At 42.9% G+C, this 71,661-nt stretch overlaps 4 protein-coding genes and 1 pseudogene across 6 annotated transcripts in view; 1 reads left to right on the plus strand and 4 right to left on the minus strand.

The window, feature by feature from the left end:
* Positions 1-755, minus strand: part of PDIA4 (protein disulfide isomerase family A member 4) — an 18,392-nt gene extending 17,637 nt beyond the window's left edge. Inside the window, exon 1 of the mRNA XM_029233594.1 lies at positions 278-755. Coding sequence (XP_029089427.1) covers positions 278-365 — 88 coding nt within the window. The 5' untranslated portion in view covers positions 366-755. The remainder of the gene's footprint in view (positions 1-277) is intronic.
* Positions 756-8,399: 7,644 nt separating this feature from the next.
* On the minus strand, positions 8,400-9,197 carry LOC114901398 (annotated as a pseudogene).
* Positions 9,198-20,494: 11,297 nt separating this feature from the next.
* ZNF786 (zinc finger protein 786) lies at positions 20,495-37,750 on the minus strand. Its single transcript, XM_029234420.1, has 4 exons — positions 37,603-37,750; positions 28,667-28,793; positions 24,365-24,517; positions 20,495-23,010 (listed from the first exon to the last, which is right to left on the minus strand). Exons 1-4 carry the CDS (start codon positions 37,618-37,620, stop codon positions 21,191-21,193), a joined length of 2,118 nt encoding a protein of 705 aa, XP_029090253.1. The 5' UTR covers positions 37,621-37,750; the 3' UTR covers positions 20,495-21,190.
* Positions 37,751-44,939: 7,189 nt separating this feature from the next.
* On the minus strand, positions 44,940-56,577 carry ZNF425 (zinc finger protein 425). 2 transcript variants are annotated; one of them, XM_029234418.1, is made up of 4 exons: positions 56,528-56,577; positions 52,600-52,726; positions 49,341-49,451; positions 44,940-47,096 (listed from the first exon to the last, which is right to left on the minus strand). In XM_029234418.1, exons 1-4 carry the CDS (start codon positions 56,543-56,545, stop codon positions 45,202-45,204), a joined length of 2,151 nt encoding a protein of 716 aa, XP_029090251.1. In that variant the 5' UTR covers positions 56,546-56,577; the 3' UTR covers positions 44,940-45,201. The 2 variants fall into 2 exon arrangements, with proteins under 2 accessions (XP_029090251.1, XP_029090252.1); XM_029234419.1 differs by lacking the exon at positions 49,341-49,451.
* A 14,966-nt stretch (positions 56,578-71,543) lies between these two features.
* Positions 71,544-71,661, plus strand: part of ZNF398 (zinc finger protein 398) — a 34,307-nt gene continuing 34,189 nt past the window's right edge. For both annotated transcript variants that reach the window (XR_003795359.1, XM_029234506.1), the window contains exon 1: positions 71,544-71,661. This exon is cut by the window's right edge and continues 167 nt beyond it. The gene's annotated coding sequence lies outside the window, so the exon portion shown is untranslated.

Raw genomic sequence — 71,661 nt, forward strand, 5'->3', positions numbered from 1 at the left:
AATGCTGAACCAGTTCCCAAGCTCCCGTTCCCAGGAGCGGGAAGTCAGCCTGGACTCGAGGAAAACCTGAGCAGAATCACGGCGAAGGAGCCAGCATGCAAAGAAGGCACTTTACATCCTCTCCGCGTTCAAGCCTCAGTGGCAGCCCCAGCCACTTCGCCGCCCTCCTCTCCCGGATCTCCCAAGCGATCCTGTCCCCCGCTACCGCCCTCAAACTGCAACACGTCGGCGGTCCGCGCGGCGACCCCGCCCACAGGCCCGGCCCGCCGCCGCTCACCTTCATCCGGGCCCTCTGCGCTCGCCGCTGCCAGCAGCTGCGCCAGGGCTAAGAGCAGAACGAGCAGCCAGGCTTCCCGGGGCCTCATCGCGGCGGTGCGGAGCTCGGCCTCCTCGCGCCGACGGCCACTGGGCGATCCCAAACCTCTGGCTCCGGTCTCGCGAAAGGAAACGAGAGGTAAGGAAAGAAACTCCCCCCTCCCGGAAGACCTAGCCGGCAATTGACTTGGGGCGGGGGAAGCCGCGGACCGGCCAATCCCAGCCCGACCTGGGGCGGGGGCCGCGTGCGTCGAAGTGCGCGTCCGAGCGCCAAAGTGCGCGTCCCAGCTGCGCAGCACAGTCCTCAGCGCAGATCCTCCTCCCTGGCCTCCTCCGCAGGCCCCGCGGCTCCGGCGTTTAAAGATCAGAGCGCTACCGTGAGGTGCCCCCTTCTGATTGGCTGCGCCGCGGCCTCCAATCAGCAGCTGCCACTCGGTTTGCCTGGAGCGCACAGGCTGAGAGAAGGAGCTGCGGAGAACAAAAGCGGCGGGCAGGAGCCGGAGGGGCGGGGTCGGGCTACGCCTCGGGAGCAATTGGCCGGTGGAGCGGTAGGCGGGGCCTTGGAAATGCGAGGCGGGCGGGGCTCCAGGCTGCTGATCTGGGCAGGAAGAACACGTGTCCTTAGCGGAACGTTGGTGAGAGGGTACGTGTGCGCAACTCTGGGGGACGCCGGGGGGAGCTCAAGAGCGAAGCGGCGGAGAGGCCCGAACTAGTCTGTTGGTGGGAACGAGAGAGAACGGGACTCCGGAGTCGGCTTCATGTTCGTGGTCTTTTTGGTTTATGCCTGCGCGAATGAAAGTTGGCATTTCTTTCCTGGATTAAAACACAAATTGGCCTAGGGACGGGGGTCGCATGCAGTAAAAGTGAATCTAGAACTAGGATTTGGGGAAGCTTCTCTCTAGGGTTTCATCTATGAGCAGGCCATCAGGTGCGTGTCTAAACTTTGCTTCATGTTATCAATTTCTCCTGATTTTACGCAAAATCTATAGGTTTACACAAGTCTAAATATAGGCTTGAGGTTTTCCCTCTTGACAATTTAGGAGGAAAAAAACTAGATTAAGATAGATAATGATTTTTGTACGTCAAGCCGTGATGTGTTTTAGGGTTTGAGATTTCTTTAACACCTGGGGATTCATATGCCTGAAGAGTTACGGAAGACAAATAGGTCAAATTAACAAAACTCGAGGGTCCAGAAGTAGTTTTCTGTGTATACAGATTGTCAGGAAGAAAGAAAGCTAACTACTCACAGGCTTTAGTAATTAGAAGGTTTTTTATTTGATTTATTAAATTTAATAAATTTCTATTGAACTACTGAATCTGATGGTACTCCCCTCAGTTTTGTAGGGCAGGAAGACATTATTCAATTAACTGTAACGACAGGATGAGTATGCACTAAGTGATTTATCAGAATGCTCTGAATGTAGAATATCAAACAGTTGAATATCATTTTAAGAAACTCTTTAGGAGGCTTCCCTGGTGGCGCAGTGGTTGAGAGTCCGCCTGCCGATGTAGGGGACACGGGTTCGTGCCCCGGTCCGGGAAAATCCCACATGCCGCGGAGCGGCTGCGCCCGTGAGCCATGGCCGCTGAGCCTGCGCGTCCGCAGCCTGTGCTCCACAACGGGAGAGGTCACAACAGTGAGAGGCCCGAGTACCACAGAAAAAAAAAAGAAACTCTTCAAAAAGATAGTGTGCCCAGCCAAAATTTTTATCTTTCTTGGTAGTTTCCTCTGAATCCTTATTAAACTGAGGATTGAGAATACCATTTGCCCAGAAGTGGGACAAATACAACCAATTTCACTAAGACCCTTTGTTGATCCAAGGTATGAGAGGAAACCTCTCAAAATGCAGTATATATGTATGTATACAAACACATATATATGAAATCAGTATCATATTACTTGTGAAATTAAAGTAATATTTTCTTTTTAAAAAACATTTAGAGCAATGAACAATGAATGAACAGTTCATTCAACAGCAAAACATTAGTTTATCAAGTTGAAAAGCTCCTCACTTTTTCTTTATCCCCAAATATCACCAGGTTTGGTTATATGGGTACAAGTAGGCTGGAGACCACTGTGTTCAGGGTCAGAATGGAGAGAGAGATTTTTGTGATTATCTGCAAGATCTTTATAACTAGTTGTGAACATAGGAGGCTGCCTTTAAGACACAGAACTGGCCCCTGGCTTGTCCTCAGGGCTGCCATTTAACACTGTTAGGTTATGTTTATAGATCAATTTGAGCATGTGCTTCCCTCTTCTCCCAAATAGCACTCTCTAGAGAAGCGGCCTACGGGGAAATAATCTTCCCCATTATATAGTCTCCAGGTGGATCTGTGACAATATCATTACCAATCTTGGCACTTATGTCAGTTTTCACAAGCCAACAATATATGGTCAGAAAACTGTAAACTGAAACCAGGCAGCTGCACATCTGCATGCCCTGAATGCATGAGGCTTATGATCAATCTTTTGGGGGAATTAAACCCTGTGGGATGAAACCATTTCTTTTATGTGCTGGAGAACTCAGGAATGGTCCTATCCTTCCCATGGTTCTGATATAGTCCCCTTTCAGTAGAAAGGGGAAAGAAAAGCTGAAGTTTTTGGAAATAAAGGGATTTGTTTTCAGAAATCTCTGCCTCTTCAGGCAAACACTACTGTAGCCAGAGATACAATCTGCATGTACTTTTCTAGCTTACATTTTTAACTTAAAATCACATCATACTCATTTTCTCACGCTCTTACATTGTCTTCTGAAGGAATTGAGCTCTCCCTTGAAGGGTCCACCTTGACTCATGAAGATGAGAGACTGAAATGAGGTCCCATGCACACACTCAGACCTCCTTTAGCTGCTCAGGCAGCTGCCTGAGAATGCCTACCATATTTGTTAACTCCATCCTGTTCATAGCTGAGACATGGTACTCAGACTCTATCCTTACCTTTTAGGATGTAATGATATTCAGCTACTGCAACTTTTATTGAATCTTCCAATAGCTTGGAGTATTTACTGCCTTTGATGTGATTCAAAACAGCAAAATGTTCACACTGCAAGTGTGGCCAAACATTGAGAGTAAGACTAAGCCAGCATTTTTGCAGGAGATTGTCTGTGATAAGACATTCTTTCCAAGTTTGCAAATATAGGTAACTTGCACAGCCATTTTGTTTGTTTGTTAAGCCAGTGGTCTTGGCCACCATTTCTCATTGTTCTATGGTGAACGAATTCTTAAGAAGATGTTTTAAGACTCAAACTGAGGTTATTTTAGTATTATTGTCACCAAATGCTAGGTTCCAGACATTTGGTAGCTGTTACTAAAGAGACCAATGCCCTTGTGGAAATTAAATAGTAAAACTTAAAGACAGAATACCTTTATATTAGAAACAAAAAAATATTTACTGTGTTTGCTGTGAAAGGTTAAGAGTAGAGGCTCTGGAGTCAGACCTCACAGCCTTGAGTTTAGACCCTACCAACTTTTTACTCATTCAGTATTTATTGTGTACCTACTATGTGACTAGTGATTTTCAGTGTGCAATCTTGCATATATTTTTGCTATTTTTTTAAAAGATTTATTTATTATATATTTATTTAATTTATTTTTGGCTGCGTTGGGTCTTAGTTGTGGCACACAGGATCTTCACTGAGGCACACGGGATTTTTCATTGTGGTGCGTGGGCTCTTCATTGTAGTGGGCGGGCTTCTCTCCAGTTGGGGTTTGCAGGTTTTCTCTTCTCTTGTTGAGGCACACGAGCTCAGTAGTTGTGGCTTGTGCGGCTTAGTTGCCCCGTGGCATGTGGGATCTTAGTTCCCCCAACCAGGGGTCAAACGTGTGTCCCCTGCATTGTAAGGTGGATTCTTTACCACTGGACCACCAAGGAAGTCCCTATTTTATGCTATTTTAAGTGAATCTTTAAATTTCACTTGAAATTAGAAATTTCAAATTCCTATTGTTCATTGAAAGTATGTAGAATACAATTGATTTTTGTATATTGACCTTGTCTCCTGCAACCTTACTAAACTCACAGCAGTTTTCGTAGCTTTGTTTAGATTCCATTGGATCTTCTACATAAATCATGTCACATAAAACTGCAAATAAAGACAGTTTACTTCCTTTTTGTTACGGATGCCTTTCATTTCTTTTACTTTCCTTATTTCACTGGCCAGAATCTCCAGTACAATGCTGAAGAGAAGTAGTGAGAGAAGATATCCTTGCTTTGTTCTAGATATCAGGGGAAGAATTCAGTCTTTCCCATTATTTGATGTTAGCTATAGGTTTGTAGCAGATGCACTTTTGAGGTTGAGGAGGTTCCCTTCTAATTCATAGTTTTCTGAGAGATTTTTTTTTTTAAATCATGAATACATCATATTGTTTTTCTTTTTTAGTTTGTTCATATAGATTAATATATTGATTGGTTTTCAAAAGTTAAACCAACCTTGCATTCCTGAGACAACCTGCACTTGGTCATGATGTATTATCATTTTTATATATTGTTGGATTTGATTTACCAAAATTTTATTAAGAGTTTATATATCTATGTATAAAAATATTGGTCTTTAATTTTCTTGTTATATTTTTATCTGGCTTTGATAAATCAGTAATGCTGGGCTCACAGAATGAGTTGGGAAGTATTCTCTCTTTCTCAGTTTTCTGGAATAGTTTACCAATTCACTAGAGAATTGGTAACGTTCTCTAGTGAAATTTTCTTTGTGGGAAAGATCTTAACTATAAATTCAATTTCTTTAATAAATATTAAGGCTATTCAGTTTATCTATTTCTTCTCAAGGGAGCTTTGGTAATTAGTGGGAATTTGTCCATTTCACGTAAGTTGTCAAATTTATTGTCATAAAGTTGTTAATAATATTCTTTTTTATGTTTTAAATAACTGTAGAATCTGTAGTGAGGTCACTTCTCTTACTGCTGATATTGATAAATTTTTTTTAATAAAATTTATTTATTTATTTATTTAGGCTGTATTGGGTCTTCGTTGCTGCATGCAGGCTTTCTCTAGTTGCTGCGAGCGGGGGCTACTCTTTTTTTTTTTTTTTCTTTTGGTACGCGGGTCTCTCACTGTTGTGGCCCCTCCCGTTGCGGAGCACAGGCTCCGGACGCACAGGTCCAGTGGCCATGGCTCACGGGCCCAGTCGCTCCACGGCATGTGGGATCCTCCCGGACCGGGCACGAACCCGCATCCCCTGCATCGGCAGGCAGACCCTCAACCATTGCGCCACCAGGGAAGCCCCAGGGGCTACTCTTCCTTGCGGTGCATGGGCTTCTCATTGCGGTGGCTTCTCCTGTTGCAGAGCACAGGCTCTAGGCACGCAGGCTTCAGTAGTTGCAGCACGCAGGCTCAGTAGATGTGGCTCGCAGGCTCTAGAGCACAGGCTCAGTGGTTGTGGCGCACGGGCTCAGTTGCTCTGCGGCATCTGGGATCTTCCTGGATCAGGTCTCGAACACGTGTCCCCTGCATTGGCAAGTGGATTCTTAACCACTGTGCCACCAGGGATGTCCCTTCTGATTACTTTAGGTTTCACTTACTCTTTTTTCCCCTAGTTTCTTAAAATGGAAGCTGAGGTAATTGATTTGTGACCTTTCTTATCTTCTAATGTAGGTATAAACTTCCCCCTAAGTGTGGCTTTATACCTTGAATTAGACAGGTGGAGATGGTGGATATAGGGGAGTCCATGCAAAGAATTGGAACATGAAGGATGGAAAACATAATATAGCTTGAATCTATAGTGAGAGATATTCTATGTAAGCGAGGCCCATGCAAATAACCGAAACATGGAGAATTTGGAGAAAGGCAGGTTATTTAGTAAACCTGAGATATAGTGGGAGGAGGTGCAACAGGGATGAAGCTGGAGGCAGGGGTCCAGAAAATAAAAGCCTTTAGCCTGAGGGCAATAAGAAGTCAGTGAAAAATCTTAAGTGGGGGAGTGGCATGGAATTATTTGCATTTTATAAAGATCACTCTGGTGGGCATGTGGCAGTGGAAGTTGACTGGAGTCAGGAACACTGGATAGGAGATGGTCTATCCATGAGGAGATGGTCTCGTGCTAATCCAGGTGAGAGGTGGTGGTGGTAGCGGGGATGAAGCAACGTAGGAATATTAAAGTAATAATAAGGAACTGGAATCAGTGTAAAAATCGGTGATTGACCAAGACATATGGGGAAGAGGAATGAAGGGTCAGCAGGGCAGCTAGTAGTGCCTTCCAATGAGATGGGGAACAGATAAGGAGGAACTTGTTACTGTCAGGCAGGGACAAGAGGAGGAGTGAAGCCGGGAATGATTCCAGTTTGGGGTGTGTTGAGTTTATGATGCCTGTGAAGCATCCAAGAAGAGAGCTACAGTAGGCAGGTGTAAACGTGGGTTTTGAGCTTAGGAGAAATGCCAGTATGTGATGGGTAAGTGAGGTGTGAGTGGATGAAATCACCCATGGAGAGGGTGTTGAGTGAGAAGAAAGTAGAGGATGAAAGTTTGGAAAGCAACATTTTAGGGATTGTCAGAGGATACAAGAGAAGTAAGAGTGATCACTTTGCTGCAATGAGAAGAATTTCATGGAAGAGAGAACAAGAAGACAAGGAACAACAACAATATATATTAGATTTATCAACAGAGAATAATATGCACTTTCCATGAGGTACTTAAAAAGTTTTTTTTTATTGTTAAAAAGAGTTTAGGGCTTCCCTGGTGGCGCAGTGGTTGAGAGTCCACCTGCCGATGCAGGGGACACGGGTTCGTGCCCCGGTCTGGGAAGATCCCACATGCCGCGGAGCGGCTGGGCCCGTGAGCCATGGCCGCTGAGCCTGCGCATACAGAGCCTGTGCTCTGCAACGGGAGAGGCCACAACAGTGAGAGGCCCGCGTACCACAAAAACAAAACAAAACCAAAAAAAGAAGGGCCTCATCTTACAGGCTGGAATCACAGAATTCTACATGCTGCCACTATGACAAGAAGACTTAAGAAAAGCAATTCATGTAATCTCAATGCACAGACTCAAATGTCAGTGCTCCAACTCTTTCTTACCCTAAAACAGCCACACTTTGATGCTCTTCAAATCCAAGCCTCCCAGCACGGGGGTAACTGCCCTTTCTGTCTTCTCCCTTTCCCCTCTGTCCTGGAAGAGTGAGCAGCTCTTGTCCCATTTCAATCTGGGATATTGAGCCTGGTTTGGGAATAGTGTGTTTTCTCACCTCGAAAGGTCACAATGAGGTGGATTCGCTGCCTTGAGTTTTATGTCTGAAAGCATGTCCAGGGGTGCCAAAGTTCCCATATTTTACTAAAGGCACAAGACACTGGGAGAGAGAAAATCAAAACAAAACCCAAAAACCTGAGGACCCTTCAATGCCAGGAAGGGGAAATAAAACCATCCACACTCCAGCACTGTAAGCTTTATTTGGAACTGGGGTACCCATCTTACCACACTTCTCACGTGACTAAAAAGCCCAGTGAGGTGTCTGTTTTCTGACAATAGTAGAAACCGTACTCCAGGAGAAACGACGTCAGGAATATTGCAGGGAAGAGGTCTCATCGGCATCTAACCCAAACGATAGGGCTGGGCTGCTCAGAACCAAAAGGCTGTTCCAACTGTTCTCTAAGGGCCTGGACAACATGGTCCAAGAAAACAGCGGAGCAGGTGACTGGTTGTAGTTTAGGAAGCAGATGCCCGAAGACAGTGGGGAACCTGGCATATGGTCCGGGAGGGGGGCGGCTGGAGGGCTAGAGCTGTCCCACGTGTTAGTGTTCTTTTTTCTATTCTGTTATAAATTCATGGATTTAATCCAGTATAAATTAAGAGTATTTGTTTTCTTTTTTTAAAGGAATGATAGAGGGAAGTGGTAAATGTTACACTTTTTCTGCTTACAAAAAGTAATGCCCTTATAAAATCTTCTCAGCTGCAGTAAACCTTTTATTTCTTCAAGATGCTGCTTCTGCCAACAGAATTTGAGTTTCTCTTCTTCACAGACAGGAGCTCCTTCACGGTCCAATTGTAGTTCCATCTGCCCTAGAGTAGGCACAAAAGTCAGTGCAACTAGTGCCTAGTGTCCTGGCCAGTTCCTGCATCTCCATTTCAGGATGACCTTTTTATTTGTTAACAATTCTATATATTTACCGGTGATGTTCCCATCAAACATTTGGAGTTTCCCTCCCTTTTCAGCTTCTAATACAGCAGGAGATTTAGAAAATTTTTGTACCAAATCTTTCACAGTAAAAATTCTGTACAACTGCTCGATAGCTGTGTCAAACAGTTCCGTCATGTGCAGTGCCACAGTGGGAATCCTTACACCCAGTGCCACTGGAGAGGAGGCCTGAATCTGCAAGGTATTCTCACTCAGTTTCCTTTTAACAGTCAATTCCTGGGTTGCCATAGCTTTGGTTTGTAAAATTATTCCCATTGTAAATTCCGACTTAAGTGCCTTCGGGTAATCTCCAAGGGCTTCCCTGACCTTGGCGGTGTCTGCAGTTTTCATAAGATCTTTCAAGTATATCCCCATCTCCTTTCTTTTTACTCACGTTCACTTCAGTGTCATCTACTTCATTTTCTTAAGACAGGTTGGGTATTTCAATCAACCCCTTGGGCTTCGCACCAGATTCTTTAATTATACCTTTCCAGACCAATGTGATGTTGCACTCAGAAGAAAATCAGCTTTCCTTTGCGGCGGCTGCAGGAAGCCTCACCTTCCACCTGCCTCAGCTCACTGATCTCGCAACCGGCAGCCTCATTCTCCACAGCGGTGCCCGCCAGGAGCTCACAGAGCTTCCCCTTGGACCAGCTGGTGGCATCCCGCTGTGTCAAGCCCTGGCTCACTGCCACATCCCTGAACCTGCTTCTCCTCTTGTTCCCCTCCTGGCTTACCTCTGTAGGACTGTGGGCAACATCTCCTATCATCCAAGGGCTGGATGTTCTCAACACGTGTTAGTCTTAATTGCCTCCTTCCAATGACTGGAATCTGCCTTCTATCATAAACCACACATGAAGCCCTTTCATCGAAAACATGCATTGCTTTCCTCCTTGGTTCTCATTAGACTGTCTAACCTGCAGTTTAATCAACTTCAAGTTTACCTCTTGGGCAGGTGCAACCTGCTTCTCATTGGTCAAGACTGAGTTGAGGTGTCGTTTCTCTGGGACAACTTCCCTGACCCCTTGAATGTGGGTTAAGTGCCCTTCCTGGGTGCTGTCCTCACGCGTCTGCTTTCCCTCTCGCCTGGCGCTTATTCCACTTTCCTATATCTGCCCATTATTCATCTTTCTCTCCATTTGACTGTGAGCTTCTCGAGGGCAGGGACAATACCCGGCCACATCGACGTTTGCTGAATGACTGGGACTGCCCTTCCTCCTGGTGCTGCCCTTGGGTTGGGTGTGCTTTCCAAACCCCAGCCCATGGCCATCTGCAATTGGCTGTTGATGTTTATGATCTTAGTAAATTACTCCTAATTTTATAGCATTAGAATCACTTTTATTTAAATGACTTTCAGAGCTGTACTAGATTCAGTTTGGGGGTTGATTTCAGTCCTATATCCGCTCACATATTAAATTTATCATCTCTGTTGATCTTTTTCACTTCTTCACTGATTCATTTTGTCAACTAAACCATTTCCATTAATAGTATCGCCATCTTTTCCTTCCCTTCTCCTCTTTCTTTTCCTTCCTCTTTCTCCTCCCTTCCTTTCCTGAACAATTCAGTTCCAAAATCATTAAGTAGAGCTGAGTAAGGTAAGCATCTACAGCAGGTGGGGATGGGAGGGGGTGGGGTGGCCCAGAGCAGGATGCCAGAGCCCCAGTGGGGCTCTGCTCGGGGGAAGGGGTGACAGTGGCCCCATGAGGTGGCTTACTCACAGGAGGACTGATCAGATAAATAAATATATTACAGATAATGGGAGCAAAGCTCACTCTTGGAGATGACAATTACCGATACGGGAAGGGACAAAACTAGAACGGACACTGGTGTGGTAATGGTATTGGTGTGGAATCATTCATAAAAATAGATGTGGAAATAAGTGTAAATGTAAACATGTGTACGTGTTATATGTATGTATGTCCTAGCTCTGTCCACTGAGAGGGTCTGGGAGTAGCAACCCTCAAATAGCAATGGGCACAACTAGTGCCAGATCTTGGCTTCTAACCCACTCTCCGTTACAAGGAACCAGGGGTCCTGGGAGAAATGATCAACTGCAGCGCTGGAACAGGGTAAATAGAAGACACCTGGAACAACTTGTGACAGAGATAGCAAGGAAGTTGCTCAAGAATGATGAGAACAAGTTAAAAGGACACAGAAGCCTGTGTCAGGGGGCTTCCACTGGCCAAATTTAGGACAATGAGAGCGTCAAAATAAATACTGATAGAATTATAACCCACTGGACAAAATAGGAATAAAAATAGGAAACTATTATGAGTCCATACAGATATAAAATATGTGGCTAAACGAATGGAAAATTTGATGCGGAATGGGATATTTACATGACTTCAAAGTACCTTCCCACAAAATCATGAACTACTTGTTAATTACAAAGAGGGGGGAAAGCAACTTCATAGTGAAGTCTGGCAGACACTACCTTAAGTGATCACCACCAACATCCTCAGTAACAGAACGAATTGAAATCATGCGCCACCCGATAAGATGCAGTGAGATAAACACAGCATCACATCTTGGCTAACCCTCTGAAGGCAAATAAACTGAGCCTACTCATGAAGACACATCAGGTACAGCCGGATTGAGGGACATTCTACAAAAACTGCCCTGTAACCTTGAAAAGTATCAAGGTCTTGACAGCCTAAGACTGTCTCTTTTTTTTTAGAAACTTATTGAGGGCTGAAAACAAGCAAGCTGCAACATTTGAATTTTTTTCTCCCTACCAAGTCCCTAATGCTTCATATTAGTATGTACACGCTCTGAGTCCCAAGACAGAAGAGGTGACAGTTACTACCTAACAAAGACTGTCACCTGCTCAGACCAGGACAGTCATCACTCCTCCCATTCTTTTTCTGTGCAGCCAATTTCATGCCTTAGGATCTGTTACTCACAAACCCTCATTCTGTTAACAATTTCTATGTCTTTTAGGACTCCGTTTTGTAAGAGGAAATGCAATTCCAAAACATTTTAAACAGTAAGAAAATGTTACCGGTTCACATACGTGAAGAGTCAGGTAGGATAAGTTCAGGGACCGCTTAATGCGGGGTTCAAACAATGTTACCAGGACAAGGTTTCGCTTCCATGTGCTGGTTCAGCATTTCTTAGGGCTGCATCCTTTCTCATTCATATCCATCAGGAAGGAGGGTGTTTTTTTCCCCTGTGTAAGTCATTCTCATAGAATAAGGAAGTTATGACATAATTTTCAAATGGCAAAAGTACAGGTAGTTTTCTTCTCATAGGTGGCATTTTCTACTACCTTTCGACATCAGCACTGTCAGCATGAAGACTAAGGGCATGATTTTCTATCCAGTTACGCTTTCACCACTATGTGGACGACTCACTGAATCACTGCTGAATCTCCAACTGCAAAAGTGACTTAAATATAAGTATCTGTGACTTTAAAAGACGCTGGATGGGTACGTCAAGTTTGCTGTCTCGTTAAAGGCTGACCAAGTAGCAAACAGAAAGTATGGATGACCTGCTGAGACTTGCTTAGCCTTTGATTTCATGAATTACTCTCAAATTTTCAACAAAAACATGTCATGCCTAGAGAGAGCAGTCTCATCCATACCCCTCATCACATGCATGTAAAGCATGCACCACGAGCATTCGTTCTGATGCTTATCCGGATTCTCCTACTCCTGGGCTCAGAAACAGATGACCACGTCATCAAAGGGCACTGCCATCTGGACCCCCAAACGCATTTCCTTCTGTCTCAGGATGGCTTCACACTTCTCATCAGTAATGTTTAAAAGCCTTCTACCTTTGTTCGTATCAGGCGAGAAGTTACGACACGGATCTTGAAAAGCCAGACTTTTCAATATGTAAAATGGGCAAGGTTTGGATGATACAATTCCAAGAAGAGCTTGTGATGGTTTTGCTGGTCCTCTTTCCAAAACAACAGTTGCTGCAAACAAAGCGAATTTATACCCTGACAAAGGTGGAATACTGAATGTACAGGCCCTTGTTTTACAGGAACAGTGGGGGGATGGGGGAACTCATAAAGAAGTCAGTCATTGGAACTGCCACAGACACTCATTTCTAACTGGAGAAACTTGACCTGAAACAAAGAGTTTGATTCAATTAAAAGGACATTTGAGGGAATTCCCTGGCAGTCCGGTGGTTAGGACTCAGCTCTCTCACTGCCAGGGGCCCAGGTTCGATCCATGGGTGGGAAACTAAGATCCTACAAGCCGCGTGACGCAGTCAAAAATAAAAATAAAATAAAAAGCCATTTGAGCACATAGCATAAGACACAGTCATGTAACTACCTACCATAGGACACAGTCGTTTAAATGTGTTAAAATACTGTGTGATAAAGTATGCATAGAACTGTCTTCAGCATTTCCTGTGAGATATCTTTAAACCCATTCATGTGTTTTTAAGAAATACAGAAAGTTGCATTTACAGAGACTTCTACAATTGGTAGTTTGACTCCACTGAAATGAAATTTAAACTGAAAACTATTTGCCCCAAGATCATGTTACAAATGTCAGAAAGAAATGATAAATCATCAGTGATCTTTTTCAAGACCATTTGCACCAGAAAAACAAACCACTTTCTGTAGATGACAAAGGGGAATGAGGAAAATGCCCTATAGCTTCCTGATAACTTGGAAAATGTAAAACAGAAGCTTGATTAAGCAGCCACAACCCAAGAGAAACAATACTGTATTAATATTTTTTGAAGAAGTTCCAATAAATATGTTGAAAGAAAGGAGGGAGAGCATAGAACTGGAACTCAAGAAACCTAGGCTGTATTCTCAGTCACTAGCTATATGACCTGGAGCAAGTCACTTCAACCTCTCTGTAACTCACTTTACTCATCTATAAAGTGAGGGAGTTGGATTATGATCCCTCAAGATTTTATTCTGAATACCATTTTGTGTGTGTGTGTTAGGGAAAAGGCAGTAAGAAATTAATTGTCATATTTCTTGGGAAACATTGTTTCAATTTAAGCTAAGTATCAGGAAACTGAGTTACTGTCACCCCTGAGAATCTCTGAAAGACTTGAAACTAAAATAAGAGTTGCAACCGTCGTCATCATTTTCTAAAGAACTACATGTTGAAGTGACAGTCCCTATCATTGCAATTTAGTATTATACTCTATGTTCCCCTATGGGACTCCTTTCCTTTTCTCAGCCGTAATTCCCTGTTCTTTCTTCCACTCTGTACCTTACTAACAGTACTCCCAGCACACAAGCTAAGCTTCAGAGAAACAGGAACACTCAGAAAGCCCTGGGCTGACTGTAAAATCAGTGGCTACGTGTACATCTCTTTCATTCGTTAATTCATTGATTCAACGAGTGTTTGTAGAGCGCCCACTGTGGAAACACACTGCATGGGTAACAAAGATTAAAAAAAAAAAATCAGTCCCTGCTTCGAGGAACTTAGTAACCACGGCTGAAAGCACGGATTTCCCTGCACGGCCCCCTCTGGACTCCAACGCGCGAGCTCGGGTTAGACTGCTGGGCTAGGGCTGCAGATTTCACAGTCAGTCCGAGGATCCCGGACCGCGCCTCCTCCAGGCCCGGTTCCCGCCCGAGCAGGCTTTTCTTCCTGCCACCGCGGACCGCCCCTTCTGTCGGGCCGAGAGGTCACCGCTGACACTTGCAGAGTCTGCGTAGCCCGAGACCCGGGGCGCGGCCGCTGAGCCCGCCCCCGGGATGGCCCCCGGCCGGATTCCAGGCCTCGGTTGGGCGCGGGGTACCCTTTTCAAATGCCGCGCTGGACGACCAAACTATCTTACCGGCCGCTCGGGGGTGGGGCCTGCGCCGGTCAGCCCCGCTCCGCGGGGGCCGTTGCCATGGGGACACGCAAGGCATCCTGGGAACGTTGCCTTTCTGGCGCGGGGACTGGGGTCCTACCGCGCCGCCTGCAGGCAGGAGGAGCCAAGAGTCTCCAGAGGCCGATCATAGCGCTGCGCGGCCGGTCCATATCTCCCAGGCTCTGGGAGGACTGCAATTTAAACTCTGCTCCCCCCAACCCCTTGGTTTTTTTTAATGGCTACGTCACATCTTAGGTGGGGCACACGGGATCTTTGTTGGGGCATGTGGCCTCTCATTGAGGCATGTGCGCTCTTCGTTATGGTGCGCAGTCTCCTCTCTAGTTGTGGCCTGTGGGTTTTCTCTTCTCTAGTTGTGGCACGCTGGCTCCAGGGCGTGTGGGCTCTGTAGTTGTGGCACGCGCGCTCTCTAGTTGAGGCACGCGAGCTCAGTAGTTATGGTGCGGATGATTAGTTGCCCCGTGGCATGTGGGATCCCAGTTCCCCGACCAGGGACCGAACCCGAGTCCACTGCATTGGAAGGCGGATTCCTTACCACTGGACCACTAGGGAAGTCCCGCCCCTTCCTCTTTTGGGGGTTACACAAGGTTGGACCTAAAATTGATGGGCATATAAATCAGGGAATTGGATCATGTGTAAGGTTGCCTTTTTCTGCCTGAATTTTTGGTACACCAAACTTCTCGACAGTGAAAAAACTTAATAGTCAATCTCATAAAGATATGGAAATTGTTATTTGAGCCAAACTGAGGATTATTACAGGGGAGACAGTCTTGCAGAAAGCTCTGAAGGCTGTTCCACCTATCAGAAGGCGAAGCACAGTTATATAGATTTTTGAGACAAAGGGTTATACATCAAAGTACCGTATTGACAGTTTACATAGTCCAACGAGGCAAGTAGTGGGTTATTGTGACCTCTTACAGGATTGAGAAAGGAACATTAACTCCTAAGGAGTTACCTTGCTGGTGCCAGGAGGAAATTGGGTGAGGTTTTTTTGGCGAGTAGGCATTCCTGTGTCTTCTAAGGGGATATAGTTAATGTCTACGTAATGCAGATGCACAGTGCACACTAAAAGGGAGACGGTAGTGGTTCAAAGGGACAGAGTCCCTCTCCTCCTCTTTTCCTATCCTCCAGTTACTGTGGGGAAAATGTCCCTCCCTCATCAAAAGGCAATTCCTCCACTTCCTCTATTATCTTTCCTCTCGACATCAATTTCCTCCTCTTTCAGAATCCTCCTCCATTAGCATGCAAACATGCTCCATTATCAATAACTTTTCCCGCTACTGCCAAATTCTCTTTTCCCCTTCATGACCAAACTTCTTTCAAACTTGAGTTTTCCGTGTAGCCTGTCTCCAATTCCTTATTCACACTCCTGCACCAATCAACGAAGTTTTGCCTTTCTGCCCCAACGGCTCCCAGTGAAACTGTTCTTGATTAGGTTAACATTTATCTCAATGTTGCCAATTCTACTGGCCACTTCCCTGTTCTCATTGTACTCCTTAGCAGCAGACCTGCTTCTTGGAATACTCTCCTTGCTTGGCTAGTGAGACACCATGTTCTCATGGGATCCCTCTCACCTCACTGTTCTCTCCTTTTTGGTCTCTTTTGCTTCTTCAAATCTGTTGACCCTCAAATTATTGGGGGTTTTGACCAGGAAAATGACATGACCTGACTTTTATTTTTAAAGGCTCACTCTGGCTGCTCTCTGGAGAACAGACTGTGGGCAATGGTGGAAACGGGAAGATCAGTGAGGAGGCTATTGAAATAATCAGGCACCAGGTGATGGCAGCTTGAGCCAGGTTGTCTTAGGGGAGGTGGGAAGACGACTTCAGAGTCTAGATTTATTTTGAAGATGGAACTCTCAGGACATGTTGATGGATTAGGTGAGATTTTTGAGAGAGAGAGAAGTCAAAGGAAGTATCAAGATTTTTTACCTAAGAAACTAGAAGGTGGAGTTTCCATTTGCTGAGATGGAAAGGACTACAGAAGGAACAGGATAAGGGAGGAAAATTATAAGTTTGGTTTTGGAAATGTTGAATTTGAGAAGTCTATTAGACATCCAAGTGGATGTGGTGAGAAGCTATCCTTTTATTCCCTGGATACACCACACAGGCATAATAGAAACTGTTGCCTCTCCCTCAACAACTTATTTTAAGTGTTTGGTGAGCACATCCTTTTCTGTACTTTTTACCAGGTGACTCTCATCAGGATATAATCGCACTGGTTTCCGGGGGGGGGATGTTATTCTTATAGAGTGGGGTCACAGATAAAAAGCCCTCTAGTTTCCATGAGAGTGATTGGTTTGTTCCTAACTTATTTTAAAACTTCTGGTGACAAACTCCCCTTTGTCAATTATAACTAAAAGTTTCTGGATTTTTAGTTAAAACTCCAAGCTTCACATTTTAGGGTGATGGAAACCTCCCCCCAGAAGCTATCTTGGTCAAGAGTGAAGTAGTGAATTACGTTCAGTCAGAAAGATGATTCTATTTTATTCCTAAATAATCTCTTTGTCCCTAAAATCATAAAGGGTTTCCATTCATTCCGATGGCTTTTCTTCCCTATTTTAAAAAAGAATCCTTTCATTAATCTTTTGGTCTTTTCCAAGATGCTGCTAATAATCTCCCTTTGCCTATGTGATTTTTTACACTGAATACTTGTGGTTTTCTGTTCTCTTTCTCTGTAATCTTCCTTCCCTGGTTAGGTAACTGTGCTGGTTTTGTTTGTTTAAGCAGTTAGTATTTCTTATCCACAGAACATGCATTTCCTGGATTTCTAATTAAGTGTGGTGGAAGGATCCCTGCCCTGGACTCAGAAGACCCGCACGGTCTCAGCCCTGCCACTAACTAGGTATGAGATTGTGGATGAGACACTTACTGTGGCTTTGGTTTCCTTCTCTGTAATATTAGAGATTGGAATTTTAAGACTCTAAAATTCTAAAAAGAATTAAAAGGAGTGTCCAGCCCTCCTTTAGGACTGAGTTTTATATTTTATTTTTATATTACTACTTTTTAAAATTTCAAAGTTTCCTTGTAATCACATACATTTTTATATAGATGCATAATCACACGTGAGGGGCTTTTTGGTGTACTTTCCCCGCTTTGTTTGCTTCTTTCTCCCACTCCCTTCCCCTCCTACCTTTATGTCATATATGTATACATGATTAACATAATATGTACAGATATGCATTTTTTTCCTATAGAAAAATGGGCAGAGGCTAGTATTTGCACAATTCATTTTCTCCCATTTACTCTTATTTTCTATCTGTTGAAACTTGGTTCTGTTTTCTCTGAGATTTCTTTAATACTACGATGAGATTTTGTTTTGTTTTATTTTGGGGTTTTTTTTGGCTGTGCTGCACAGCTTGCAGGATCTTAATTCCCCGACCAGGGATTGAACCCCAGGGCCCTGGCAGTGAAAGTGCCGAGTCCTAACCACAGGACTGCCAGAGAATTCCTGAGATGTTTTTATTTTAGCACTTTTTTTTAAACTTCCTAGAATTTGTTTTTCAGATGCTTCCTTTTTCATAACATTATGTTCTTGTTTTATAAGTGTTCTCCAATTTTTCTGATTATTTTTATTAGAGATTTTAAAATATAGCTTTTATTTCCTGAATTAGCTATGGTTTGTCTGACGTACTTTTCTTCTTGCTTGTCTTGGTCTTTCTCTTTCATGTAAAAGTTTTTTCCAAATGTTTGATAATCTTGCCTGTCCATATTTGAGAATGCAACAGTAGACAAGTCAGTTAGGATCTTTGTGTCCATGGGTGGGTCTTGTATAACAGTTTACTCCAAGGTGACTGATTGCTTAGGAGTCATGCTAGAATGAGGAGGGCTTTTATCTCAGACAACATCCATATTGTTCTAGTTATCCCCAGATGCTTTGTTCCTTTTTTCCCTTACAAGGTAAATACCTAGCTGCCAGACATACTTCCTGCTTCTGGTGTTGGTAGTGGTAGGGATGGAGTGGGGCTGGACTATTCACTGTAATAGACTTTCAGTTAATGCCCTGGTTTCCAGACTCCATCCTGCCTGGCTCCCCAGGTTGAGCTTCTTCTGAGCAAATCAATAGTCCCCTCAGCTCAGTCCTGTGATCCTCTTCATTAGATACCATTCTTTAATAACCTTCTGAAATCTATTGAAATTTCTCATCTGGTGATGGTCTCCTCGGAATTTTGTTCTTTGTTGTGGATTTACAGCCTTTGAAGAAAAATCCCTTTACTATAATTTCAATGGGATACTGAGAGGCAGAAGACACAAACATAAGTGTGTGCTAAATTCCTATCTTGAATCAATACAGTAACTGGACTTTTGTGAAGAGGGTCATTTTTCTTACTTGTAGTAGTTACCTAGCTGATTCTCTTGGATGTTCCAGGTACACAGTAATATGATGTATTCTATAATGTTAAATAATGGCTCAGCAGAGACCTTGTCTTCTTGACTTAAATGGATTTTTTTTTAACCATTCTGTCCCTTTAATATGATCTTCACTGTTGCGCCCATCAGAGTTCTTATTCCTTTGTAGGTGACAGGATACTTTTTTTTTTCCCTTCTTCTTATTTTTGGAAGTTCAGGGATTTCACCAGGATATCTCAGCAGTGATATTTTTTTTTTAGGAATTTTGGGCGGGAAAGGAAGAGAAGTTTTAGGAACCTGTGCTTATAATACCTTCCTTCCCAGAAATCCCTCTACTTGTTAAACACCACTCTGGTATCTTTTTCATTTGTAGCGTGGGCAGCCTAGGGTACTGGGGTTTAGTTGGGTCGTGCCCTTTTTCTCAACTTCCTCCAAAACCCTTCCAGTTTCTAACAAAATTCAAACACTCTGGATCTTTTACTATCTCTGAGATCCTCCAATTATAACAGGAAATATGTGAGAACACCGAACTAGAGGCCCGAGCCTTCAGTCTCCCTCAAAGCCTCTACATGATTCATTGCCACATCCTCCTCCTCCCCTCCCCCAGCACAGGCCCCCTTCTCCTCCCCCTCCCCCACTACGGACCCTGCTCCTCCTCGCCCTCCTGCTCCCTCACCACAGGCCCTCGTCTGCAGCAGGGGCCACGGCCTTCTTTCCTCACGCACTGTGAGGTCAACTGCCTCATGAACACAGCAGACATAGCCATGTGTGTCTAGTGATTACAAACCTGCCTAAATCGTATCACCTCTTAATAGCATCAGTCACCTCTGTTAGTGTCCTATCACGTGAGAGAAAAGGGTGCTCTAAAACCAATTAAAGATTTATTCTGACTTAAAGTTCTGTTTTGTCACCTGAAACTGAGGGCGTTCACCCCTGATATTCTGTCTTAGACTAAGGGCTACTTGGCTGGAGCCAGGACTGTTCTTCAGTAATATTTTCCAGAATGAGTCCTGTAGAACTCTACTGATGTCCACAAGATCATAGTGGGGTTTTTTTGGGGGAAAAAAAAGACAGAAAGGAATCCCAAGGTCAAATATATTCAGAATATACTACACATTATGTCTTCCTCTTGAGAGTCATAGACTCTGTGTGTGTGTAGTGGGGAACTGTTTAACTTATTTACTTGGAGCTAGTGTTGCAGAGAAAATCATCTTGAACTATTGCTTTATAGTAATGTCTATTACAGTTTACTGACATCTCATTTTCTATCATCCCTAGAATTTCAGCTCAGTCATTCTTTTAAATGAAACATAAACCCTCTGAAAGTCAGGAATTCTCTGGATGGAATACAACTCTGTCCCTGAGGTATAAACATTCTGTGCTCACACAGCCTTCACCTAGTGTAACAAATGGGGTATTTTCCTCGACTTCTATTTGTATTATGTTTACTTTGAACGTTTCCTTGAAAACTCTCTACATGAAACTGTTGTTGCCTGTCAGGCTCCCTAATAAAGCTGTTTAGCTTTGGTATTTTGTCTTAACTCAGACTTTAGTCATCTGCCTAGAAAGTCACTCTTGGGAATCTCAGTCACTCTCTCAGTTACAAACAGCACCTGTGTTCTGGAACTCCCAAATCTACCTCCTGTCCCAATCTCTTATCTAAACTCTAGCTAACCCCCCTCCGTGGGGTGGGATAAATCAGGAGTTTGGGATACTATGTATAAAATAGATAATCAACAAGCACCTACTGTATAGCACAAGGAACTATACTCAGTATTTTATAATAACCTGTATGGGAAAAGAATCTGAAAATAAAATAGGTATATACGTATGTATAACTGAATCACTTTGCTGTACACCTGAAACTAACACATTGTAAAGCAACTACACTTCAATTTAAAAAAACAAAACTCTAGTCCCATACAACTTAGCACCTTTGGTTTTATTTTCTTCAACCCAGATTAATCAAATTTTGCTTGAATTATCAGCTTTTCCTTAAGGGTAACCATGCATAATCACTATGAAACCTGCTGTGAAACTTCAGCATTCACACAGACAAACCATGAGTCGGAGAACTCATTTTGTTGCTATTAGCTTCAAATAAGTCAAAACCAAATCCTATCATATCAGGCCTGCAACAGAAGTCGCTGGGTTAAACTCCCTGCTTATCATCATACTATGAAAAAAAGAAGAGTTGACATTTAACAGTCACCCCATCCTTTCAGCTTTGAGAACAGTACTGGAGGGATTTCCTGCTGTCTAAATTCAAGCTGGGATTTCAGAGTTAGCTTATTAGCACATTGGGGAAAATGACCGGTTAAGATGGTGGGAAGAACAAACCTATCTACTGTTTCTATCCACTGTTTTCTATCAATGGATAGAAAACACAGCTGGTGATGTTTTAAATGAGAATCTTTGTGGTTTCTCACATGCCTAACCTGTATTACATTCTTGCTCAAAAAAGGGCCCCTGTTCCTTCCATCTGTCTTACCAGATTTTGGGTTTGGCTGTGCTGGCTGTGGACTCCCTGGCAATACCAACTCTGCTGACCGCTTTGGGTGCCCTACTCGGCCTCAAATCCAGTCGGCCTCGATCACCGCAGGGCGCCCTACTCGGCCTCAACTCCAGTCGGCCTCAATCATCGCAAACAGTTGGCTGAGCCTTTGCTTAACGTCAGGCTCACTGGGGGCACGACAGGACTTCGTGTGCACTCTGATGTGTTCGGTGAGTTTCGACTTATAAATGAAGCCCTTGCCGCAGTCTGCACAGGCGAACGGCCTGTCGGGCCTGTGGATGCGCTGGTGCCGAAGCATGTGGCCCCTTTCCCGGAAGTTTTTATCGCACTCGGGGCAGCGGAAAGGCCTCTCACCGGTGTGCAGGCCCTGGTGGCTGAGCAGCTGCGCCTTCAAGCGGAAGCTCTTGTCGCACTGGGGACACTGAAAGGGCTTCTCGCCTGTGTGTGTCCTGATGTGCTCCACGAGCTTGGACTGCTTGGCAAAGCCTTTGCCACACTCGCAGGAGAAGGGCATCCGGCCGCCGTGCAGCAGCCGGTGCGCCTTCATGTCGGCCTTCACGCGGTAGCTCTTGCCGCAGTCGGGGCACGGGAAGGGCCTCTCGCCCGTGTGCAGGCGCTGGTGGCTCCGCAGCTGCCCCTTGAGACGGAAGCGGCGGCTGCAGTCGGGGCAGCCGAAGGGCCGCTCGCCGCTGTGCACGCGGAAGTGCTCGGCCAGCTTGGACGGCCGCGTGAAACCCTTGCCGCACTCCGCGCACTGGAAGGGCCGCTCGCGGCTGTGCGTGCGCTCGTGCGCCTTCAGGATGCCCTTCAGGCGGAAGCTCTTGCCGCACTCAGGGCAGCCGAAGGGCCGCTCTCCGCTGTGAACCCGCAGGTGCTCGCGCAGCTTGCACGGGTGGGCGAAGTCGCGGCCGCACTCGCCGCAGGAGAGCGGCCTCTCGCCGCCGTGCCTCCTCAGCCGGAAGCCCAGGCCGCACTCCGGGCACGCAAAAGGCTGCTCGTCTGACTGCAGCCGCCGGTGGAGCCTCAGCCGCCCGTGCTGGCGGGAGGCCCGGCCGCACTCGGCGCACCGGAAGGGCCGCTCTGCGCTGTGCACGTGGGTGTGGTCTGGAAGCCCGCACTGCGGGGAGGAGCGCCGGCCGCACGGGCCGCAGGAGGCCAACCTCTCCGCGCCGGGGCCGGGCTCGAGAGCCTCCGGGCGCTCCTCGCCAGCCGGGCTCAGGCCCGGCTTCTCTCCCGAGTGCGGGAGCTCAGCCTGCTCGGAGGCGGCCCTGGCACCCTCTCTCCGGGAGCCTGACCTCTCCGCGCCGGGAGGGCCCCGGGGGCCTCGCTCGCCGCAGCCGGGACACTGGGAAGGCCTCGGCCCCGCGCGCAGGTGGTGGGCGTACACTTCACATTCGCTGCCCAGCAGCTGGCTCTCCTCAGGGTGGATTGACAGGGGTCTAAGCAAACACTTCCGGTGGAAGCCCCGCCCACATTCTGGACAGCGGAAGTGCCTCTGTCCCCGAGGGATGCTCACTGGCTGTTGTGCCTCGGTTTGTTTGCGCAATTGATTCCAGGCCCTGTGTGGCAGGTCCTTCGAGTGGCTCCCCTGGTGCTGCTCTGAGAGGTTTTTCCAAAAGCCTTCCCCACAGACAGGGCAAGGGTGCTGGAGGCCCTCCCCAGAGGTTTCCTGGAAGCCTGGGGGACCGAGGGTCCTGGGACTTAGGATTGTGCCTCTTTGGGTGGGTTCCCTGGAGCTGTGGACTACTGGAACTAGAGCCCGAGTATCATGTCTTTGTGGATTCAGGAGGGCGACGACTTGGTCAGGCCTGAAGGAAACATCTTCACTTTTTCCTAATAAGGGTTCAGAGGAACGCTGGCTCTGAAGAGGATCTACTTGGAAATGGCAGTGGGCTTCTCCTGGTTTCACAGCTTGCTGGCTTCCTGAAATTGAAAAGAAAACTTCAGTCAGTATCCCAGCCTGTGACATGACCAAGGCTTATGAACCGGCAGCTCCTTTCAGTGGGGTCAGTTTCATGACCAGGAGTTTGGTGAGAGTCTGCTGAAATTAAACTGAACAGACCTATCTTAGAATAATATTGAAAAGAGAACATGTAAGTCACAAATGCAGGGCCTAAGCTTTGGAATCAGACTGGGTTCGAATCCCATTTGTCCACTGTGCAAGCTTTGTCAAACTCATCTCTGGCTTCAGTTCCTTCTCCTGTAGAAATGGAAACAATACATAAGATTGTTGTGAGAACTGTATGAGTTAACGTGGGTAAAGGGCTTAGCGTGGGCCTGGCACACTGCATGTTCCCTGTAAATGTTCACCATTATTATGACCTCAGGGCCACCAGACTTGTCCCATTTGGATGTGCAGACATTCCTGGAGTCAAAAAATAATGACAGGGACTTCCCTGGCAGTCCAGTGGTTAAGACTTCACCTTCCAGTGCAGGGGGTGCAGGTTCAATCCCTGGTCAGGGAGCTAAGATCTCACATGCCTCCTCGCCAAAAAACCAAAACATAAAACAGAAGCAGTATTGTAACAAATTCAATAAAGACTTAAAAAAAGATAAAATAATGACGGCAGTGTTACTGACAGGCCCTGGCTAACACTATGATTCCGTATACTCCAGGAGCTGTCCTAAGACCAGATGTTCCTCCCTCCTCGTCTCTATTCCTACCAACCTTGTAAAAAGGTTTCTTGGAAGAATTGCTAACAGACAGTAAAAAGTGAAATAATTTGTGAAGAAAAACTCTTTTACTCTCCTGAAAGAAGCAGCTAAAAATTAAACTACTGACAACATTTCTTGGAATGATGCTCCCATTTGACTTTCTCTTTCCATACTTTAATACTGACCCTTAAGAATCCAAAAATCTCAGACTCTCCCATCATGACAAGAAACAAAAGAGGAGTCTCTATTCCTCCCCCCACTACTAAGAATGCCTCATATTTGCTGAACTCTTACTGTGCTGCCAGGTATCATTGTGACAGTTTACATACATTAACCCATTTAATCCTATAATGTAGGTACTTTAATTATCTTCACTTTATAGGTCAGGAAACTGAAATACTATGAGGTTGAATAACTTGCCCAAGGTCACCTGGAAAAGGCAAGATTCAGACTCAGGATCCAGAACCCACAATCCTAACAACTATGCTTTACTGCCTTTCTCTAGAATATACCAGGTGTTAAGCCTCAGTCCAGTCAAACAGGAAGTCAGGGTCAGAGAACTGGAACTAAGAAACCTGAATGGGATGTCTTAAGGACAGGGCCCTGATTTCTTAATACTCACCCACAAACAGTTGTCCCTCAATAACTGGATCCAAATGCAAATCAGCAGAGGTGCAAATTATGTTTCCTGATTTCTGTGATTCTCCCCAGATCCTGAAGAGTTCTCTCCCCTGTTCAAGCCAGGATATTAGTTCTGGTTTGGGAAGTCCATCACCTGTACAGAAAAGTCAAACAGGGTAGTTCGGTTTCCTTGAGCACTAAATTTAAAACACAATGAGCTGTTTTTAAATTCTCAAATTTACTCCTGGGAAAATGTATGAGAAGAGATTTTTAAAAATAGATTATAGGTTTACACAAAGAAAAGCAGAACTGCCCACACATTATAACAGTGGGTTCCTAATCTACCTGGACCTGTTAGATGACTCTGTGTTTGATTTTGTCTTGGTCCCAATATATCTAGCAATGCTGCATTTTGTCACAGGTTTCTTAAAACTCACCAGTATTGTGCTTTGAGAACTGTGGGACAACCCCTGAGACAACCGGAGATATCTTGGGAATAGGGGGTATATGAAAATAAGAACTGGAGCTTCAGCTAAAATATTCTGAGAAGTACTTCCAGTGACAGTGCTAATCACAACCTAAAATACAGTTGAGTTCTGCTAGAATAGAAGGGGGTTGCAATGAATGAAATGAACGAATTAAAATATTACAAGATACCCATTTCCCTGTAAAAACTGTTTACGCTGTGTATTTTCAAGTAAAACTTTCTTTCAGTAATATATATATTTAAAAGAACCAAAAGTATGCTTCATGGATTGCTAAAGGGAGATTAGTAGATGGTCCAAATCAGAGAAAGAGGATAAGCTGGGCAATGCTGAGGGATTTTAGGGATAAAATGTCAGAGTGACATATACATTAGCCCTCTGAAATCTGACTTCAACCCCAAAAGAATTCCAAGGCTGCTCTCATGAAAAAAGGAATCACTGTCTTTTATTTAAATCCATACACCTAAAACAAATATCATATAATATCGCTTATATGTGGAATCTAGAAAAAAGGTACAGATGAACTTACTTGCAAAGCAGAAATAGAGACACAGATGTAGAGAACAAACATGTGGATACCAAGGGGGGAAGGGGAGGTGAGATGAACTGGGAGATTGGGATTGACATATATACACTACTATATATAAAATAGATAACTAATGAGAACCTACTGTATAACACAGGGAACTCTACTCAGTGCTCTGTGGTGACCTAAATGGGAAGGAAATCTAAAAAAGAGGGGATATATGTATATGTATAACTGATTCACTTTGCTGTACAGCAGAAACTAACACAACATTGCAAAGCAACTATACTCCAATAAAAATTAATTAAAAAAATAAATCCATACACCTATTCTCAGTCTTCATCTGGGTTGAACTCTCAGCATCTTTTAAAATAAAACAATTTTTCAAAAAAAAATTAAGAAAGCAAGTCCATTTACAAGAACATCAAAAAGAGTAAAATACTTAGGAAAAAATTTAATAAAAGAAACATAAGACTTACACAATACAAATCATAAAATGTTGTTCAAAGTAATTTTAAAAGTCCTAAAAAAAAAAGTACTAAATAAATGAAATGATATCCCATGTTCATGAATTGGAAGACTTAGTACTGTTAAGATGACCATATTCCCCAAACCCCATCTGCCTTTTTTTTTTTTTTGGCAGAAATTGACAAACTGATCCTAAAGCAATGGTAATTAAAACAGTGTGGTACTGGCATAAGACTAGACATATATAGATCCATGAAACGGACTTGAGAATCCAGAAATAAACTCTGACATTTACTGTTAATTGGTTTTCCAAAAGGGTGCCAAGATAATTCAATGGGGGAAAGAATAGTCTTTTCAACAAATGGTGTAGGGACAACTGGATATCCATATGCAAGAGGCTGGATCCCTATATCACACAGTGTGAAAAAATTAACTCACAATGGATCAAAGAAGGATAAAAAAGGATCAAAGACCTAAATATAAGCACTAAAACTATAAAACTCTTAGAAGAAAACATAGGAGTGGATCTTTGTGACACTGAATTAGGCAATGGCTTCTTAGATATGACACCAAAAGCTCAAGCAACAAAAGAAAAAATAAACGGGAATTCATCAAAACTTAAAACTTTTGTGCTTCAAAGGACTCCATCAAAAAGGGAACAGGGGGCTTCGCTGGTGGCGCAGTGGTTGAGAGTCCGCCTGCAGATGCAGGGGACATGGGTTCGTGCCCTGGTCCAGGAGGATCCCACATGCCGCGGAGTGGCTGGGCCCGTGAGCCATGGCCACTGAGCCTCCGCGTTCGGAGCCTGTGCTCCGCAACGGGAGAGGCCACAGCAGTGAGAGGCCCGTGTACCACAAAAAAAAAAAAAAGGGAACAGGTAACCCAAGAAACGGAGAAAATATCTGCAAATCATATATCTGATAAGGGTTCAGTATTCAGAACAAATAGAGAACACTTATAACCCAACAATAAAAAGACAAATAGCCCACTATAAAAATGGGCAAAGTATTTGAATAGACATTTCTTCAAAGAAGATACACAAATGAAAAGATGCTCAACATGATTAACCATTAAGGAAATGCAAAACAAACCCACATTGATACACCACTTCACATCCATTTGATCTTTTGTTGTTTCTTCATTGCTGCGCGTGGGCTTTCTCTAGTTGTGTTGAGCAGGGGCTACTCTTCACTGTGGTGTGTGGGCTTCTCATTGCAGTGGCTTCTCTTGTTGTGGAGCACAGGCTCTAGGAGCATGGGCTTCAGTAGTCATGGCTCGTGGGCTCTAGAGCGCAGGCTCAGTAGTTGTGAAGCACGGGCTTAGTTGCTCCACGACATATGGGATCTTCCCAGACCAGGGATCAAACCCATGGCCCCTGCACTGGCAGGCGGAATCTTAACCACTGCACCACCATAGAAGTCCACATCCATTTGATCTTGATGCTTGGAACATTCTTTTTGGGTGACACAGGGTTCATGTCACAAGATTATTTTTCTTTTCTCTATTGATTCAATTACTTTAATTGGTTCTTCACTAACAATGAAAATAATGTAATATCTTGTATTAATGTTTCAGAAACACTGTATAGAAACTGGAAATCTTAATTATGTCAGACGCTGTCAAGAGAAGTGGAGGGAATATAGGAGAACTAATTACCTTCGTAGACTGAAAGATAAAGAGATATAATGTAAAGTTCATGAAACATGATCTAGAAGTTTATTATTTAAATTATAAAGGTGGCCAACAGAGGCATTAAAAAACTATCAGGGGCTTCCCTGGCAGTCCAGTGGTTAAGACTCCACACTGCCAATGCAGGGGGCATGGGTTTGATCCCTGGTTGGGGAACTGGGATCTCACAAGTCACGCAGTGGCCAAAAGATAAAACAACAACAAATATGTGTGTGTGTGTGTGTGTGTGTGTGTGTGTGTGTGTGTGTGTGTGTATGGAACAAATTGGAAAGAAATATTTGTAACATAGATAATAAAATTTTTTTTTAAAGTTAAAAAAATTTAAAAAAACTATCAAAATTTCAGAAGAAGGGGGAAAAAGGAGATAGAAGAGGGATAGTATAAGTAAGTGAAACCCTCATTTTTCACAGTAAGGAGTTAAACTCAATAACCAAGAAATACAGGTGTAAGCACAATAGACTGTAGTAAACTGCAGTAAAAACTAAAACAGAAATGATTAACATGGTTGCCTTTGGGGAATTAACTGAGTGAGGGGTGAGGCAAGAGACTTATCATTCATTTTGATGCTTCTCCAAACAGACTGATTTTTTAAAAACCATATTTAATAGTAAAATACAAAGACTAAGTAAGCAAAAAGACTAAAAAGAACACCATTACCGTAACCATGCAGAAACAACTGCGGGTAAACACCTATGTATAGCCTTCCAAAATCTCATTGCAGGGGAAAATAACATTAGCTTTTCTGAGGTATATGGACACCACTGTAAAAGTTGACAGGTAGGAACATCCTAGGTTAAAGATATACAGGGTACTTTATGGATATAGGCAAGGTATGTATCCAGGTTGAAAAATCATGGCAACCTGTAAGTATATAGTGATTAAAAGCCCTGACATATATTTAGTCATCTCTGACCACCTTACATTACATGCTGTCACAAATATTCTCATGTAGCAACATCTACCCTTGAGTAAGGATTAGCAATGCTTACAGATATTAACAAAAGACTCTGCATAAAAATGCCTTTCTGAGTTAATTTCTGAGAAATCTGGCTACCTGACAAACAGGAGTATGGAGTGACTGAAATCCCTAACAGGACCCAGTTCCATGCCTCAGCCACAGTTAAACACTTCTTACCTAGAGAAACAAGAATCTCATAATTGGTTCTCATTACTTGCTTGTAAAGCTCCTTCTGCCATGGCTCTAGATCCCGCCATTCTTGCTCGGAGAAATAAACGGCCACATCCTCAAAAGTCAGAGGTAACTGAAATTATAGGCATAATACACATGCAGTCATAATGGCTTCAAAACTCCAGTTCCTTTTCATCAATTTAAGAGTTTCGCAGTGGACAGTGTTTTTGTCCATTAGGCAGCGTCTTCCTTGGGAACTGCTCCTTCCCTGACTCCCATCATGTGGTTCTGTTGGTGACCATGACCACCCCCTTCCACTTGTTTCTCTATGCCTGTTCCAACTACATATGCATATGTATAGCATGGAACTCTTTCATTTTTCTTCTTCTTTTTTTGAACAAAAATGGGAACAAATCACTGTGTAACTTCTTTCACTTAACATGTCATCTTTCCAGGTCAATTTACATAGGCAAAATCGGTTTTTTGTTACTTGCATTATATTCCATGGGTACACATACTCCACTGATGACACATATATTGTTTCCATTTCCTTTATAAATTACCAACAATGCTCTGATATGCTTCCTTATATATTAGTGGTTTTACTTCTGGAGGAAAAGGCTAAATAAAAAGGAGAACTACTAAATCAAAGGATAGAAACATCTTCAGTTTACGAGATACCACTAGATTGCCTTCCAAAAAGAATCCAGCACTTTTACCCTTGCTAATAAGAGACATTTCTTTACACCTTTGCCAGCACAGGATGTTCTGAAACCTTATTTGTTTGTTTATTGGCCAACATGATAGGTAAAATATTCTATTTCATTGTTTTATTTATTTATTTATTTTTAGGCTTCTCTGTGAGCCATGCAGGATCTTAGTTCCCCCACCAGGGATTGAACCTGTGCCCCCTGCATAGGGAACGCGGAGTCTTAATCACTGGACCACCAGGGAAGTCCCCTGTACTTCATTATTTTAATTTGCATTCATTTGTGAGGCTCAGCAACATTTTCATATTTGGCGGGGAGGGGGGGTTCCACTTATCTTTGTGCATGCCTGTTCACATCCTTTGCTCAACGTTTTAGTGGGCTCCTATAATTTGAATTAACTTTCTTACATTAGGGTTAATAATCCTTTGACTAGTTAACAAACATTTTCTTCTAGTTTATCATTTGTATTTTGACTTTCTCTTCTGCCAAAGAGAACATTTTGACCTTTTTATTTAGTTAAAACCTGAGTATTTTCCATATTGTTTCCAGCTTTTACTTTCATTTTTTGTATTTGTCACAATCAAAAAATTATACAAATATTCCACTGAATTTTTTTCACAATTAGATTTGCAGCTTAATTCTACAGATGATATTGGTATCTTTACTTATGTACATATGGAATCTTTACTTATGTACATATGGACAGCCAATCACAGAACACTAATAAATGCACCACTCTTTCTCCTTAGATTGAAATCCTGACCTTCACCTTTGCATATATTAGATTTTCACATGTATGTGAATCTATATATTGTTATACTATCTATACATATCTGATTACAGTACCTATGCAATGTTATAAGTGCCCCCCACGCCCATTCTTTGTCAAGCTACTGCTGTTAATTTCTGGAACATTCATTCTTCCTTACAAATTCTAAAATAATTTTGTCCAGTTTAAAAAAAAGGTACATTGGGATTCAATTTTAATTAAATTTATATGTGTATTTAGGAAAGATTGAGCTCATCTAGGAACATGTTCTACCACTCATTTGATCTTGCTTCCTATCCTTTAATAAACTTAATGATTTTCTTCATAAATGTTCTGAATCTTTTTTATGAACTTTATTTCTGGTATTGTGTAGTTTTCCCAACAATTATAAATGGGACCACCTCTGCCACTTCAAATCATTACTACTAGTATTTTTAAAAAATTGATTTTTGTAAACTTATTTTATATCCAATTAATGTACCATATTTGTTTATCAATTCTAATAGTATTAAGTTTTTGGTGGAAACAATCATAGTTCTCAGATAATTTCCCCATCTCTTTTCAAAGTACGTGCACTGCTTTTACCTCATAGTGTTGTACTTACTAGAACCTCTTTTGTGGCTTCAGGGTTTAGTACCTTGATTTGGAAGACTTTCCCTATTCTAAAATTATAAAAGATATTCTGGTATATTATAACAGTAAGGCACATAATTCTTTTTCCAAAGAGATATTAAATTGTCACAAAACTTATTGACGATTCTTTTACCATTGTGTTGGGATCGCTTTTTCATAAACTAGTTTTCCATTTATACTTGGTTATATTTTTGTTCCACTGCTGGTTTTGTCTATTCTTGCTCCAATACTGGACTGTTTAATTCTTATAGTTTTATCAAATGATTTGCTATTTAAGAGGATATGGCCATCTACCACCACCTTGATCATTTTTTTAAAGGAAACTGTCTTGACCTTCCTTGTCTATTTTCTCTTCTAAATAAACAGGAGAAATATTTTCTCAAATTTATATAAATTCTATTGGGATTCTGATAGGAATATACTAAGTATATGAATTAATTTTGAGAGAAGTGGGTCTCTAAATTATGGGATCTTCCCATCCAGAAACATATATTTATCTAGATTTTAAAATTTTCTTTAGTAAAATTTATTGTTTTCTTCATATAGATCTTATATAATTCTTGACAGATTCATTCCTAGGGATTTTAGAGTTCTGGTTGCTACTATGAGAACTGAACTGAATAGGAATATACAAAGCACACACATGCATACCCTTCAAGCACCAGCTGCCTCAGATTACCCTGTCGTGAGCCCTACCTATTCACACCTGGTGTTACAACTTTCCATCTAATTTCAGATAATGTCCCTTCCACTACTTCACAATAACTCAAAAGCTCCATCCCTTCTTACATCCACTTCCACAGGCAAATTTCAGATTGTTTTTAAGGTAATTATTTCTTAATCATTTAACATGCATAAAACTGAGCTGTTTTTATTGTTTCTATCTTTTCTTTTTAACTTGTCACTGACAAACTTTTTGAGTGTTGTGTACCTAACCCCATTTCTCCCATAAGCTCTGTGGTTTTTACTGCATGATTTTGCATTGCACTGTGATTTTTAGAAATGCATATGATGTATGATGGCAGAATTCATTATTTTTAAAATGTTTTCCAAAAATGCTCAAAAAGCCTTCACTGTTTATTTCTTTAATCTTCAGAAGTGTGAAAGATCCAAAAAATTACAGAGTACATTATAACAAGCATCTGAGTATTTACCACTGATTTAACAAATTTAACATTTTTTCTTCAGATTTCCTTCTCAAGAAATTGAATTTGACAGATAAAACTCAAAGCCCCCTCGGTCCCCACTTCAATCTTATTCTTACACTCGGTCCTATTCACCTCCCTTCTGAGACACAACCATGTTGATGCATGTGGTAAGTTTTCAGCTCATGTTCTTAATTTTTTTAATATACATATGTATCTATAAATAATATATAGTATTGCTTTGTCTTTTATACACAAATACTTTATTATACTGCAACTTGCATTTTTCATGCAACATTTTGAGATCTGTCCATCTTGATATACATAGAACTGATTTATTTTAATTTTGTATAGTGTTCCATTGTCTGAATGTCACAATTTTTAATTCATTCTTTTATCCATTGACCATTTGCTTTTAGTTCTATGAACTGCCTGTTCATATCCTTTGCCTGTATTTTTATTGGGTTATTTGTCCTTTCATTTCTAAGATTTCTTTATATAATTTGTGTATTAACTGTTGACTACATTAGTTTACAAATACTTTCTCCTAGTGTATCTCTCAGCTTTTACTTTTACTTAAGCTGTCTTATATTTATATTGTATATAAATTTTCAATTGTAATACAATATATCAATCTTTTCTTAGTTCATTTTGCCCTTTGTGGTTTAAGAAATTTTCTTCTACACTAAGATTATGAAGATATCCTACATTTCCTTCCAAAAGACTGAAGTTTTACTTTTCATGTTTAGATTTTTAATTTATCTGGAACGTAATTTTTTTTTGGTATACAGCAATGATCTACCTTAGTGTTTTTTTCCAAATGGAGAAGTCAGTTGTCCCAACACCACTTCTGAAGTTCTCCGAATTAGATTCCTAGGGCTGCTGTCACAAAGTACCACAAACTTGGCGGCTTAAAACAATAAATATTTATTCTCTCATAGTTCTGGTAGTTAGAAATCTGAAATCAAAGTGTCAGCAGAGCTATGCTCTCTCTGACGCCTTTAGGGGAGAATCTGTTCCATGCCTTTCCCTTTGCTTCTGGTGGTGGTTGTTGATACTTGGCATTTCTCAGCTTGCAGCTGCATAGTTCCATCTCTGCCTCCACTGTCACAGGGCCTTCTCCCTTTGTGTGTCTGGGTCTCTGTGACTCTGCTCCTCTTCTTATAAAGACACCACTCATGATGGATTAAGAACCTGTCCTACTCCAGTATGATCTCATCTTAACGAATTTCATCTGCAGCAACCCTACTCCTATTTAGGTCACAATCTGAGGTCCGGGGAAGTACATGTATTGGGGGAGACACTATTCAACTCAGTAGTCTGCTCTGGGGTCCTCTTTGGGTTTCTTCTGCTCCATGTGTCTACCCCTGCACAAAACAGTACTAATTCTATGGATTTACTGTAAATTTTATTATCTGCTAGGGCAAGTCCCCCTGTTATTCTTCTTTTCGGCATCATATTTTGACCTTTATTTTTCCAAACGAAATTTAGAATCCGCTTATATAATTTACAAAAATCTTATTGCCATTTTGATGAAGTTGCAGTAAATTTATATATTAACTTGGAAGGAAAGTATCATCTTTATTATATTTACTCTTCCCATTTACTGGCATGATTTACCTCCTGTTTACAGGCATATCTCATCTTATGTGCTTTGTGCTTTGTAAAAAATGCAGGTACTGCATTTTTTACAAACTGAAGGTCTGTGGCAACCCTGTGTCGAACAAGCCTATTGGTGCCATTTTTCCAACAGCATTTGCTCACTTCATGTCTGTGTGTCACTTTTTGGTAATTCTCACAATATTTCAAACTTTTTCATTATTATTGTATTTGTTATGGTGATTTGTGATCAGTGATCTTTGATGTCACCTTTTTTTTTTTTTGACTGTGTTGGGTCTTCATTGCTGTGCGCGGGCTTTCTCTAGTTGTGGCGAGCGGGGGCTACTCTTCGTTGCGGTGCACAGGCTTCTCATTGCCGTGGCTTCTCTTGTTGCGGAGCATGGGCTCTAAGTGTGCGGGCTTCAGTAGCTGCGGCACGTGGGCTCAGTGGTTGTGGCTCGCGGGCTCTAGAGCGCAGGATCAGTAGTTGTGGCGCACGGGCTTAGCTGCTCCACGGCATGTGGTATCTTCCCAGACCAGGGCTCAAACCCATGTCCCCTGCATTGGCATGCGGATTCTTAACCACTGCGCTACCAGGGAAGCCCTGATGTTACCATTTTAATTGTGTTTGGGTGCCATGAGCCGTGCCCATATAAGATGGCAAACTTAATCAATCCATGTATGTGTTCTGGGACTTCCCTGGTGGCGCAGTGGTTAAGAGTCCACCTGCCAATGCAGGGGACATGGGTTCAAGCCCTGGTCCGGGAAGATCCCACATGCTGTGGAGCAACTAAGCCCGTGTGCCACAACTACTGAGCCTGTGCTCTAGAGCCCGTGAGCCACAACTACTGAGCCCGCGTGCTGCAACTACTGAAGTCCACGCACCTAGAGCCCGTGCTCCGCAACAAGAGAAGCCACCTTAATGAGAAGCCCGCACACTGCAACCAAGAGTAGCCCCTGTTCGCTGCAACTAGAGAAAGCCCGCTCGCTGCAACTAGAGAAAGCCCGCGCGCAGCAACAAAGACCCAACACAGCCAAAAATAAATACATTTATCCAAAAAAAAGTTATTAAAAAAAATGTGTGTGTTCTGACTGCCCCACGGACTGGCCCATCTCTCTCCCTCTCCTCGGGCCTCTTTATTCCCTGAGATAGAACAATACTGAAATTAGGCCGCTTAATAACCCTACATTATTAAGTGTTCAAGTGAAAGGAAGAGTCACACATCTCTCACTTTAAATCAAAAGCTAGAAATGATTAAGCTTAGTGAGGAAGGCACATGGAAAGCTGAGACAGGCTGAAAAGCGAGGCCTCTTGTGTCAGTTAGCCAAGTTGTGAATGCAAAGGAAAAGTTCTTGAAGGAAATTAAAGTGCTACTCGGTGAACACACAAATGATAAGAAAGCAAAACAGCCTTACTGCTGATACAAAGCAAGTTTTAGTGGTCTAGAGAGAAGATTAAACCAGCCACAACATCGCCTTAAGCCAAAGCCTAATGCAGAGCAAGGTCCTAACTCTTTTCAATGCTATGAAGGCTGAGACGTGTGAGGAAGCTGCAGAAGAAAAGCGTGAAGCCAGCAGAGCACAGTTTATGAGGTCGAAGGAAAGAAGCCGTCTCCAAAACATAAATGTGCAAGGTGCATCAGCAAGTGATGGTGTAGAAGCTGCAGCAAGTTCTCCAGACCTAGCTAAGATAATTAATGAAGGTGGCTATACTAAACAACAGATTTTCAATATAGACAAAACAGCCTAATATTGGAGAAAGATATCTTCTAGGACTTTCATAGCTAGAGAGGAAAATCAATGCCTGGCTTCAAAGTTTCAAAGGACAAGCTGAGTCTCTGTTGGGAGCTAAATGCAGCTGGTGACTATAAGTTGAAACCCCTGTTCATTTACCATTCCAAAAATCCTAGGGCCCTTAACAATTATGCTAAATCAACTCTGCCTGTGCTCTAGAAATGGAACATCAAAGCCTGGGTGACAGCACAGCTGTTTACAACATGATTTACCAAATATTTTAAGCCCACTATTGAGACCTACTGCTCAGGAAAAAAGATTCCTTTCAAAATATTACTGCTCATTGACAATGCACTTGGTCACCCAAGAGTTCTGAAGGAGATATATAAGATTATGTTGTTTTCATGCCTGCTAACACAATATCCATTTTGCAGCCTATGGATCAAGGAGTAATTTCGACTTTTAAGTCTTATTATTTAAGAAATACCTTTCATAAGACTATAGTTGCTATACATAGTGATTCCTCTGATGGATCTGGGCAAAGTAAATTGCAAATCTTTTGGAAAGGATTTATCCTTCTAGATGCCACGAAGAACATTCATGATTCATGGGAAGAAGCTGAAATATCAACGTTAACAGGAGTTTGGAAGTTGACTCCAACCTTCATGGATGACTTTGAGGGGTTCAAGACTTCAGTGGAGGAAGTAACTGCAGATGTGGTGGAAACAGCAAGAGAACTAGAATTCGAAGTGGAGCCTGAGGGTGTGACTGAATTGCTGTAACCCCATGATAAAACTTTAACAGGTGAGGAGTCGCTTCTTATGGATGAGCAAAGACAGTGGTTTATCCAGATGGAATCTATTCCTGCTGATGCCATTTAGATTGTTGAAATGACAACAAAGGATTTAGAATATTACATAAACTTGGTTGATAAAGCAGTGGCAGGGCTCAAGAGGACTGACTCCAAATTTGAAAGAAGTGCTACTGTGGGTAAAATGCTATTAAACAGCATTGCATGCTACAGAAAAATGACTCCTGATGCAGCAAACTGCACTGTTGTCTTATTTTAAGAAATTGCCACATGCCAACCTTCAGTAACCACCACGCTGATCAGTCAGCAACCATCAACAAGGAGCCAAGACCCTCCACCAAGCAAAAAGATTACAACTTGCTCCAGGCTCAGACAATGATTAGCATTTTTAGCCAGCGTATTTTTAATTAAGGTTTGTACATTGTTTTTTAAGACTTAATGCTACTGCACACTTAACACACTACAGTACAGTATAAACATAACTTTTATATGCACTGAGAAACCAAAAATATCGTGACTTCCTTTACTGTGATACTTGCTTTATTGCAGCAGTCTGAAACCAAACCCAAAATATCCCCAAGGTATGCCTGTTATTAATAATTTTTGCTATAAAGGTGTTACAGGGGCTTCCCTGGTGGCGCAGTGGTTGAGAGTCCGCCTGCCGATGCAGGGGACACGGGTTCGTGCCTCGGTCCGGGAAGATCCCACATGCCGCGGAGCGGCTGGGCCCGTGAGCTATGGCCGCTGAGCCTGCGCGTCCAGAGCCTGTGCTCCGCAACGGGAGAGGCCACAACAGTGAGAGGCCCGCGTACCAAAAAAAAAAAAAAAAAGGTGTTACATATCTTTTATATATTTAGTCCTAGGAATTATGGTTTTTGTTGAGATTGTTAACGGTATCTTAAAAGTAATGATCTCATGAATTCATTTAGTAATCTGAAAAAATGCTCAATATGTAAGCTTATAGAGAAAAACATAAAACCTCAATTTCAACAAAACACTAAATAATCAAATAATGTGTACCTACTTAGGTTTTTATTATCTTCTTCCTTCCAACGTGTCCTCCTTCCTTCTTACACTCAACACAAACTTCAACACGTTAGCGTTAAATTCTGCCATTTAAGTCCCTGCCAACCATCATTTCAACCATTCAGAATATTAAATCTTTTCAAACACTTGTTCTAAATTCAGTAACTATAATGTAAAACTGGCTGAACTAGTTAACACGCATTGCCGGCCCCAGACCAACTTCGATCCTTTCTCTCATCCGCCCGTCTCACGCACAGGCGCCCCCGGCCCAGACTCCGCCAGTTCCACGATCGGCTTTGTTTAGGGCTTTAGACACGGACGAGCCCAGGAGGCGGCGGTCACCGGCTCAGTGCAGGGTCCAGACCCCACAGCAGGCGCTAAGCGCGACCCTCAGACCCCGCCCCACCCGTCCGCCTCCGCCCCGGGAGGACCCCAGGATGCCGGCCCGCCGAGCCGGAACCCGAGGACCCGCCCAGATCCCCGAGCCAGGCGTCCGCGCGGGGAGCCCCTCTTACCGGAGCTGGCTCGGCCATGGGCCCTCGCGGTCCCACCTGGCCCCGGACCGGGTTACAACCAAGCCAGAAGTCCCGGCTGCCCGCGGCACCTTCCCTGCGGCAGCGGCGGCTGCGGCCTCCCACCCCGCCGCTCCTCGCCGACCTGCAGGCCCAGCCCAGGCGCGGTGCACGCTGGGACTCGCGGCCGCTCTGCCCCACAGCGCCCCCCTGCGGCCGGGAGGAGCGAGCGCTGTCTGCAGTGGCAGCCCGCGCCGTGCAGACCGGTGTCAGTCGCAAGCCGCAGCCGTCCGGGGGTGACCGATCCTCGCACTCTCTTGGGGGACCCAGAGGAGGGAGACGGAGATGCAGACGGAAAGAGGGGGAAATGCAGCGTCAACTGCAAATGGATGGATAGTATACTCGCTATTAACTGAGACAGAAACAATGAGAGGGAGTACAGGGGTTTGATTCCTCCCCAAAGCGAACGCCAGTCAAGGATTAGGTTCAAGGGGTCATCTGTGAGGTGATCTCAGGAACCAAGTCAGGGAGGTGAGAAATCAAGGGGCATTAAGCATTAACGAGCAGGTCCCCCAGTCGGCAACTGGGAGTCCATTCTGCTGGGGACTCAGAGGGTGCAGATCATCCCTCAGAATGGTCCTGCCAAGGGTGAGGAGGCTGGGTATTCATCCTCAGGAAGTCAGGCAGAGTCATGACATCGCTGGCACCATGGACTTACATTAGGAACACGACTCATAGTCTATAAAATTCAAGAAATGGTCTATAACCTAAATATGAAGTGGATCTTTTTTTTTTTTTGCGGTACGCGTGCCTCTCACTGCTGTGGCCTCTACCGTCGCGGAGCACAGGCTCTGGACGCACAGGCTCAGCGGCCATGGCTCACGGGCCCAGCCGCTCCGCGGCACGTCGGATCCTCCCGGACCGGGACACGAACCGTGTCCCCTGCATCGGCAGGCGGACTCTTAACCACTGCACCACCAGGGAAGCCCTGAAATGGATCTTAAATTTACTCTGCCTTTCACTCTTAAGCAGCCAGTAAGGTTGAACTGCTTAGATATATGTAATTGCTATCCCTAACTTAAAGGTTTTCTTAAGGAACAACACTGTATATATACAATTTAGCAACAATAAAGCAAATTTTAAAAGAAGTGAAAGTTGTCCATAATTCTGGTATTCTAATGTAAATGCTCGATTTTGCTTCATATAGACTTCCAGTCTCTGTCCACAGACATGTTCTTTTTATATGGTTCTGAGACACATATAATTTTTTGCCTTTTTATCTTTCACTTACCATACCAAGGTTTTCCATATTTCTCATAATCTCATAATTATACTTTTAAATGGCTGCAATTTAAGGTAGTGTATTATTGCTAGGGCTGCCATACCAAAGTACCATGGACTGTTTAACCGCGGGTTAAACAACAGAAATTAATTTTCTCACAGTTCTGGAGGCCAGAATTCCAAGATCAAGGTGTCAGCAGTGTTTGTTTCCTCTGAGGACTCTCTCCTCGGCTTGCAGATGGCTGCGCTTCTCCCTGTGTCCTCCCATGGTTGTCCCTCAGTCTGGGTGTTCTCGGTCCCAATCTCCTCTTATAAGGACACCTGTCACATTGGATTAGGGCTGACCCATAACACCTTGTTTTACCTTAATTACCTTTTTAAAGGCCCTATCTCTAAATATAGTCACATTCTGAGGTACTGGGGGGTCAGGACTTCAACAAATGAATTTTAGGGGACTTCCCTGGTGGTCCAGTGGCTAAGACTGCGCTCCCAATGCAGGGGGCCTCAGGCTTGATTCCTGGTCAAGGAACTAGATCCCACGTGCCACAACCAGAAAGATTCCTCATACCACAACTAAAAGATCCCACATGCTGAAGCAAAGATCCCGCGTGCTGCAACTAAGACCTGGTGCAGTCAAATAATTTTTTTAAAGAATTTTTGGAAACACAATTAAGCCCATAACAGGTAGGGTAGTGTGAAGTATTTAGCGGCAGTTTAAAAATTTTGTGGCCGTAAATAATATTGCTTGAAAATTTTTACACACACAGTCTTAAGATACAAAAAGTACAAAGTGCAAAGGATAGACCAATACATTAAATTAGATTAAAATTTAAAACTTTGCTGAAAGGGAAAACCCTGCAACCTAGCATACTCTACCCAGCAAGATTATCCTTTAGAATTGAAAGAAAGTTAAAGAACTTCTCAGACAAGCAAAAACTGAGTTCATCAGCACTAAACCTACCCTAAAAGAAATGTTAAAGGGTCCTCTTTAAGTGGAAAAGAAGAGTCTATAACAAGAAGCAATAATCTAGAGGAAAGGAAAAATCCCACCAGTAAAGACAAATATATAGTATAGGCTGAGGATCAACCACTTAAGCTAGTATGAAGATTAAAAGACAAAAAATTGTAAAATTGACTATAACTACAATAATCAGTAAAGGGATAAACATGAAGTAGTAGAAGATGACATCAAAAACACAAGATGTGGGGGAGGCGAGGAAAAGTGGAGATCTTTTAGAATGTGTTTGAACTTAAATGACTACCTGGTTAAAACAAATAGATATTATTATAGGTAAACGTATATGACTCCTGTGTAACCACAAATCAAAAACCTACAATAGTTACACAAAAAAGGAGAGAGAATGGGACACAAGCATACCACTAAAGAAAATCATCAAACCACAAGGGAAGAAACTAAAGGGAGAAGGGAAGCACAGAGAACTACAAAAGCAACTGTAAAACAAGTAACAAATGGCAATAAGTACATACTTATCAATAATTACTTTAAATGTCAATGGACTAAATGCTCCAATCAAAAGACATCGGGTAGCTGATTGGACAAAAATAACAAGACCCATCTATATGCTGCTTACAAGAGACTAACCTCAAAGCTAAAGAAACACACAGACTGAAAGTGAGGAGATGGAAAAAGATATTTCAAGCAAATGGAAATGACAAGAAAGCAGGGGTAGCAATACCAATATCAGAAAAAATATACTTTCAAACCAAGTCTGTAACAAAAGACAAAGAAGGGTATTATATAATGATAAAGGGATCAATACAAGAAGAGGATATGACACTTGTTAACATATATGCACCCAATACAGGAGCACCTAAACATATAAAGCAAATATTAACAGACATAGAGGGAGAAATTGACAGTAATACAATAATAGTAAGGGATTTTAACACCCCACTTGCATCAATGGACAGAAGATCTGGAGATGCTCAACATTGCTAATTATGAGAGACAGGCAAATCAAAACCACAATGAGATATCACCTCACACCTGTCAGAATTGCCATCATCCAAAAGTCTACAAATAGCAAATGTTGGTGAGGATGTGGAAAAAAGGAAAACCTTTTACGCTGTTGGTAGGAATGGAAATCGGTGCAGCCACTGTGGAAAACAGTGTGGAGATTCCTCAAAAAAACTAAAAATAGAACTACCATATAATCCAGCAGTTCCACTATTGGGTATATATCAGAAGAAAATGAAAACACTAATTGGAGAAGATACATGAACCCCAATGTTCACAGCAGCACTATTTACAATAGCTAAGATACGGAAGCAGTGTAAGTGTCCATCAACAGAAAAATGGATAAAGAAGAAGTGATACACACCCACCCCCCCCCACACACACCCACCACACACACACTGTAATGTTACTCAGCCATAAAAAAGAATGAAAATCTGCCATTTGCAGCAATGTGGATGGACCTAGCGGGTATTATGCTTAGTGAAATAAGTCAAACAGAGAAAGACGAATACTCTCTATATTATCACTCATATGTGGAATCTAAAAAGTAAAATAAATGAATGATATAACAAAACAGAAATGGACTCACAGATATAGGGAACAAACTAGTGGTTACCAGTGTGAAGAGGGGAGAGGGGAGGGGCACGATAAGGGAATGGGATTAAGAGGTACAAACTACTATGTATAAATAAGCAACAAGCATTATTGTACAGCACAGGGAAATATAGCCATTAACTTGTAATAACTTTAAATGGAGTATAACCTATAAAAATATTGAATCACTATGTTGTACACCTGAAACTAATATAATATTGTAAATCAACTGTACTTCAATTTAAAAACAAGATTTAAAACTTGAGACCAAAAGACATGATAGAGTAACCAAAACTAGGTCACAGATTGGGAAAAAATATTTACAACACTGAATAGCATATAAATAAACATAAATAACTGCTAAAAATCATAGACTACCCTAGAGGAAAATGTGCAAAATTATGAATTCACAGAAAGGAAAAGAAAAACCGAATAGGCGATAAACACACGACAATGTTCCATCTCATTGTTAGTCAGGCAAATGCAATATCTGTTTATGAAGATGCACATACCCTATTATCCAGCAATTCTTATCTCAGAGCTATTTTTGCATATCAAAGAGCCATATCCTAGAATCTCTAAAGCAGCACCGTTTTAAAAGTAAAAACAGGAAAATAATTTAAATGTCCAATCACCCAGAGGATGGATATCTTGTGGGACTCAGTTCGTGTATGTGTGAGATGTGTGCAGTTAACTATTCCTGTCCAGCTGTTTTGCAGTTGCCTCTCCTGGAACCCTCAAATCCACAATTAAGTACTGTCAGCGGTTCAGTGCTTCTCCACCACGGTGTTGTTGGGTATATCACAGATCCACGCATTAAGCCAGAGAATGTCTTGGTTTGGATGGAGAAAATGTAAAACCAAGATCAAATCCATGCCCTCCAGGGGGCATGGCAGGAGAAGCAGGGAAGGTTTCAGTTGAATGTGGGGAGTGCTATTAGAGAGAGGTATTTAGAGGATGCTATGAAGAGATGAGCACGTGCCCAAAATGTTCCTGGTGTTGAGAGTGAATGGTGGATATGAAGGAGTTCAGAAGAAGAGACAGGAAAGGCATTCCAGAGGAAGCAGTCATGAGGATATGATGCATTTGGGAAAGATGAAAGTCATCTGGTAGGAGTGAAATTCATACTGTGAATAGGTAACAAGATTAGGCTGAAAAGGCAGGTCCAGTTCAGCTCAGAGGTTCTTTTATGTCATGTTAATGAGTTTGCATTTATTTTTAAATTTTTATTTATTTTTTGGCTGCACTGCCAGGCACGTGAGATCCAAGTTCCCCGAACAGGGATGGAACCCATGTCCCGCCCCCACAGTGGAAGCGCAGAGTCCCAACCACCAGAAGTCCCTAATTTATTTTTAATTTTTAAAAAATTTTATTGAAATACAGTTGATTTACAATGTTGTGTTAGTTTCAGGTGTACAGCAAAGTGATTCAGATATATGTATATCTGAATATAAATATATAATATTCTTTTCCATTATAGGTTATTAAAACATACTTAACATACTTCCCTGTGCTATACAGTAGGTCCTTGTTGGCTATCTATTTTATATTTTAATCCCAAACTCCTAATGTATCCTCCCGCTTTGGTAAGCATAAGTTTGTTTTCTATGTCCGTGAGTCTATTTCTGTTTTTTAAATTTGTTTTCTATGTCTGTGAGTCTACTTCTGTTTTTTAAATAAGTTCATTTGTATCATTTTTTAGATTCCACATGTAAGCAATATCATATGTTGTCTTTCTCTGTCTGACTTACTTCATATGATAAATCTCTAGGTCCATCAAGGTTGCTGCAAATGGCATTACTTCATTCTTTTTCATGGCTGAGTAATAGTCCATTGTGTATATATACCACATCTTCTTTATCCATTCATCTGTCGATGTACACTTAGGTGGCTTCCATGTCTTGGCTATTGTAAGTAGTGTTGCTATAAAACTGGAGTGCATGTATCTTTTCAAATGAGATCTTTCTGGATATATGCCCAGGAGTGGGATCGCTGGATCACATAACTCTTTTTAGTTCTTTAAGGAACTTCCATACTGTTCTCCATAGTGGCTGCACCAATTTACATTCCCACCAACAGTGTAGGTGGGTTTCTTTTTCTCCACACCCTCTCCAGCATTTATTCACAGACTTTTTAATCATGGCCATTCTGACTGGTGTGAGGTGGTACCTCATTGTAGTTTTGATGTGCATTTCTCTAATGATTAGCAATGTTGAGCATCTTTTCATGTGCCATCCTCATGTCTTCTTTGGAGAAATGAGTTTTCACTTATAACAAAATTGGAAACTTCTTAAAAATATCTTTTGAGAATAACATTAGAGTTGCATTTTAGAAAAACCAATTTGTCAGAAGAGTGATAATGTATTACTGGAAAAAGCCAGAGGCAGGGAAATCTGTTAGGAAAAACACTTGAAAGAAAAAAGTTTTTTGGGCTTCCCTAGTGGCGCAGTGGTTGAGAGTCCACCTGCCGATGCAGGGGACACGGGTTCGTGCCCCGGTCTGGGAAGATCCCACATGCCACGGAGCGGCTGGGCCCGTGAGCCATGGCCGCTGAGCCTGCGCGTCCGGAGCCTGTGCTCCGCAGCGGGAGAAGCCACAGCAGTGAGAGGCCCGCGTACCGCAAAAAAAAAAAAAGTTTTTCAAAAGTGAGCTTATATGGTGTCAGCAGAGATAGAGAAGGGCTTTTATTTGGGAGAAATTTAGTAGACTGGGTGTAGAAAAATCTAGGATCATTATCAAGTTTACAGCTCTGGAGATTAGTTATAATTTTGAGGTGAGAAAAATGGGAGTGTAAAGAAAAGAGGTATAGAGGGCTGGTACTGATCAGGAGTCTTATTCTGGGCAATCTGTGTTTGAGATGTCTGTGGAAGTCAGAAACAATCGGGAGGAATCTGGAAATATGAACATGGATTTATAGATTTAAAAGTCATCATCACCTCACAGAGAACAGAGGAAATTGCTGCACAAGGTGTGGCTCAGGAGAGCCAGACAGGCAAATGGACAGAAAAGCTGGCTGTGGATTTGGTGGGGGGCATGCTTCTTCCCCATTCTTGGCATTTCTTTCCATTTAGAGGAGGCTCCGCCAGCACATCATTCCTAGTCTCTGCCTCCTCATTCACTTTGTTCAGGCCTAGGGCTATACCAGCAGGTTCTCCAAAATTAATTCATTACAGTTAAATGAGGTCACAGGGTTGGGGTACTAATCCAATAGGACTGGTGTCCGTATTAAAGGAAGAACTACCAGAGATACCCCACCCCTACCCAGAAAAAAGCCACGTGAGGACACAGGGGGAAAGTGACATCTGCAAGCCAGGAAAAGAGGCCCTCACCAGACACCAACCTTGCTGGCACCTTGATCTTGGACTTCCAGCCTCTAGAACTGTAAGAAAATAAATTTCTGTGGTTCAAGCCACCCAGTCTGTGGCATTTTCCTATGGCAGCCCCAGCAGACTAAAACACCCATAATGTAAGGAACTTTTGTCACAAGAAACTTTATTACAAAAAAGAGGGGGAAAAGGCTAAAGGAGGAGCTCTAACCTGACTCTCACATCAGGATGACCAGCGCCTTCCACAAAAAGCTTGCTTTCCTCCAGTCTCTAGACGCTGTGCCTGGATTATCTGGAACCTTCGTCAAGGAGCCCTCACGGCCGCCTGCTCCATGCTGGCCAGTGTGGCTGAAGCATGTTGGCTGAATTTTTCGTCCTGCCTCAGCCAGCGCCAACAGAGCCTATGGCCCCACCGCAGAGCTGTCACTGCTTTCTGAGTGGAGTGACCTCGGGACTGAAGGGCTGCTCCCTGGCGTGCATGGCAATGTGGGTGTTGAGTGCCCCCAGGTAGGTGAAGCCCCTTCCACATTCAGCACAAGAAAAAGGCCTCTCCCCGCGGTGACGGTGCAGATGGGTCTCCAGACTTCTCTTCTGGAGGAAGCTCTTGCCGCACTCGGGACACCCGAAGGGCTTCTCGCCGCTGTGCGTGTGCAGGTGCGCCTTCAAGCTTCCCCGGAGGCAGTAGCTCTTGCCGCACTCGGGGCACCGGAAGGGCTTCTCACCGCTGTGGACGCGTACGTGCTCCGTGAGCCTGTACCGCTGAGCGAAGCTTCGGCCACACGTCGCACAGGAGAAGGGCTTCTGGCCGCTGTGCTGGAGCAGGTGGCTCTTCAGGTTCCCTCTGAGCCGGAAGCCCCTGTCGCACTCGGGGCACCGGAAGGGCTTCTCCCCGCTGTGGACCCTCGCGTGCTCGGCGAGCTGGGACGGCTGAGCGTAGGCCTTGCCGCACTCGCCGCACGGGAAGGGCCGCTCGCCCGCGTGCTGCCGCCGGTGCAGATTCAGGGAGGCCTTCCAGGAGAAGCTCCGGCTGCACTCGGGGCACCGGAAGGGCTCGGCCCCGCCGTGGAGTCGCCGATGCTCGGCGAGGTGCGCGCGGCGGTGGAATCCCCGGCCGCACTGCGCGCAGGAGAAGGGCTTCTCCTCAGTGTGGACCTGGAGGTGCCGCGTGAGCCCCGAGCGCCGCGGGAAGGTCCTCCCGCACCGCTCGCAGGGGAACGCCGTCTGCCTGGCGTGGACGCGGCGGTGGCGCGCAAGCTTCGAGGGCCGGGTGAACCCCCGGCCGCACTGCCCGCAGGAGAAGGGCTTCTCCTGGCTGTGCAGACGCTGGTGCGCCTTCATGGCGTTCCTCCAGCAGAAGGTCCGGCCGCACTCTGGGCACCGGAAGGGCTTCCTCCCGCTGTGCCGGCAGAGATGGGCCCGCAGGCCGCTCTTGAGGCGGAAGCTTCTCTGGCACTCCGGACATCGGAAGGGCTTCTCCCCCGTGTGAACTCGGACGTGTTCGGTGAGCTTGCTCCGGTGGGTGAACTTCCGGTCACAGTCGTCACAGGAGAATGGCTTCTCCCCGCGGTGTGCCCGCCGGTGGGCCCTCGCGGCCGCTTCCCGCGAGGGGCCTCTGCCGCCCTGCGGACCCTGGAAGGGTGTCCTCCCGCTGTGCACCCGCAGGTGCTCGGCCGGCTCGTCCTGCTGGATGAACCCCCGGCCACACTCCTGGCAGGAAAACGGCCTCTCCCCTCTGGGCGAACACACATGCTTGTTCAGGGCGGCTTTGGACCGGAATGCCCTGCCACACTCGGGGCACTGGAAGGGCCACGGGGCCGGGAGAGCCACCTGGTGCAGGGCCAGGCTGCACCTGAGACAGCTGCTCTGCTCGCACGCGCCGCGCCAGAAAGGCTGCTTACACGGGACCGCCCGGAGCCACCTGAGCTCCGCCTTCCCCCTGGACTTGATTTTGTGCTTCGGGTATTGACGGGACTGGCTCTCGCGGTGGTTCCTTTTGTGCTTCACAAAGTCTCTCTTTATCTGGAAGACCTTCCTACAGGCAAAGCAGGAATAAAGTCTCAGACCTGGTGGAATTTCCAGGTGATCTGGGGTTCCCATTGGCTTATGCCGTGGATCATTCTTGTCCTGATTAGATGCTGTGATGTCGAGGCTTTTATTATTTAGAATCTCTGTTTCTTGGAGACTTGGGTGTTGTAAGGTGGCTCTTTGATCTGATAAAATCTTTCTTTCCTCCTTGGATAAGGGAGCACAGAAGCCCTGCTCTTGGAGACCATTTAAATGGCATTCCTCCTCTTTTGCCCCGAGAGTTCCCTGGTCACCTGGAGAGACAAAAAGGCCCACCCTCATCAGTGATGGGTCTGCGGGGTCAAGGACTGTCTTCACATCACTGACAACGTGGGAAAGGGACTCCCGTTGTCCTCATGACTTTGTGAATCTGCCTGCCACAGGTGAATTATATTGAAGTTTAACTTGGATGTGCAGATCCTTTCATCATTTGTTAACAAAAGGCTTAGCGTGAAAAAAATGGCAGGCAAATACATTTTGTGAGCCTATGAGGACCCTCAGAGGCTAAGCAGAACTTGGAAGAAAATAAAAATGAGTTACTCTGAGAATCTGACCATTTCATTATAATATTTCTTTAAATCTGTGAAATAAATAGCACAATATTTAAGTAGGAAGGCTTCGGGTCATATTCTTGCACCCTTCCACCACAGATTTCAGGAAAAGTTTTCTGAAGAAATGCTAATAGGAAGTATCTTTCTTAGGAGTGTCAAATGGCAATTTACTGAATTCACAAAGAACACTGTGGAAATAATCCCCTTTCCCAAGGAACTCCGAATTATAAGAAAGTCACTGCTGTTCCCAAAGTAAAAGCCATAATGACAGGGTACAGAGGGAGCTGAGCTGCCACCTTATTCTCACCCACCACACCTGGAGAGGACAATTCCTGACCATCGCCTGAGCTGCTATATTCCAGAACATCTTTTTCTCCCTCATCCTACTGCAGTGGGTCACATAGCTCTCCTTTTTTAAATCTCTTAACCTGGGAGCAAACCTCATCCATCAGGCTTGCCCCAGAGCAGGACTCTGATTCTGCTCTGAGGTCATCTCAACAACACAGATGTTTCCAACTAGATGACGTCATTTACTAAGTTAGCACCCGCAGCTTTTGCCTGGACCATGAGAAGAGCATACTTGCCTGTCTCCTTGAATCCTATTTCTCATCACTTACTGTTTATCCCAGGCAGGGGAGTAGTTGTGTTACTGGGTGAGTACCACCTGGTACAAAGGAAGCATTTGTTTTTAGGGACAGTTACCAACGTCGTTCATTCTTTGGTACTCAAAAACCTTTCCAGACCCTTTCTAAAGGATGAAATTAAACTCCCACCATGGCATTTTTGGTCTCTGATACCAATTATGTGCCACCACTGCCACCCCCCCATCTTCCACTATGTCCCACAAATAACATTCAGCTATACTCAGTGCCTTCCATTTTCTAAATATAACAGGCTTGTTCCCACCTCTAAGCCTCAGATCATGTATGACCCCTGTTGAATCTTCTTTGCCTTACTAAATATGCCCATTCTATGCTATTTAAATCCTAATTCCTTTAGAAGTCCTCCTGGGATATTGCTGTCTCTCCTCTGCTTTCTCCTCTAAATCCCTATAGCGCTTTATTATCATTGCCACTTACTATTTATAAGTGTATACAGTCTTATTTTATAGTTGACTAATCCAATAGTTCAATATAAGTGACTAACCTAACTGCCATGTCAGTAGGTCAGTAAGACAGACAATAAACTCTTAGAGTGGGAAAATACATATATATATATATATATATATATCTCCCAACCCCTGGCCTAAATAATATGTGACATAGTCCTATGAACATGGTAGGGACAATACTGATTAGATGAATGAATAGATGGTAGCAGTGAAATGAAGCCCCTGGGAATTCTTTTATCCTCCGATGGAGCTAGTCACACTCCCTGGGTTTAAATTCCCTCTTTTTTCAGGAGAGTCCTTGATACCCAGAAACTTAGTAGATCTCCATTTAGTAAAGCATCAACATACTCTAAAAAATGGCACATTCTCTTAATACTTAAAGTATTAATATATTTAAAATGTTTTCCTTATGATACAAGGAATTAAAAAGTAGTCCTTCAAAAGGAATAAAAAAATCCCAAGTTCTAAAAATCTGTACAATAAAAAAATATACTGTACAAAATTGGAAGGCTTCTCATTTCTCTGTACACAAATGGACATGATGATGTGATGGGGAAGATGGTTTTTCCTCAGGACTGGACAAATGGATCCTTTACTGTTCTCTTAAAGGCAGTTCCATTTTCTGTTTGTTTTTTTTTTTTTAATGAAGTATATACAACTTCCTTCTTTATAAAAGTAAGACATTCTTATATTTGCTACCAACTTGAGTGAAAAAAAAATAACATTCTCCATCAAAATAATATTTCTTATTCACTACGTCCTGCTGACTCTGCAGAAAGATTAGCAAACAAGGCTAGGAGAATAAATGAGTCAGGCCCTCAAATCCATCTACTCACCAGAAAGGCTAAGTATCATTTGTGTTTTCTCTAAGTGTCCTTGGTCTCTGATTAACAGCATTCTTCCTTGTTCCATCCAGGTGATCAAATCTGGCTTTGAAGAAATACAGCCTGCAGAGAGAGTCCACACAGACTCAGTCTGGGTTTCCTGAGTACTTGACTAAAAACAATTTTAGTTTTTAATTTTTAATTTTAACTTTAGTTTCATGGCTGACCTTGATTCCTGGAGACATGAGATCAATGTTAGGTTAAAAAAAAAATGGAAACTCTTGATTACATGAATAACTGTTAAATGTTCCTGACAATATTTCACAAAATTAAAGGAAACAGAGAGGTTGGGGATGATGACGATCCAGGCAGAAAGTATTCAAAAGGGATCATTATGAGAACAATGTGAGTAGAATAAAAAGCAGTCGGGGACGGGGGGCGGTGGTCAAGGAGGGAACCCAGGTGACTAAACTTTTCTGATTAGACTCTGCACATCAAAGGAACCAATTACTGAGGTGCCCACATTCTTTCTAATATTTTATTTATTTATTTGGTTGTGCCACGTCTTAGTTGCAGCAGGCAGACTCCTTAGTTGCAGCTTGTGGACTCCTTAGTTGTGGCTTGCCAATTCTTTAGTTGTGGCATTCGAACTCTTAATTGCAGCATGCATGTGGGATCTAGTTCCCTGACCAGGGATCGAACCCGGGCCCCCTGCATTGGAAGGAGGATTCTTTACCACTGTGCCACCAGGGAAGTCCTGCCCACATTCTTTCTTGATCAACGTAATGAAGGAACCAGGAGGCTGTTAAATGACAGTGATTATGAAGAAGTGGAGAGTAATGTGTCTAATGGCATCAGCCTGAAGGGAGGAGGCATTGTTACAAAGTAGTGGAGGGATTTTAAAGATGCATCAGATACCCTGCAGTGGTGTCACCTACGGCTCAGCCCTTGGATCAGTGTTTCTCAAAGTGACCTAGTTACCACCAGCATTAGCAGCACCTGAAGTACTTGTTAAAAACGTAGATGCCTGGGCCTGAGCCTGGACCTGCTAAATCCTAATCTCTGGAGTTAGGATCTGGACATCCTGTAAAGAAAATCATTTGCAAATAATACTGTTTGCTTTTTGAAATCTGGGAAAATCAGACTGGATTCTCCAAGCCCAAGGATTGTGATAACTCAAAACTCAACACTGGATCAGCACAGGGCTGTAGTTTCTCCTACCCTACTGGCCTCAGTCTCCTTAGCTTGACCCTAACTGTTGGGGTATCCTGGGGACAGCTGGGGGTGTCCTGTCCTATTGACAAATTCTCCCTAGATGATCCCAACTGGCCCTGTGGTTTAAATGTCATTTATACAATGACCCCAAATGTGTGAATCCAGTCCTGATTTCACTGGAATTCCAGTCTCGCATACTCAATTATCTACTTTATATTTCCATATAAATGTTTAATAAGCATCTCAAACTTAATGTGGCCAAAACCTGCTCTCTCCCAAGCCTTCCTCATGTCAGTGAATAAAACCACTGCCATCGGGGCTTCCCCGGTGGCACAGTGGTTGGGAATCAGCTTGCTAATGCCAGGGACATGGGTTCAAGCCCTGGTCCGGGAAGATCCCACATGCTGCGGAGCAACTGAGCCTGTGCGCCACAACTACCGAGCCTGCGCTCTAGAGACCATGCTCTGCAACAAGAGTAGCCACTGCAATGAGAAGCCTGCGCACCGCAACGAAGAGTAGCCCCCACTCGCCACAACTAGAGAAAGCCTGTGCGCAGCAACAAAGACCCAACGCAGCCAAAAATATATAAATAAAATAAATTAAAAAAAAACAAAAGGCGTTGCTCTTTAAAACAAAACAAAACAAAAAAACACTGCCATCAAGATACTCAAGCCAAAAATCTAGAAGTTGGTTCTTCTTTCACCGGACTCCACTGCAAGCCACTGGCAAAATCTAGGATGCTACCTCCAAAACATATCTGGAGACTGCCTCCTGCTCTCTATCTTCATTACTACATACCTGGTTCAGCTGCCACAAAGATTCACCAGTACTGCCAAGGCTCCTGGTTGGTCTCTCTCCTTTATTTCTATGCACTACAATTTATTTTCCACATAGCAACCCAAGTAATCATTAAAAAAAAAAAGATATCATATTACTTCTCTATTTAAATCCCCCTATGGGAATTCCCTGGTGTCCCAGTGGTTAGGGCTCTGTGCTTTCACTGCCGAGGGCACAGGTTCAATCCCTGGTGAGGGAACTAAAAGCCCACAAGCTGTGTGGTGCGGCAGAAAAAAAAAAATCCCCCTATCATCTTCCCTTTATCTTTAGAATAAAATCCAACCCTGCGCCTCAGCCTAGAGGCCCTTCACAATTCGGCATAGCTGCCCTTTCTGTCCTCTTCTCCCATCACTCATGTGCTAACCCTCTGTGCATATGTCACAATAGCCTCACTGTGGTTCCCACCGTGTACTGAGCTCATTCACTCCAACCTTTGGGCCTTTGCACTAGTTCTTTCTCTGCTTAGAATTTTCTTCCCCATGATTTCACATGGTTGACTCCCTCTTGTCATTCATATCTCAGACAGAATAAATTATAAACCCCCAAAGAGAGAAAGAATTCTTCAGGTATACTGAGATCACCTATTAAATTGATAAGAGGAGAACTATTCTTTATGACACAAGACTGAGTTAGAGCAAGATGAGTAAGCAGTGAGGTACAATCTCCCCAAATTTCTCTTCCAATCCACTTCGTGAGTACTTCCCTGGAGATATCTAAGTATCCCATCCCCCTGCTCTCTTCTCTCTCCCTTTACCAGGGAAACTTTCTTCCCTGTCGTATCCACGTTCTGCAATGTGTTGGGTCCTCAGCTTCTTCTAATATAATAACTATGGCCCCTTCATGAGAGACTTAGTTCTTATAAGGATGCATCTCATTCAGGCAACATAAGCAGGCACTAAAGTATCAGTTAAAGAAATAAAACAACACACTTAAAAAAGAGAGAGGCAATTAGATTATTTTGTAATTCTAACTGTGGGAGAAAAGGGGGAGGGTTGGAGTGGGAGATAGAGAATGCAGAGTGTTAACAAGGCTGAGGAGCACAGATATCACCGGATAAAAAGGGACAAAATTCCCAGGCCATTACAGGAAGTTAAAGAGACATTCTGAATGTGGATTGGGCACAGTATCATATTCAACCAGCCAACAGCCAATAAAGGGAAGAAAGCCTACTAGTATCAGGTTGGGTCCCAAAAAGCGATTCCTTAGAAACGCATCTTACCCAGGGAATCAAGGCTCTCATAATTGGTCTTCATTTCCTGCTGATACATGTCCTTCTGCCACTTCTCCAGGATTTCCCACTCTCGCTCCAGAAAGTATAAGGCCACATCATCAAATGCCACGGGAAACTGAAATCATAAACAGTACATACATATATTTTCATTTCAAGGCTACTGTGTTTTTCAACATCCGTGTCTTTAAGAGACAGGAAGGAACGGTATTAAAGTAGTTATCGCTGGATGGTGCCATGAACATAATAAAGGGGTCACAGAGGTCTGTTGGAACTAAGTAAAGTGAATGGATGAATAGCAGGCCTTTGAGCACATGTACCGTCTAAAGGAGGATACTTCACATAGCAGCAAACAATTACTGCAATGTAAGACTGGGCCAGTGTCGCCAGATATGTCAGTGCGGTACGCGGGCCTCTCACTGTTGTGGCCTCTCCCGTTGCGGAGCACAGGCTCCGGACGCGCAGGCTCAGCGGCCGTGGCTCACGGGCCCAGCCGCTCCGCGGCATGTGGGATCTTCCCGGACCGGGGCACGAACCCGTGTCCCCTGCATCGGCAGGCGGACTCCCAACCACTGCGCCACCAGGGAAGCCCCAGATATGTCAAATTTTAAAGTAACTTTTTAATTTTGAAACGATTATAGATTCAAAGGTAGTACAGAAGGGTTCCCTGTACCTTTCAGTTTACCCCAATGGTCACACGGTACATTATTACACTGTCAAAACCATGAAACTGACATTGGTAGTGTGTGTATAATTCTACGTGATTTCATCACGTGCTGACTCATATAACTACCCTGCAATCATGAACAAAACTATTCCATGACCAGAGATCTCCTTTGGGCTACCCCTTCCTAATCACACCCACTAATCTATTATCCGTCTCTGTAACTTTGTCATTTCAAGACTGTTACAAAAATGAAGTCAGAGAATTCACTGGCAGTCCAGTGGTTAGGACTCCGTGCATCCACTGCAGGGGGCACGGGTTCAATTCCTGGTCAGGGAACTGGGATACTGCATGCCATGTAACGTGGCCAAAAAAAAAAAAAAGTCATAGTATGCAACTTTTTGAAATTGACGTTTTTCAGCCATCATAATGCTCTTGAGATCCATCCAAGTTGTGTTTATTGTTTATCAATATTTCATTTCTTTCTATTGCTGAGCAGTAGTCAATGGCATGGGTATACCACAGTTTGGTTAACCACTTACCTATTGAGGGACAATGTAGTTGTTTCTAGTTTGGGGCTATTACCAAAAATCTGCTATAAATAATCATGTACAAGTTTTTGGTGGGGATACATTTCATTTTTCTGGGATAAATGCCGAGGTCTACAACTGCAGGGTCATATGGGAAGTATATGTTGTTTTCTAAGAAATTATTTTCCGGAGTGGCTGAACGCTTTCACATTCCTACCAGCAATGCACGAGAGATCATTTCTCAGCATCCTCACCAGCATTTGGTAATGTTGCTTTTGTTTTTTTTTTGTTTTTTTTGGCTGCACTGCGCAGCATGTGGGGTCTTAGTTCCCTGACCAGGGATCGAACCCACACCCCCTGCCTTGGAAGGGTGGAGTCTTAGCCACTAGACCGCCAGGGAGTTCCCAATGTTGCTATTTTTTATTTTCATCATTCTAATACTTGTGCAGTGATGTCATTGGGATCCGAGTTCGCACTTCTCTAATGAATAATGATGATGAGCATATTTTCATGTGCTTATTTCTCATCAACATATCCTCTTTGGTGAACTGTCTCTTCATGTCTTTTGCCCATTTTCTAATTGGACTGTTTTTTTTGTTGTTGTTGAATTTTGAGAGTTCTTTATATATTCTAGATATAAGTCCTTTGTCAGATATGTGGTTTGCAAATATGCCCTCCTCCATCCGTAGCTTGTCTTTTCAGCTCTTAACAGAATTTTTCCCAGAGCAAAAGTTTTTAATCTTGATGACATCCAACTCATCATTTTTTTCTTTTATAGATTGTGCTTTTGGTGCCACATCTATGAACTTTTCACCAAGCCCTAGGTCCCAAAGGTTTTCTCCAATGTCATCTTAGACCTTAACATTTTACATTTGGATGTGACAGTCCATATATATGTATATATATATATATATATATATATTTATTTATTTATTTATTTATTTTGGTTGTGCTGCATCTTAGTTGTGGCAAACAGGCTCCTTTAGATGCAGCTCAAAGTCTCCTTCGTTGTGGCTTGAGGGCTCCTTAGTTGCGGCACGTGGGCTCCTTCGTTGTGGCATGCAAACTCTTAGTTGTGGCATGCATGTGGGATCTAGTTCCCTGACCAGGGATCGAACCCGGGCCCCCTGCATTGGGAGTGTGGAGTCTTAACCACTGCCACCAGGGAAGTCCCTGGATGTGACAGTTTTATGTGAACTCTCCTGATTTTTACATTTTGGCAACTAAAATTCACAATTTTAACAAGGCATAGTTAAAAACAAACAAACAAACACCCAAAACACACAGCTGCGAGCCACAATTTGTTCATGGACGTTTAATCTACAACCTCTGGTATGGACTGACTAACCAGGACCGCTCTTCCTGGAGGTTCGAAGGACAGATGCACTGTGACAATAGGGAAGGAAGAGAAGATATATAATTTAGCTTGTGAAGATTCCATTTCACTCCTTTCAAATTCTGTGCTACAAATGTAGATGAGAGCCTACCAAGGCAAGTGCTGGGCAACTCACAAGACAGCTCGGCCTCTTCGCAAGTATATGAAAAATGTTGGTCCCAAATGCTACAAAGTATACTCTCCCAATGAAGGAATCTAGGAAACTCCACAACCAGGAACACTTGACACTTTCTGAAGAGAAAAGTTGCAGAGATAAAATTCCATCATCAAAACTATTACAGGCGCCCAAAGCTGAAGTATCAGCTAGTATAACAAACCAGTTAAAACTTGGTGTTGCATTTAAGGTGGGACTTTCAAAGAAATTCCTCTACTGTTTACTTGCAACTCACCCACGTGCTTTCCACCTACAAAAGACTTTTCTGTGAGCATTCTCACAATTAGCACTGAACTGCTCCAGTGAAAAGGAAAATCAACCAGAAAAATGCTGATTTCTCCCTGCCTACCCCCAATAACACAACAGCCAAGAAGCTGACATCATTTGAGCTTTCTCTGTGGAGTCAAACTTATAGTCAAAGAAGAACTATTACAAACCACCAAGTTTCACAGAACAGAGAGAGATATTCCAGGACGTTGAAGAGAGGCGGCCTGAAGAAATCTGAACAGAATTGGTACCTGCCAAGGAATGCTGCGGGAGAGGGGTGAGAGCAGAAGGAAAGAAAATGCACTACATTAGTGAGATTAGATAGGAAATCTCAGTGGAGATACAAGGAGAACTTGCATACTTAGGCAAGTTATACTTAATTGAATGTAGAGTTTCCTGGATTAGGCTTGGGATATGTCTTTCAAACTCTAAAACCAGTGTTCAAATTTTCCATTAAATCACTAGAGTATTCGTGGTAAATCTGAATTAGGATAACCACCCAAACTGGTTAAGTTTTCCGTCTTTTCCTAGAGGGAGCAGTCTCCAGTCTTCTTCCAACTTTTCCTCATTTGCTGATGAAGATGTGCTTCTCTGAAACTCCATGTCAGCAGAGCTCGGAACGTGAGCCCAAGAAAAACCGGGACGTTCAGAGACGCCCGCACAGGACGGGAACAGCAGGGGAACTGAACGGACCACAAGCGAGACCCTGGGTTTCTCCACGGGACCCCTTTCTCCCAGATCAACCTCACAACAACTTGAGCACCTAGACCGCGCCTTCTCCGGCCCGGGGTCGGAGCGCAGTCCTGCTTACAGACAATCCCCGGCCGGGGCTCCCACCGCCTCACTCTCTGAACCGGGAGCCCACTCCAGATCGCGACGGGGCCCGCATCGTCCACGGCCCCTCTTACCGGAGCCGGCTCGGCCATGTCCCCTCGCGGTCCCTCCCGACCCCGGCCCCCCAGCCACCCGGGAATCCAGGCGACGCCGCGGCACCTCCCCTACGGCGGTCCCGCGCTCCGCCCAGACCAGCCGGCCCGGCCCGGGCGCGGTGCACGCTGGGACAGGCTGCCGCTCAGCCCCCACAGCGCCCCCTGCGGCTAGGAGGCGCGAACGCCGGCCGCGGGAGCCGCCCGCGCTGTGCCGGCCGCAGGAGTGGACCTCGAGCACATATTCATGTACCTAATTCTCACCCACAGACCCTCTTCGGTGAAATATCTCTTCACGTCAAATAGTCTTATTTTAACTTTGTTCCGATTTACCTTTCTTTAATTACTATTGACGCTATAGACTTTTTTAAATTGAAAAATTTATTGAAATAATTGTAGTTTTATATGCAGTTATAAGAAATAATGCAGAGAGGTCCCATGTTTCACTTCTATTAATTTGTGTGTGGGGGTATTCAGTTCCATGAGGCTTTAGGCTTTTCTATGCATTAATTTGTTTTTCCTCCTTTGTAACGCTTTCTTCATTCCCTATTTGATCCTAGAAAATGATCTTACATATTGATATAAATTCCATATCACATCACAGTCACATCACATAATCCAGTGATGTTTCTCATACATTTCTTATTCAGTAGCTTGACTTATAAGATTTTTCAAATGTATATTTTCAAATTCACTTATTTTTGTCTTTGATGCAATCTGATACTTAAGTATTTAGAATTTCTCTGTATATACAGTGAGTAGTAAATACAAATTTATTTTTTTTGATAAACCATTTAACTATGTAAAACTATCCAGTTTATGGTGTTAGATATGGATCTAAAGTAGTTCTTATTATTCTAATATCCATCTGTACTACTTGGACAGCTTTTGCTCTATCACAGTGAAATTTGCTTTATTCCCTTAACTAGTAGTGTTCCTGAGACTTCAAAGCCACTGAAACCCCTTCCTCTTTATGTGTGTATGGAGGGCTCACAAACTTCCTTAGTGACGCTTGTAGTGTCTCCACTGTTGTCCCTCTGCTGCTGCCAATGAGCATGTCACTGTTGTTGTGGTAGCCAGTGATTATTTCTCCTAAAGCTGCTGCTGGGGCCTCAAAGTTGGGGGTATGGATTTTCCTCAAATGATTACAGTTTTCAGCCTAATTAAGTTTCTGGGCTTACAATGTCTTTTACTGGGACATTCAAATGATATTCCCAGGAGACCAGAAAGGTGAGCACCTGAAGGACACCCCTACCTATTACACACTTAGTGTGTAAATGGCTACCCAGTCTCTGGATGTCTCTTACACAGAAGGAAAGAAATCACAAATAGGCATGAATACAGCTATTTTTGTAAAATTCTGCTTAGCTTCCTAAACCATCTGTACAGGTCAGCCCTTCTGTTCTCCATGAATGAGGAAGGTGTTTCCCTACACGGCCTCACAACTATCCTGTCCCAAGTTTTAGGCCACCCCAAACCAACTTTGCACATCTCCATTTTCCCCAGAGTTCTTTCTGGCTGACTTCAGGGAGTCCTATTACACAAGGAAGCCACGTATGGTGGAAAGAGCTTGAGTTTAATGTGAGAAAGACCTGGCTTTGGATATAGGCTATACCGTCCGCCATCTTTGTGACACCAAGCAAGTCACTTGACACTTGGAACCTTAGTTTCCATATCTGAAGGGTCGCTGTAATAACTAAGTGGGAAGCAACTTAAATGTTCATTGACAAGGAATGAATAAAGAAAATGTGGTACATACATAAAATCGAATATTACTCAGCCATAAAAAAGAATGAAATAATGCCGTTTGCAGCAACATGGATGGACCTCAAGATTACCATACTACGTAAAGTAAGTCAGAGAAAGACAAATATCATATGATATCACTCATATGTGGAATCTAATTTTAAAAATGATATAAATGAACTTATTTACAAAACAGAAACAGACTCACAGATTTCAAAAACAAACTTATGGTTACCAAAGGGGAAATGTTGGTGGGGGAGGGGTGGATAGGAATAAATTATGAGTTTGGGATTAACATACACACACTACTATATATAAAATAGGTAACCAACAAGGAAGTACTGTATAGCACAGGGAATTTTACTCAATATTCTGTAATAACTTATATGGGAAAAGAATCTGAAAAAGAATGAATATATGTATATGTATAACTGAATCACTTTGCTGTACACCTGAAACTAACACAACATTGTAAATCAACTATACTTCAATAAAATTAAAAATAAAATATATGTAAGCAAAAAATAAAAATAAAAACTAAGTGAGAGAACATAGATAAGGCAGTTTTATCATAGTACCTGGCATTCATTCCTCCTGGCCTCGCCGCTCTCCCACCTCCCTCAGCCTCAGATTGTCTGGTATGCAGAGAGGCACATCCTTCACCCTACCTGGAAGTCTCCTTGGCTTTCTTCTCTCGAGTCTTATTTTCTCTCCTAGCCTGAATCTCCCAGTCCTGTGTTATTTCCCTGCTAAGAATTCAGCATAAAAGCCAGCATATTAGGCAAAAATCAGATATAGTCAAAGTTACCCCAAACGTCTTCCAATTTGCTCCTAATTGTTGTACACATGGTTTCATACAACTCTGTACAGCAGTTCTTTTTTTTTTTTTTTTGCGGTACGCGGGCCTCTCACTGTTGTGGCCTCTCCCGTTGTGGAGCACAGGCTCCGGACACGCAGGCTCAGCGGCCACGGCTCATGGGCCCAGCAGCTCCGCAGCATGTGGGATCCTCCCGGACCGGGGCGCGAACCCGTGTTCACTGCATTGGCAGGCGGACTCTCAACCACTGCGCCGCCAAGGAAGCCCATATACAGCAGTTCTTATACACACAAATGTTTCAGAACCAGTAACTTAGACCAGAAGCAGGAAGAAAATGAAAGTCCAGTTATAGATGTCTGAACATTCAAACCATCCTGCCTCTGAGATAATCATCGAATCTCTGGAGGTGGAGAAGCAACGAGTGGGGAAATGGAAAGTGTTGCTGCATGACTGTTGGGACTCCTCTAGTCCTCTTTAATATTAAACCTCTATAAGCTTTCCACAGTCAGTAGACTTGAGTGCCGTCATTCCACTAAGCACATACTGGAGGCACACAAGATGTGAAGTATCTGCCACATGGGGGCGCTATGAGAACTAAAAGCTACAATGTGCTTATTCCAGCAGCGCTTGGTGTATAGTAAGCACTCAACATAAGTCAGCTGTTGTTATTACCTTCTTTAAAAGGAGCAGGTAAAAGATCTAAAAATCCCAGAACCAGATGGAAAACTGCCTTTCTCATTTCACTGAGAAGCATCATATACACTTAAATGAAAATATATGAACCAGTTCTTTTAAAATATCTGGTTAGAGAAACCCAAGATTCTGAAAAATTACACACACACACACACACACACACACACACGGAGGAAGAACCTTACCTATAATATTGTTTTATTTTTACTTTTTTCTTTTCTGGGGCTAAGCCAGGATCTGTTTAAATTACTGGGATTCACTGTTCACTGTTCTTTTTCTGGTACGGTGCTGGAAATGAGGAGGAAGGTGCCTGTCAACCCCTAAAGAGAAACCATATCCTAACCTGCAGCTTAGATTGTAAAGTTGCATTTGTCAAGTTTGAACTCTGATTTGAATCACTATTTACAAGCAAACTCTGATGTTTCCTCCTTAATAAGCAGGAGAAAAAAATCTTGTTTTTTAAGCAGGAATGAATGGGGGAGGCTGTATTGAATCTAGGAATTCCGGGAGAATGTGGCAGTCTGGTCCCCAGCTGCATATTAACAGATGCCTGGCATAGAATTTTGTTTAGGAATCATATTAGCCACTCCCACCTGCTGTATGGGGCAAAATGCATCATCTAACAGATTACTCTTTCCCTTCTTTTTTTTTTAATTTACTTATTTTATTTTATTTATTTTATTTTTGGCTGCATTGGGTCTTCGTTGCTGCACGTGGGCTTTTTTCTGGTTGCAGCGAGCAGGGGCTACTGTTCTTTGCGGTGCGCAGGCTTCTCATTGCATTGGCTTCTCTTGTTGCGGAGCGTGGGCTTTAGGGGTACAGGCTCCAGTAGTTGTAGCACGCGGGCTCAGTAGTTGTGGTTCACAGGCTCTAGAGCACAAGCTCAGTAGTTGTGGTGCATGGGCTTAGTTGCCTCATGGCATGTGGGATCTTCCCGGACCAGGGCTCGAACCCATGTGCCCTGCATTGGCAGGTGGATTCTTAACCACTGTGCCACCAGGGAAGTCCACCCTTTCCATTCTAAAGATCTGGCCCTCCTAGTCTTACATTAAGGAAACGTTTCCATGAGCTGTAGTGAACTGAGGAAAAAATATGTGTTCGAGGCTCTCTACCCCCGTAACAGCTGGAGAAAGTGTAACAATGACACAGATGGGGAGTTCCTGAAATAAATCCCCAGGAGGCATCTATAAATTTATAAAATGTGGATTCAGGGGAACTAGCCATGGGGAAGGCTTGGGACCCTGTTGCTTACTCATTGTCTTGTCAAAATTAAATGTTCTGTGGTTGCAGTTATACTGTGTTTTGGTGATGGTGACCATTTCTGTCTCTTCGGGAATGAAACCTGGAGAAACCCAGTGTCATAGTCTCACTTTGGAAATGATAGAGCGAGCTCCCCTGGGACTTGCAGCACCCCAGACATACGTTAAGAGTTTCCTCTGATGCATCTCAAAGTAGTCTCTGCAGTGTCCACGCTGAGGAATCCCACAAGTGTGCCAAGTTAGTAAGTGCTTTGTGCTGTGAAAGTGTCAACCTGCTGTATAGCACAGGGAACGCTACTTCACTTCGCTGTACAGTAGAAACTAACACAACATTGTAAAACAACTATACCCCAACTAAAAAAAAAGAGAGAGATCAATGTAGATGTCCTTCTCCGTAGGGACAGGAATTTGTTTTGTTCCCTGCTCTATTGCCAGGGTACAAAATCTGATACAGAGTAGGTAAACACATCTTTGTTGTATGAAAGAATATTAAAATCAAAATATGTTGCCACTTTAAGCAAGACTAGAAAGAATAAGTAAAGCTCTTCTCTTTAAATGACTTGGGATCTGGATCACTTTCCGTAATGAGTTTTACCAAAAGCTTTAATCTGGGAGCATTACAATTGTCTGCAAATTTGCTTGGGAACAATATAAGAAGGAAAGTTTTTTGAGTGTCAGAAAACTCTGTATATCCCACACAATCAAAAGTATAATATTTTATCATAAAAAAGAAGGTCTCTGTAAATAAATGCAAAAGTATAAAGAAAATAAAGTCATACCGCCTACGTAAAAAAAAAAAGTGTCAATGAACCAGAAGTCCCCCAGAGATGAGAGCAAAATGCACCGAAAGTGAGGCTGAAGTTGTGAGTTATTATTACTTTTTTAAAAATATTTATTTATTTATTTAGGCTGCTGCAGGTCTTAGTTGCAGCATGTGGACTCTTAGTTGTGGTATGCATGTGGGATCTAGTTCCCTGACCAGGGATTGAACCCTGGCCCCCTGTACTGGGGGCGCAGAGTCTTACCCACTGGACCACCAGGGAAGTCCCTGAGTTATTGTTTCCTTCATGAAGACTTCTTCCAAAAATGTGAGGGATTAAAAAAAAAAGAAAGAAAGAAAAAACTCAAGAGGGGGGAGGGCCTTCCTAAGCAAGGTACCAAACCCCAAAATCATAAAAGACTGAAAATGTTAATTACATAAAACTAAAAAATTTCTGTTTTGCAAGATGCCAAATGGCAGATGTCAAACTAGGGAAAGTATATATAACACATAAAAAATTGCTGTGTTATATAAAGAGTTTGTGCAACTCAACAAGAAAACATCAACAACTCAACAGAAAAATATTTTAAATGTGAACAGTTCACAGAAAAGGAAATTCCCAAGGCTTTTAAGCTTAAGATGTTCAACTTTACTCATAATAAGAGAAATACAAAGTTAAATTAAATGAGATTCCACTTTTTACTTAGGTTGGCAAAGATCAAAAAAGTTCATAATACATTGGGTTACAAATATGGAAGAAAAAAGCACTCTCATACATCTTGGTGAGAATTTGTGAACATGACCTCTATGAAGGACAATTTATTGATAGACGTCAACATTTTATCTTATTTTCTAATTATTTTTGGCTGCACCGCACAGCATTTGGGCTCTTAGTTCCCCAACCAGGGATCGAACCAGCACCCCTTGCGTTGGAAGTGCAGAGTCTTAACCACTGGACCACAGGGAAGTCCCTACTTCAACATTTTAAATGTACACACCTTTTAACCCAGCAATTCCACTTCTAGGAATTTTTCCAACAGATGGTTTTGTACCTATGCACAGAGAATTATGTTCCAGGATATCTGTTACTATATTGCTTATAAAAGCAATATTATCTATTTAGACTAGAAATAATCTAAGTGTGTCTCAATAGGGGATTGGTGTCAAGTAAGGAACTACACAGGGTTTTACCCTATTTGCAAGTTCCCAAGTTAGCCTGCCATAGTTTCCATGGATGCTGGACAAGACAGGAAATTCCTGGGTCAGAGACAAAGGACTCTGTTACTCACAGAGCAGGGGGCAGTGTGAGCTTCGTGTTCCGGTCAATTCATTCCTGGGGGTGACACAATATGGCCCAGGTGGCTAAGGCACACACAATGGACCTGTGCCAAGGAACAGCGAGCCTAGGAGCCCCCAGCTGGGGCTGCCAGATTTAGCAAGTAGAAACACAAATGTCCAGTTAAATTTGAGTTTCAAATAAACAAAAAATAATTTTTTTAAAATTTATTTTTGGCTGTGTTGGGTCTTTGTTGCTGCATGCGGGCTTTCTCTAGTTGCAGCGAGCAGGGGCTACTCTTCATTGCAGTGCGTGGGCTTCTCATTGCAGGGGCTTCGCTTGTTGCAGAGCACAGTCTCTAGGCACGCGGGCTCAGTAGTTGTGGCTCATGGGCTCTAGAGCTCCGGCTTTGTAGTGGTGGCACATGGGCTTAGTTGCTCCGTGGCATGTGGGATCTTCCCGGACCAGGGCTCGAACCAGTGTCCCCTGCATTGGCAGGCGGATTCTTAACCACTGCGCCACCAGGGAAGTCCCCCCAAATAATTTTTAATATAAATGTTTCACAGGGCACATTGACACTAAAAATTACGTGTGGTTTATTTGAAATTCAAATTTAATTGGGCCTCTTATATTTAATCTAGCAATCCTATGTTAATCTTGTAAGGGGGATGTTAGTTGACTTGTCCAACCTCTGACCTGGAGGAAGACAATATCTTTACTATCTTTGTCAAGAAAAAAATCTGCCTTCTCCCCCAGGGGGAGACATGGTCTCTGTCCTCCCAGGTTGTTTGCATACACATTCCCTTGAATGAAACAGTTTTATCCAGTCCAGGATAAAAACTGTTACAAGACATGTAGAAACACCATGGAGAATTGCCCACCAAAAATTCACATAAACTATGGAGTAAAAAACATGTATGTCATATGGTTGATGTAGGGATTAAACCTGATGGTTGTGTAAACAAATAATAATCACTAGTTCATTTTCAGTTTCCTTACCTAATTGCTGTTTTAAATTTTTTGCAAGCTTCTTTTATGATTTCATTTAGCTTGCCAACCTAACTTTCTGCATCTGCGCTCTGCTCCCCACTTTACCACATTTTAAGATCCAACAGCACTGCCCCTCATGTACTTTTCTGAATATCCCATGCTGAGCACACCTCTGGGACTTTGCATGGCTCTTCACTCTGATTGGAACGACCATCTCCCATTCCCAGGACAGCTGATAACTTCTATTTTCCTTCAAGACTCAGCTATGTCAACTTCTCCAGGAAACCTTCCCTGAAACTCCCAGGACACAGAAAAAGTTTCTTTCCTATATGCTACTTACTATAGCTGCTTTTATTTCATGTTTATATCTGTTGTGGGTTGGACTATATCCCCCCCCCCCACAAAAGACATGTTGAAGTCCTAACCCCTGGTATCTGTGAATGTGACCTTATTTGGAAATAGGTTCTTTGCAGATGTGATTAAGATGTTAGTTAAGATGAGGTCGTATGGGAGCTTCCCGGGCTTCCCTGGTGGCGCAGTGGTTGGGAGTCTGCCTGCCGATGCAGGGGACGCAGGTTCGTGCCCTAGTCCGGGAAGATCCCACATGCCGCGGAGCGGCTGGGCCCGTGAGCCATAGCCCCTGAGCCTGCGCGTCCGGAGCCTGTGCTCCGCAACGGGAGGGGCCACAACAGTGAGAGTCCCGCTTACCGCAAAAAAACCCAAAAAACAAACAAAAAGATGAGGTCATATGGGAGTAGGGTGGGCCCTTAATCCAATATGACTGGTGTCCGTATAAGAAGAGGAGAAGAGAAGAAGAAACACAGAGGCACAGGGAAGACACTATGAGTTGATGGGGGCAGAGATTGGAGTGATAGTGATGCCTCTACAAGTCAGGGAACACAAGGATTGCCAGCAAATCCCAGAAGCTAGGTAGAAGCAAGGAACGACTCTCCCTAGAGCCTCAGAGGGAACATGGACCTGCCAACACCTTGATTTCAGAATTATAGCCTCCAGAACTGTGGGAAACTAAATTTCTGTTGTTTTAAGCCACCCAGCTTGTGGTACTTTGTTATGGCAGTCCTAGGAAATGAATACGAGGTCACATAATTACACAATATGCATTGAGTTGAAATTATTTGCTTTCTTGCCACCTCCCGCTGCTAAGTAAAGCTACAGCCCCACGAGGAAAGTTTACTTTATTCCACTCTTTATCCCCTGTAAAATATCTGGCACATGGAGGCACTCATAAATGATTGTAAAACGTGAAAGAAACGTTATAGTGTCAATGATCATTGTTGACTTTTCCAAAACCCAAAAGTTCTTAATCAGTTTACACTTGGCAGTGAAAAGACAATTTTGCATATCATTGAATGTTTCAAATTGTAATGTCTTCTCAGTGAAAAATCTATAACCATCCTCAGCCATCTCTGATTGGTGGGCTCTCTCTTCTTACCTCATTCAGGTAAAAATTTCACATTAATATTTGGTTTAAAGGCAATATGGGGAGTTCCCTGGTGGTCCAGTGGCTAAGACTCCACGCTCCCAACGCAGGGGGCCTGGGTTCGATCCCTGGTCAGGGAACTAGATCCCACATGCCGCAACTAACACCCTGCGCAGCCAAATAAACAAATAAGTAAATATTAAAAAAAAAATACGCGGGGAAGTAGTGCAGTAGAATAGTCAAGAACTTGGGCCGTGGATAAACAACAAGGCCCTACTGTATAGTACAGGGAACTGTATTCACTATACTTTTATAAACCATAATGGAAAAGAATATATAGATGTATAGCTGAGTCACTTTGCTGTACAGCAGACATTAAACACAACATTGTAAATCAACGATATTTCAATAAAATTAAAAGAAAAAAACAACTTGGACTGGGAAGTCAAAAGAACTTGTATTTGAATCCCTACTTGTCCACTTCTTAGTCCTGTGATCTTGGGCAAATTATTTGACTTTTAAGGCATGTTATTTCTATTATAGAATAGTTGAGAAGATTAGATTATATAATACATGTAAAGAGCATAGCATGGCCCCTGACATTTGGTACTCAATAAATGTTAGTTGTTATTGCTATAAAGAGATCATGAAAGGGAAAGACTTTAATATAATTTTTCCCACAACTAGAAGAAAATGTAAAACTATTTTTGTAGTTTTGTAGTAACATGGCAAAACACAAATTTAGAAGGCATAAAGGGAAACACACTGACAGATTTGACTACATAAAAATAAACTTGGGGAATTTCCTGGTGGTCCAGTGGTTAGGACTCCATGCTGTCACTGCCGAGGGGCCAGGTTCAACCCCTGGTCAGGGAATTAAGATCCCACAAGCTGTGTGGCGTGGCCAAAAAATAAAATAAAAAATTTAAAATAATAAATAAATAAAAGCTAAACTTTGGAACATTAAAAGACACAACAACAGCAACAAAAACAAAAGTGAGAGTTATGTATTGCTGGTGGGAATGTAAATTGGCATAACTTCTCTGGATAGCCACATATCTCAAGAGTCTAAAATAATCATGCCCTTGCCCAGTAATCTCTCACTCCTGGCAACTGCATCTAAGAAAACAATCAAAAAAGCTTATAAAAATTATGGATAAGCAGAATCATCTTAAATTTATGTTGTGGTAAAAATTAGAACCTACATGTATAAATAAATTATTAAACACCTGTACAGTGAAGTAATATGTGAACATTTCATTTATGTTTTAGAAGTATATTTAATGCTAGGGAAGATATTCAAGTGTATTAAGTAATAAAGGCAGCTTGCAAAACAGTACTTACGGTTCCAACTATGTTAAACAAACAAACAAATATACATAGAAGAAAGAGGCCTGGAAGGATAGACACCAAAATGCTGAGTGATTATCTCTGAATAGTGCAGTTATAGGTGGCTTTTGTCTTCTTTATAATCGCTGTATACTTCAACTATTCTGCAAAGCACAGAAAAAGAATAATAAACGTGAATGGAGAAAGACAAAAAGAAAAAGTAAAGGCGTCAGCCTCAGAATTCTGGTGGCCACTGGTAGTAAAAATAGAAAATATTTTCAACCTATTTACATCATATAAATATAAAAATATTTAAATAAAAAATAACATCCATACTTCCAACCGAGATGGATAATAGACTTGGAAATTTCCATCTACAATCACAGTAATCTGGTCACTGCACAACTGCCAGGCCTTTCACATACGCCCGGATGAGAACTACATGCACATGTTCTGGGGGTGCACTATTTTCTATTTGGCTTCAAGTTCAGTGTTTGGCCAAATTCTGCTGTTCAGCTGTGGTGTTCAGCCTTGGCCACTGCAAAGTGGAATAGTTGAATGCTTACTCAATGCCATTTCTGGCATCCTTAAACTTGTACATGAGTAAGACTGTGCTGTTGGGTAGATTTCCATCATATCCCATCAGTGCATCAATCTTCAGTAACGTAAACATGGCATGTCATGGACCTAGAGACTGTCCTACAGAGTGAAGTAAGTCAGAAGGAGAAAAACAAATATTGTATACTATCGCTTATATGTGGAATCTAGAAAAATGGTACACATGAACTTATTTGCAAAGCAGAAATAGAGTCACAGATGTAGAGAAAAAAACTCACAGTTACCAAGGGGGGAAGGGGGGGATGGGACCAACTGAGAGATTGGGATTGACATATATACACTACTATGTATAAAATAGATAACTAATGAGAACCTACTGTATAACACAGGGAACTCTACTCACTGCTCTGTGGTGACCTAAATGGGAAGGAAACCTAAAAACAGTGGATATATGTATAGGTATAACTGATTCACTTTGCTGTACAGCAGAAACTAATACAACATTGTAAAGCAACTGTACTACAATAAAACGTAATTTAAAAAGAACATGGCATATCAGTCATTGTTAGTATATGAATATCTGCTCTCAAGTTTAAATATTTGAAATTCCAGATGTAACTAGAAGTGCAAAATCCGATGATGTGCTTTATATGTGGAAATGCTAACAATTGAGGTATATATGAATGTATTTTTAATATTGCAAAAGTAAAATGCTACAATAATTATTGAGGATTATGAAAGGTGCTGATTTTATGTAATAAATGAGAACTTTCAGATAGTAAATATTAACAGTTAATGTGAATATTGAGAGAATGTCATCCAGATAACTTAAAAAAAACAATATATCCTTTTTGAACCTACAGATGTTCATAAAAATATAAATATGACCACAGGGCAAAACTAACAAAGATTAGATTGTATCACAATTCTAATTACTGTAGAATTATTTGGTGCAATTGCATTCATAACACTAAGTAATCTTTAGAAACTAATGTTTAATTAAATTCCATTTGGTCTGTTAATCCCAAAAAAGAAAAAGCCCTATTTGGTAATTTTTCACATATTAGGAGGGTAAAATTAAATGCAGAATGTCAACATGGCTACCTCAAAGTTTCACAAGGACAAAAAAAGTCATGTACAAGACATATATGATGAATCATCTTTGATTGAGACATGATTAAAAATAGACAGGGAGCCTGGAAAAAAAGGAGAAAGGAGATAAAATGAGACACCCAAAATACATTTCTTCTCTCTAAACAATGGACTTTACAAGAATGCTTTTAATTAGACAATGCCTTGTGGTTTGGGATCTGTGAAGGGTAATATTTTTTAAAGCTTGTAGAAATAATTACTGTAGACTGATAACCATTTTAAGCTGTTGAAGAGAAAGGATTTTTTTAGATTTGCCCAAGCTATGAATTCTAAATATTGATTTATTTTAGAAAACATTCCTAAAAACTTTTTCCTGATTTATATTTTGTTGTACACAAAAAGGTTATTGAAATTATGAAATATGCTACCACAGTACGTATATGGTATATGTGACATTTGGACATGAAGAATCAACCTTAATTTTTTTAGGTTTGACAACATAGAGGATTAATGATTAATTCAACTATGTTTCCTCTTTCCTTACTTGATGAACGATTCCCGGGTCTCACACACGTAGTGGATTTGACTTTGAGAAACATTTATGGAATGTAAAATCTGTAAAGAGAAATGCACAAAATTATTGACTACAGAACAAATATGGTAAAGGCTATGGGTACAAGCATATAATTTGTTTACTCCCTTCAGTTCTATATTCAGAAAATGGTTATAGCTTTAAAAGATGTAATAGAAAATGAGTGGCTTCAAGCAGAAAGATTGTAGACTACTTCCACAATTTTTCTTCAACCAATAACAAATTTTGTTAAACAAGAACCTTTGAAATTGTCTTGTCGTGTACATATGCAAAATATTTAAACAAGATAGAACAACAGCTATTACATCCGTCAAAGGCTTCTAGAATAAAGAAGGCCTTAATTCTGTATTTTCCAGAGAACGTTACCAACGTAGCAAGACTTACTAATAACCAATGGTGATTTGCATGGAAATCAGTTTGTTTGCTGGAACTTGCTGAATAAATTGATGTGCCTTAAGAATGCAAGTATTTCCTACATCATTGCTGCTGAAAAAAGATTTCCTTTTGATTCTAGTCTAAGGAAGATGCTGAAATTGACGTGCATACAAGGAAAGCCAAGATGCAGATGGAAACTCCAATTATTTTCTTAACTTGAAAACCAGTTAAATTGCTCCATTGTCCCATTTCTAGATCCAAAGTTTAAGAAAAAATTTTTCTCCAGTGAGTATGTATAGTGGCAAGAACAGGCTAAAATACTAGAAATTAGAAATTAGGGACTTCCCTGGTGGCGCAGTGGTTAAGAATCCGCCTGCCAATGCAGGCGACACGGGTTCGTGCTCTGGTCTGGGAAGATCCCACATGCCACGGAGCAACTAAGCCTGTGCACCACAGTTAATGGAGCCCCGTGCTCCGCAACAAGAGAAGCCACCACAATGAGAAGCCCACGTACTGCAGGGAAGAGTAGCCCCCTCTCGCAGCAACTAGAGAAAGCCCATGCACAGCAACGAAGACCCAATGCAGCCAAAAATTAAAAATAAAATAAAGTAAAAAGATATTAAAAAAAGGAATTAGAAATTAAAAATATGAGGATGGCCATCTTAAATCTGCTTCTGAAAATATGTATTTTCTTGAAACAGTGCACAAAACTTCAGTCAGCAAAATTGCTTCGATGAAATGCTATCACCATCCCCCCAAATTTTCAAGGCTAAGAATTAAAAAAGAGAAAATCTTTACCTTAATAAGCTCCTATTAGAAGAAAGAATATTTAATGGTAATGTTACCATATTATACTGGCAGAACTAGACCTATGCCCCAAGAAGCTCAGTTGAAAGTATCTTATTTAGTAATACAATTGTTTCTATTTAATGGTCATAGGAGTGTCCAGCAGTTGCTGTTCTTGCCTTGTAAGTTCAAACTTTAAATTTTTTAAAGTTTTAATTACTACATTTTTAATAATAAAATTACAAAAATGAATTTCCTTTCCAAGAAAATTCAGATTTCCCCCCTCTCTTCTAGAAGTTCATTCGATTATGGTGATATTCTGATTCAGAGAATAGCAATTTTTTGAACAACTTTATTGGAGTATAATTGCTTTACAATGACAATTTTTTACCATCATTCACCATTTGACCAAAATATATATTAATTTGAGGTAGACCTCAAATTACATACTGCAGGTGTAGCTACAGTCTAAAAATAGCTTAGTAGGCTCAAGAGCAGGCCCAACAGGACGGTTCTCATACTTTTGTGATTTATAGCTTCTTTAACTGTTATGGGCATTGACGATTCAGGTTTGGGAGGACTTTGGGTCACGTTCAGCCTGTTTGAAAGGAGGGCCTTGCTGGAAACTCAGGGTTATGTGGTTGTCTTACTGTAACATACGCTCTGTCAGCCTTAGATACACAACCTCCGTAGATAGCACTTGGTTCTTTGCTGTCCGTTAGCACAGACCCAGCAAACCCCAGCTTCAATAATCCGAGATATAAGGACGACTGTAGTTTTGGTCCTAACACCGGCCACGTGGGATGTGAGCCGCTTCCCCTTGGGAGCCACATTTGCAATTTCTGCAAGTGACGAACGTCGTCTTCATCACATATCTGTGCCTCATGGTCTCTGATTCTAACCCACTGTCACCCTACGCCCTGTCCGGCACCTGGACCTCGCACTCCGCCCATTTCCACCTTCCTGCATCGGGCCGCCCTCCCCCTGGCGCCTCCCTTCAGACGGGGCCTGCTGATTGGGCCTCCAGAAAGAAAAACACTTCCCAGAATGAGCCCTGGTTTGTGGCTGGGCCCTAAGCACCAATCTGTTGAGCACTCTCGGGGTTTGTGAGAAAACAAGACCCACTTAGTTCCGTAGAACAAACCGTTCGCGAGCGGAGCCGAGCGAAGCCCGACCAGCCGGTGGGGCGCTAGTGGCCGCCGGGGCCGGCAGGGGGCGCGCTGCCGCGGCGGGCAGGCGGCGCGTCTAGGCCCGAGCGGTCCCTGGGGTGCGCTCGGTGCCCACAAAGCGCCAGCTGAGGGGCCGCTGCGGGCTGAGCGCGGCTGAGCCTGCCCGCCACCCGAGCTCCACCGGCCGGCCGCCCCGCGCCTCTGCCGCGTCCCCGCGCCCCGAGCAGCCGGGC

Source organism: Monodon monoceros, unplaced genomic scaffold (assembly GCF_005190385.1).
Source record: "Monodon monoceros isolate NGI ecotype Baffin Bay Population unplaced genomic scaffold, NGI_Narwhal_1 Super_Scaffold_2, whole genome shotgun sequence".
NCBI classification, from domain to species: domain Eukaryota; kingdom Metazoa; phylum Chordata; class Mammalia; order Artiodactyla; family Monodontidae; genus Monodon; species Monodon monoceros.

Coding starts and splice junctions, on each gene's coding strand:
- ZNF786 (XM_029234420.1), bottom strand. Junction 24,518..28,666: donor TGAGATTCTTGTTTCTCTAG/GTAAGAAGTGTT, acceptor TTTTCTGTACAG/GTGATGGACTTCCCAAACCA. Junction 23,011..24,364: donor TGAGGGACAACTGTTTGTGG/GTGAGTATTAAG, acceptor TTTCAATTTCAG/GAAGCCAGCAAGCTGTGAAA.
- ZNF425 (XM_029234418.1), bottom strand. Junction 49,452..52,599: donor TGAGAGCCTTGATTCCCTGG/GTAAGATGCGTT, acceptor CTCTCTCTGCAG/GCTGTATTTCTTCAAAGCCA. Junction 47,097..49,340: donor AATGATACTTAGCCTTTCTG/GTGAGTAGATGG, acceptor TTGTCTCTCCAG/GTGACCAGGGAACTCTCGGG.